Consider the following 72089-nt stretch of genomic DNA (forward strand, 5'->3'; position numbering starts at 1 on the left):
TTACTTGTGTGTACTTTTTTTTGTTTATTTCCATATGTCGACATATTTGTGGTTGGGTTGAAATGGTACAACTGTGTGTTGAAGGCCAAGAGGCCCGGGTAGTCTAGTTTATATTGTTGGCCCAAGGGGAGTGGCCCAGCTTGGATGATGTAGGCTTTGATGATGGTCTAACCTTGTGTTGGAGGCTTAGTGTGCATGTGGTGTATATGTATTGTTGTGTGGGGTAATATGGGAAACTCAATAATTATCTAACAATCTCCCACTGGACCACAAATATATAAATTCACGTATAATTGTATAAGCGATTTAATGAATGTTATCATAATATTGGTATCCTTAAACAATCTCGTCCACTAATCATAATAGTATAGGATCAAAGCGGTCTTCGTTACAATTTACGTAACTAAACCATTGAGTGTTCTTAAGCTTTTCTTGCCATTTTTGTGTGATTTGAAGCTGGGAGAAGGAAGGAATCCATTGGTGATTCAAGAAGAGGCAGTAGATCCAGAGCTTCTGTTGCATTTCAGAACCTTTGAAGGTATAAAGCTTATACATTGGCTTCATTTCACTTAGATCTTCATGAATGCTTGCTTGTTGTCATTTTGGGCCATTTCTAAGGTCATTTTCGAGTTGTGAGCAATTGGGGATGTAAGGACTTCAGATCTAGGCACTCAAGAGCTCCAGAAGCTCAATGTTGCCACCTTTATTCGGCCATGTCCCCATTCTATGCATTTAACCTTCATTATTAGCTAAGTTTTGGTGTTTAAGCCTCCTAACACCATGCATGCACGTAAAGTTAGCAACTTTACGTGTTATGCTAGTCTAAGAAGCCTACATCTATGAGTTAGAAGCATTAGAGTGGTTCAGAATCGACAATATGGATATGTCACTTGGAGGACTGGACGAGTTGTTCTTGGACTTGGCGAGTCGGGTCGTGAACCCTAACTCCTTTTTATGTGTGTGAGAGAAACCACTGAGTTGGGAGGTGACTCAGTAGGTTGGACATGATTAGGGCTCGAAAGCTGAAGAACTTGACGAGTCCAAGGAGAGACTCGACGAGTTAAGGTCGACATGTCCCGATATTTGGCAGGAAGAAATCGACGAGTCTGGGTAAGGACTCGACGAGTTGACTTAGTTGAACATGTGTTTGAATTGTTCATGAACTCGTCGAGTTGGGGTTGACAGGGGGTTGACCTTGACTTTGACTTTGACCAGGGGTAAAATGGTCATTTACCCTGAGAAGGATTATCAGTTTTTGATTAAGTGTTGTTATGGAATTTATAGCCGGAGTCGCTGGAGCAGCAGATAGGGACCCCTCACCCAGCTTTTCAGCAGTCAGTCATACGAAGTGAGTTTTCCCTTCAGTAGGAACAGGTCTAAGGCACCAATGTCGGCCCGTTTAAATAGTTATAGTATGTCGGGGTAAGCCCGATGTCGTTTATATGTTTCCGGACTTTGGTCCGGAAATAATATATTCCATCAATACATGATTCATGAATGAATATAAACAAATGCTTTTCAGATATGTCTATTCTTAATAAAATATATAAAATAGTTATTGTTCCTAAACATGGGCTATATAAGGTAAGAGAGGATCTAACATTTTGAGAAAATCCAATTATAATTCCTACATTATATCAAGGAAATGAACTAAGAGTCAGTGATTGAATGTTGAAAAAGGAAATAATGAAATTAGTATTCATGTCTAACAACATACACCTTAGGAACTATCATTAGTGAAGTTTTCGATTAGGTTGCACAAATTAAAATAAAGTTGGAACAAAAAAGGAAAATAAAGCAAATATTGATTAATTATAAAACCAAATTACTATTAAAAGTTCACATGAGAAAAATTGAAATTGATAATGACAGGAAGATTATATGCAACACAGTCATGTTGTTCTAGCAACTTCCCAAGAGCAGCACAACCCTCAACATCTAGCAAACATACAAAATCTTAAGATGCAAAAGTTACCTGGTTCCCTTATTCAAAATTCAACTCAAATAACATCATTAGTAACTGGACCAATCAACCAATATCAGTATCAACAATTGAAAGCTAACAACTAAACTATTAAAATCAGCCCATTCGTAAATAGCTTTGTAAAATAGAATCTTCCTTCCCAACATAATAGAATATTGAGTTTGAAAGATTCTAAAAAATAAGTCTGTAAAGTTTTTATTATTAGTTTAGACATGGGAAGTTGAAGAACTTGAAAGATTTGCCACTATTTTTTCAGAGTTTCTTGTTATTTAATATGGAGTATTGATGCAGCTTTAGGCCTTTCTTTTGAAAATTCTACCAGTGTTTTGGGATGAAAATTAGGAACCTCATACAACCTAGGTCCAAGAACATACTTATTAAGTAAATATAATGAAACATCACTCAAGAACAACGTTAAAAGGCAAAAAAAAAAAATCAGCATCAAGTGAGAAAAGAGAAGAACATATACAAAAAACTTCACACTGACATTTACACAAACAGTTTGTATGCATTTGAAATAGTTTACCTTTTTACGTCAAAGAACATCCAGATGTAAAATCCACGCAACAATTCGTTGATCATAAAGCCATAACGACTCATCAACATCCAATAGTTAAAATTTTAAGATGAATTAGTAGATATTCACTTAAGAACCCTAAGGAAGATTTAATCATTCAATACGATCACACTTATAATGAAGAAACAAATTCTAGTAAACAAAAAGAAATAGAAAAAGAAAGTGAATCACAAGACAATCCAAAAACGATGCATCTAGTAACCATTCGCTTGTTTTTAAGAAAAAATCAAATGATGAGATAGGAACATAAACATTACTTTCTTGACTATAAATCATTCATACAGAAAGCCGTGGAAATATAGATATGTAAATTAATGATAACTAAATAAACGATATAAATGAGTTGCAATCGAAATGAAGTACAAACCTTTTATTATTATCATCGATTGTCTTTAGTTTTTCCTATTCCATGGAAGTCACCAGAGCTCAGAGAGAATGTCGTCAAAGATTGTTTGAAATATAATACTCTGTGGAAGTAAAATCGATTATAGGAACTGATATATGCATATGCATTTATTTTGAACATGATTTTCAAGGATTTAAGGTATATTTGAATCGGAAGATTAGAAGATAATTGACCAGCATCAACTTCGGCTCCTGATTTTAAGGGATACAGGATCTCCAATCTTCAATATCTTCAATATGGAATATGGAATTTTCAATTTTAAAATTGTTTTGGATATGGATTGACGAATTGAAGGAATGTGTATATGGGCGGGAAAGTTTTTTGTTTATTGATTCTTGTATTGCCACATGGCAGATTTGTAGTCTAAGAGTTGGACAAGTGGATTCTAGGAGAGGTTTTTATTAGGATTAGAGAATATAAATTGTTGATAGACCGATTTATAAAATATTTACTTACCTTGTGGGTTGAGTTCCTGGTTTGACTCAAGATCCTCAAGATCCCTTTCATGTCTCACATTAGGGTTTATATCCATCTATAAATACATGTGATGATGAGCAAATCAACACACACAAAATACACATGGAAATTCGTTTTGGGTTTGCTGAGGGATTTTAGAGTGAGCTCTTGAGATCAACTGAAAAATCCAACCCTAGTTATTCAGATCCGAAGATCATAATGAAACTAGGTATGTAATCGTTCTTTCATGTTTACGTTTTCTTTTAATCAGATTCGAGATTAAAGATCCAATGTTTATGCTTTTGTGTTTATTTTTTGGTTATCAAAATAACCAACATTATACTTCAGTTAAAACACTATAACTTTAAACCTATTTAATTATGTTCCCAATTACAACATTTTATTCTTAATCTTTATTCATGTTAAGACATTGTGCTTCTTTTTTATGACATTGTTTTAAAAGTAAACCAAATATAGTATTATACTTTCAAAATGTAACTTATTCGTTTTTTTACATATTGTAGAGTTACACAATCAATTTTTCCTTCGAGGACATTGTAATTTTATTTCCAATTAAGACATTGTACTTTAAAAATCCAACCATCTTTTCTTTTTTTCCCCAAAACATTTTTTTGTACTTATATGGTCATTGAACATTTATTTGTGCATCTAAGGTCCCTAACCAAAAAAATATATTATTATTACTGATATTTATAAAAAACAATTCAAAACCTAAGTAAATACCAATTCCTCGGTTTATTAATTCCCTAAACTTCAACCTTTATGCTGAAGACCGAACCTAAAAAAGCTTGAAATTAAACCAAGGTTCTAAAAAGCTTGGCTTTGCCATGACTCCAAGGCTTGTACTTGACGCCAAACTTTAACAAAATACCGTCTTAAGTCATATATGTATATAAAAATGAATAATAGTACTATATATATATATATATATATATATATATATATATATATATATATATATATATATATATAATTGTCGCCTTAAGTCATGCCTAACGTTATTTAGAACCTTAGATTAAACCCATCAACACTAAATAGAGTTTAAACAAATTCGAGATTAAACCTTTTTCCATTAGAAAATCTCCAAACTCTAACAATAGAAAAAACAAATAAAAAATGTAAATGGCAACCTATTGCTCATATAAATAGTTTTAAAAAAGGTTAATGTCATTGTTGCCTATCAAACTTTCATGATTTGTTTTAGTTGGTCATCCGTGTTTTTTTCTGGTTTGAATATTATGTTTTAAAACATCCTTCATCTCTAATATAATGGTTGGAAACATCCTGCTACTCAATTCTGAAGGGTAACCATGTTCATATCCAATATAATGGTTGAAAACATCCTTTTATTCAATTGTGAAGGGGTGACCATGTAAACTTTTGTCTAGTTATCATCTTAAGCATTCATTGTCTTCAACTTCACAAGCCAATAAGACAACCCTTCCCATATCCATGCCATTAAACTTGCAACAAAAAACCCACCATCTTACAACCTCCAATATTGACTCTAGAACCGTTTATATTTATCATCTTCTTCATAAAACCACATGCAACTTCACCATCTCTGACCCATTGTCCATCCCCATGCAACCCCTAGAGCATCACCTTTACACCATATCATCTTGATAGGTCATATCGATCAGTCTTTACCCTGATTGCATCAACCAAATCCCATCTCATTGTAGCTGAAACCCACTAGAAGCCAAACCTTGTTCATCATTTTCCTCAAAGCCGAACACTATCACCAACCCATCTTTCAACCGCCCTCGAACCTCTACTTATTACACCTCATCACAGATCAACGTCATCAACACTTTTTTCTTGCAAATCGAAAAAAGAAGGTTAAAGACGGAATTGTGATTAGGCTTTCAAGGAGGGTGAAAGACGTAGAGGGGAGAGAAAAAGAAAGGAATACATGTTCTTTGATTTTGACCTGCAACCAAGAAACAAGAAGTTGATCCTATTTATCTAAAGAGAAAGGAGATAGTTGATTCGTCAATTAAAGGGCGAGTCTCGATTTTCTTGAGGTGTATCTAAGATCGTTTCAGAAAGAAGAAGTTGTTCTTAACATGAATAATTAATAAAGGAGAGAAAAAAGGGTTTACATGTAAAACCGGACCAAAACAAGCTTACTACCCTTTTTAGCAGGTCAAGGGGACTTTATGGCCCTAGATAACCAAAAAAAAAAATGAGGGACCAATTAATTAAGAAAAGTTTGTAAGGCATCTCCCTTTAAAAAACCTTTTGCTATAAATGGGATTGAAAATAAAATACAAGATTATACCAAAAAAACATATGAGAGAGAGAGAGAGAGTATTTTTAGAGAAAATAGAAAAACAAAATAAAAAAATGGCAAAATAGTTGTCACGAAAAAAAAAAAATTAGAAACACGGGTTCAAATCCAATTGCTTTGTTTTAATCAAAATCTTACAAAAATAACAACCATAAACACTGTTTTTACAATTTTCCCATGAATTTATTCGGTTTAACTCAATCCATTCCACAATGACATATAACTCAAATTTAATGTCATATTAAACAAGTTAATAATAATCAATTGATTACGAATCATTATTTGTGTACAATTAACATTTTAATCTGATGTCTTAATACTAATTCAAGAAAAAAATGTTACAAGTGATTTTAGAAAACGTAAATTATACCTACAAGTGATTTTAGGTTTAAATCTTATTATAAAGAATTAATATTTAATAGAACCAAAATCTATAATCTTTAATTCCACGCTAAATATTAATATATAGGATTTAATATAAAACATATACTATTAATAAATTAAAGGTCTTTTATTAAACAAAACATAAGTTAATAAACAGCTGAAGAAATTAATCTATAATTTCGGAAAGCTTTTAAAAATAAATAACCGTTGGAAATCCAAAGAGTCTGGTTTCGGATTCGCGCATTTATATCTACGTTCTTCAGTCGTTTCGCTTTCAACAGACGCAAATATAGTATAACCCAGCTCCCTCTTTCGCCGGATTTATAATTAAAACTCGAAACTCGAAAGGGTTTGGTCAGTAATTGCGCATTATACCGTTTGTTCTTCAGCCATTCCGCTACCCAAAACCCCCCCGGAGACCCATAGCGATCTCTGCAATTCCACTCCAGGGAGACCCAGACACCCTGATCCTTTACAGGAGACTCACAAAAATTGTCAAGATCGCTGTAAGTTTTCGATTTAAGGTTAATTGTTGTTTTTTATTCTTTTTTGGGTTTCTACTTCTAGTATTACCCTTCTTCTTCAGCTTTTCGATGGCAGGTTTTTCTGATGTTCTATAGGTTTAAGTAACTGCGCCAGATAGATTCATTGCAACTTAGAAAAGAAGAAAACTACAGAGTGTGTCTCCGTGGTTTTTTTGGTCTTTTTGTTGGGTTCTTCGTCGTCTTTTTGCTGTTTTTTTTCTTCTATAAAATCTGTTTTTGTTGGTTGTAAGAGAATGCCATTCATTCTGTCACTTGTCTAATGGAAGCCTCAGATCAACATGTTTTAGTTGAATCCTTTTTTGTGGCTATGTCATGGTTGTTCTTCATATTTGTTAAAAATTCAATAATCATTCTTTGATTCACATATGTTGAACTGTGACTATGCTACTGAAGGATCTGTTATGTTTACTAATTTATTTTCCCATAACAAAATTATAGTTTCTAGAATTACGACTCTTATTAATATTTAACAATTATATGTTTGTGTAGGTTATACAGAATCATTTAAAGTGGTATACAAATATCAGATCCCAACATCAAAGTATGAATGCTTGTATTTGGTAAGTCTTGGTAAGCCTAGGTTTTCCAATACATGACAGCACATACCAAGTACTAACAGACCAATTTCGACATACCTTTGTTTAAAAAACCTCAGTGAATGTGAGGGGGTTATATATGACAAAAAATAAGTTTCCTTTTTCTAATATCTTGTTTATAGATTTAGTTAGTGTCCCATGAAGGGACCTATTTGTGAGCTATTGTCATTTTAATTTTTCCCAATAGGACATTATATTTTTATGTTATTATTAAGACAATGCACTTTGATTATGGTTACCAGTTTACATTATTATATATTATTTATTTTACTATTAGGAAATTTTCTTTGAAAATCGAACGGGTTGAGGCATTATAATTTCTTATATAGCTTTATACTCTCAGTATCAAATCTATTAAGATATTGTACTTTCCCAATGTGTACCTTGATAGACATTAAGGAAACTCCTGATGAGGTAATTTTTTTTTTTCATTATTTGACAAATGTAACTACTCTTTTTTCTTTTTTCGATGCTTGATAGTCTCTTTGAAAAATAAAAAGGTGCAACACCACATCACCTACTTTTTTTTATTGTTTGATAGTCTCTATGTAAACCCTCTTGTTTTGCTCTACATTTGTCATAGAATAGCCTGCAGTTAATGCCCAATCTTGCAGCTTCGGATGCGGTAAAGTGTAATGGGACACAAAAGGTTTCTACTTTTAATTCACTTATGCTTTTTCTTTTCTTTGTTTGATAGTAAGGGAGATGTAGCAGTTTCCCATGAAAACCTGATTGCAAGTCTTGAAATTAACTTCTATCCATTTGATGTGTAAGTATCAGCAGTCTCAAATTGGTTTATAAAATGCCAATTGTTTTACCATTATTTTGTTCATCTGTGTTTTATAGCATCCTAATTTCATTTCTTTCAATTATAGTGTTGTACTTTCAACTAATTTCTTATTAACACATTGTACTTTGAAAGTTTATCCAATTACTTATAGCTACTTTTCTATTAGGACATTATACTTTTAGATGTCTACCCCTTTATAGCTTTGTGCTTTCATCTTTTTTCTATTAGGACATCATACTTATAGCTACTTTTCTATTAGGACATTATACTAATAATGTTGTTCATCAATCATGAAAGATAAATCATAAGCTTTCTGGTGTTTTCTTACTTTAATGGAAAGATCAAGTCCAAAGATCCAACTGTGATAAAAAAAAAGGTATGCACTCTCAACTCTTTGCATTATCAAAGGTCCTCTCTCTATCTCACTATAAAACAAGGATATTTTCGTCGTTTAATAAAAGAGGAAGAATGAACCTGAAATCCTTCCACCGGCCCCTATGAATGGTTCAAATCCATCAAATATGACATTCGAAGGAATTTGACAGAGTTGAATCCGGTCCAAAGTTTCAACTAAATGCACCATTGAATGGAATATTGAATTCCAATTCCACCGGAATCCACAATTCTACAACATAGCTTCGATTTTCAAACATGATACTTAAAAAAATTCGACAGAACTGAATTCTGTCCTAATTGTCAATCAAACATGTTTAGATAAGGAATCTCGAATTCCAATTCTGTCGGAATCCGCGATTCCTTTTCTTAGTTGGTGGAACTACTCAACAACCCATTTTAGTTGTTACATCTTTGTATAAAATCTTTTTGATGCTTAAATTCCTGTATTATCCTTAATTAGTAATGGATCGCTTGGATAATACTCAACAACCCATGAAGGAACCTATCTGTGAGTGATTGTCATTTTAATTTTTCCCATTAGGACATTATAATTTTATGTTCTTATTAAGACAATGCACTTTGATTATGGTTACCAGTTTACATTATTATATATTATTTATTTTGCTATTAGGAAATTTTTTTATAAAAATCAAATGTTATGACTTCACAATCTAACCTGTTAAATTATATTTTTTTTTCCTTCTAAGATATTGTACTTTGATATTACTTTGAAAATCAAATAATGTTTGATTTTGGTTACCATTTATAGGATTATACTCTCATTTCCTGTTACGACATTGTACATTGAAAACTTTTTTGATTTTTGTTACAAATAGCATTTTATTTTTAAGTTTTTATCCTCTAATGACTTTGAACTATCAACTTTATTCTGAATAGGACATAGTACTTTAATAATATAACCTATTAAGTTCAATTTTTATTTTTTCTTTTTAAAACATTATGCTTTGAAAAACCTACCCAACTGTAGCACTACAACTTTTAGTTATAGCATTATGCTTTCAATGTCCCTATTTTTTAATGTTTTTTTTTTTCAAGTATGACATTGTATGATTAAATTCTTATCGATTATAGTTTTATACTCTCTCATATAGCACTATACTTTTGATATCTAACCTATTAAGCCATTTTGACCAGTTATAGGAATTTACTTAGAATTTTAAATTTGTTTTACGCTATTACCCTCTTCAGACACATGCGATATGCTTTTCTTGGAGGGTTTGATGTGGCATTGAAACGTATGTTGGAAATTGTGGGTTGTAGTCATCAATCAAAGCCAATGCATGAGTTTTGTTCATTTGTGTAGGAGAACTTGAAATTGTTGGATGACATGGCGGAATTGTGACCTATTATGTTCCTTGATTACATAATAGAGTATATGATGGGTATATGATAAATTTATGTATTTTTCAATAAGTAAGGCTTTATGATGTTCTATTAGTGTGTGGTTTTTGCAGTGAAGAGGCAAGCTTTCAATACTTTAAATGTGAAGAGGCAAGCTTTACTTAAAGGTAACAATTTACAAAACTTTCTTCAGCACTTTTAGTTTTCGATACTTTAAAGAATATAATCTGCGTGATAATGTCAAATCTTACAGCCTAGAATTCATCTCCTATGCTAATTATTAGTATTTAACAAAATAAAAGACAAACTTTGTGGATGGGTTCGTTTTATGGTTTCAGGTGCATCATCCTTACCTTTTCTCTTGATGTTATGTATTTTCTTAAAGCCTAAGTTATTTTTAACAACTTACTCTCTTTCATTTGTGTTTTTTAGCATCTTATTTTCATTTCTTTCTATTATAGTATTCTACTTTCAAAAAAAATATTTATTAACACATTGTACGTTGAAAATTAATTCAATTATGGCATCGTACTTATAGCTATTTCTCTATTATACTTTTAGATGACTACCCCTTTATAGCTTTGTGCTTTCATCTTTTTTCTTATTATAGCATTCATTATGCTTTAAAATTCTACCCAACTATAGCATTGTATTTCCGTTTTTTTTTTCTTTATATGACCTTGTACTTTGAACAATCTACATATTCAAAGCAATTTTACTTTCAATTTTTTGCTTAGTAAACTGGGTAGATTTTTGAAAGTAGATTGTTGAAATAAAATGAAAGGAAAGTTGGATGCTATATATAGTAAGCAATCACTGAAAGTACTTTGCTATTTCTGGTCACATATTTTTAAAGTTTGTTCATTATAGCATCGTACTTCCATTTCTTTGTGTCACAACATTGTAATTTCAACATTTTCTCATAAGGGCATTGCATTGTGCAGTTATAGTGTTGTACTTTTAATCTTTTTTATTAGGACATCCTACTTTAAAAAATCTATCCAATCACAGCAATGAAAATTGATTTGTTTTGATGACAATGCTATAATTGGGAAGAGTACAATGCTATATTATGAAAAATGAAAGTAGGACTGTGGTGACAAGAGATACAAATGAAAAGGATAAAATAGTAGCTATTCGAGAGGCTACACTCTCCAAAGGAATATAAACTTCTAAGGATAATGATGATGCATTCCTTGAGGCTGGCCAACCCCTTAATAGGGCACGAATGACAGCTAGGACTCCAAATGCCCATTTTGCCCCTGCTCTCGCATTACCTCTGCAGTCATGATGGTTGGCCTGGTGGTCCCCCCTTCCCTTGGAATCTTTTTCTGTTTTTTTCCTTCTTAATGTGAATTTCAGTGGTGGGTGCATAACAGATGCTATATAATATACAAATCAATGAAAGTAGATTGCTATCTGTTGCATTTAAAGCAATATTGATTTATACTATCCGTGTTTCAGAAGTAAAGCTTGTGGATGTTCCTGAGATGAACTATACATCTGAATTCTCTTTCTCTTCTGATTGGGTATGACCCTGTTTTCTTCTTCATCGTTATTTCTTTTTTAAAAAATATAAGTTTTAAACTGCACCAGTTGTATTGCTACTTAAAAACAGAAGAAAAGTTTTTCAGAATTGGTTTTTGATGGTAATGGTCAAATAGTCAAATTCAAAATCATGATCAAAATGAAAGGAGGAGAAACAATTGGCTCAGTGGCCTCTCAAAATGCCCCCTGTAGTTCCCAAAACATTCTGCCTTTTTCCTTTATAGATTTCCATCCAGGTTCTTGAATTTGTACTTTGAATCTTTCTTACAACATCTGAATTGTTAGCATATCCAACTGATTTTAGGGAAAAAAAGTTGTTTATTGTTAATTACTTAACCCTTCTTTTCTATTTTCAATAAGTGTTGCACTGATAAAGTGCTACCTGGATAATGATTTCTTCTATATCTATGTTCTGTTTGATAATCAAATGCTTTCATATGGTGTATAATTCAATCAATCTTCTTTTTTACGTTAAAAGTTCACTAAAATTAAAAGTTATTGATGTGAAATTCATAATTAAGAAAAGCTACTTTTAATAAAAAGTAATTAGGCTTTCCTCTCATATAATTGCTACTCTATCATGACAAAATTATTTTTCATTTATTTTGGCAGTTTGATAAATTATCGCTAAAGCATTATTTGGTCGTTGAAGAGGAACACACATTTGTTTTTAATTTTTTTGGGTAAATTTCAGAAAATAGCAACATGCCTCATTCTTTTTTTGGGTAAATTGCTTCTATTGGTAAAAATGTAAGTACGTTGCTATTATGGTTAAAAAAATACGTACGTTGTTTTGATTTTGGTTAACATTTATATCATTTTATATTTAAAAATCTAACATATTTAAGCAGTGGTGAATCGACTGCTTAAATACCAAGATGATCTTGGGCGGAGTATGAACTACAACAACATGGCACTCACACACAAGATGAGCCATTTACACATATCAAGGATGGATGGGCCCGAATATCCATATGTTAGGAGTTGGGATGAAAGGTTGAGTTCGAGTTGCCCCTATTTTTAGAAAATTATATAAAGGGCACTAATTCTCGAGATAGAAAACTTCTTCGGGATCTTTTGGCGACTTATTTGTGATTGGAGGTGTTGCTGAAGCTCTGGAATTCGAAGATCAACCCTAAAGAGCAATTTAAAAGAGATCGAAAGGCAAAACACATTCTCTTTTTCTTAATCTATTGTTTACATTATGTATTTATCATTGGATTTCGTTTTTGAGATGTTAGGGGCTATAGATATAAGCTAAAAACTCATTACTTTTGTTTAGGGTAGATTAGCTTGTTAATATGGATTGATTTTATGGTATGGATTATTTGATTTGGTGAATTTGTTTTGTTAAGCTTGTAAACGATCCTTATGTGTTGACAATAACTATTTTCTGTTAATTATCAAGTCTGTTAAGTTGCATGAACATCCTCTTAATTGCTTGCTTCATATGATTTATGTGAAATCAATATTATATACCTAGTACTAGTGAATATGAACCTAGGATTAATTACAAAATAGGTAAGCTAATTACTTCTTATTTGCTTTAGTTGTTAGTTATCTTAGGTTGAGTGTCAGTTAATTGTTTAAGTTTCTAGTCTTGCAAAACTAGAGAAAACCCTTCTTTTTATTGTTTGTTTTTATTAGATATATCTAGTAGTTAGTTTAATTATTATCGTAACCTGTGTTCGATACCCTGCTTGCTTGAACTATATTGCTAAACAATAGGTACACTGTCTTTCGTGTTTATTTGTGTTTGAAGTAGTAGGATTAAAACTAGTGCATTTTACACACATCAATCTCCAATATAATGATTAAAAACATCCTTTCTACTCAATTGTGAGAGGGTAACCATGTAAACTTTTGTCTAGTTATCATTTTGAGCACTTCATCTTCACAAGCCAATAAGACAACCCTTCCCATCTCTACGCCATTAAACATGTAACTAAAAACCCACCATCTTACAACCTCTAATATTGACTCTACAACTGTCTGTATTTATCATTTTCTTCTTAAACCACATGCAACTTCACCATCTCCGACCCATTGTTCATTCCCATGCAACCACCAGAGCATCACCTTTACACCATATCATCTTGATAGGTCATATTGATCGAACTTCATCCTAATTGCATTGGCTAAAGCCCATCTCATTGTAGTTGAAACCCACTAGAAGCCAAACCTTATTCATAATTTTCCTAAAAGTCGAACACCACCACAAACCCATATTTCAACCACCATGGAACCTCTACTTGTCACCAAGATTATAGAATTCGCTACTCGGTACCTGTTCGGCCGACTGTTGAGTAGCGAGTACTCAGGGAGTACTTGGATTTGGTAATTCATGTAGAAATATTTTTAGGGAAATTATATATGTCAAAATCATAAGATAATTGGAATATATAAAAAATTAGATACATGTGAATGCACAAAAACTGAAAAACACACAATGGTCTAACATTGTGAATAATTACTGAAAATTCAAGATATATATGTAGTAATAATCAAATGTATGTTAAATAATAAATACTTAAGTATATTATACATATTAATCACTGAGTTGTCCGAGTAAACATGGCTCTGTGCCTTGTTCATTCCTACAGCCTCCTTCGATGAGAAGTTCCCTTCCTTTTTAGAAAAAAAATGTCTGATCGGTCTGCTCAGCAAACGTACAAAGTGGACCGATGTTTGGCTGACCCCCTTCTTCCCATTCGGGTTGGCTTGACCCATAAGTACAATAAGAAGGAATGGAACCGCTTGAGAGACGTCTGAAGTTCACACTTGGGTAAAGACGACTTACTTTGGAAACAGAACATGAACCAATTTAAGCGATTTCGGCTTCTTATTGAGCGTAGCGAAATCAAGGTTTATGAGAAAGTCAGCAAAGTTTCTATGATGTTCTACTTTTGCGTAGTATCGGTCCACAGTGACAGTGGAAGGCTCCGCACCTGAGCCTCTTTAGACTTAACAGAAGTGTAAGGTGTAAGTGAAGAGAATAGAAGAGATGAAGTCCGCCCCTTAGCCTAGTCTATATCCACAGCTGATGCAACTCCGTACCAACGTCTCACTACTACTTAATTGAATTAATTAACGGTTAAACTTGTTCATAACCTGAGCTTTCCTTAACCAGTTGACCTTACTTCGTAACCTTAGCCTCCCTTTCTTTATAGTTCGACTAAGTGACTTCGTAACTGAAACCTACTTTGTTTTCTTACTATAGCATAGGCCTTCGCCACTTCAAACGGGCGCTTCGCCCCTCTTTTTTTATTAGAAAGAGTGGGGCCTTACTTATTCAGGGGGGTGGCGGAACCTGTAGGAAGGGGGTATGAACCGCCGAATTTACATCTGGAATCGCCAACATGAACACAAACGAAATCTTTAATTTCGTATAGAAAGAAAACGAACCACATCTCTTCTCGGAGCCCACATAGTGGTATATGAAGAATGACTTTTTGGTCCCTTTCGTCCAATGGTTAGGACATCGTCATTTCATGTCGAAGACACGGGTTCGATTCCCGTAAGGGATAGGTACTCATTCCCGACCGCTTTTAGTTAGTGTTCATTGCTGAGTGATCGCTCACTATATGGTTGGAAAAGGTGGTCTGGAAGCTTCCTCTCTCCCAGCAAGCAAGATGAGATCACCACTTCTCTCGGACTTCCTTTACTTCGTAACCTTAGCTTTAGATGTCCTTTCATAGATTATCGAACCTCCGACAGACAGAATATCCATGCACACGTTCCTTCTCTCCTCCCCTCAGCCATAGAGTCATCTTTCCCCCTTTTTTTCTTTTTTTAGGCATTGAACCCCACCACTCCGTGGGGTGCTAAGTGGTGTCCTCCCCTCCTGTGTTAGCATGGAAGTCAGCCCGCTGATTCCATTCTGCTACTAGGGTTCTAAACCTTCCCCTTAGCTCTATAAAGACCTTTCCAACTCACGAGATGGTAAAGCTATTGTTAGTTGGTCTTTCTAAGTCGGAAAGAGGGATTTGGGTAAAGAGCAACTCGAAAGTACTTGACTTTAGTCCTAGTACAGAAAGACGTGACTTCAGGAGTGGATTTCGGAAGAAAAGACTGCATTTACTTCCTGCAAATTGCTTATGTTAGAACTAGTTGAAAGAAAGTAATTTTGAACTAAATAAGGCAACATTGATAGACTGTTGAATGAGAATGCTTGAGTGGGAATCGTCTTAGCAACTAGCTATAGACATGACTAAAAGCCGTCGGGAGAGCAGAGACAATCTTTCATGAGAGAGGGACGAGCGAGTGAGAGATTGGGAAAAAAAGAGGTAGGCCTTCTGAGCAATCATTTAGAGGCCTTGTTAGCGATCCATCATTCTTCCCTAAGCTACCAGAGTCCGATCGAAGCGAGCAAGAGATAGAGGAATCATCACTCATAGATGTGAATTGAGAAAGCAAGCACTAATTCTTTTTCATCTCCTCGGGCAAGAGCAATTATAAGTCAACGTCTTAACCTGACTTCCTAAGCTCAGTTGATTGTTGAAGCAGTAGCTCTAGATCGAGAGCAGGATGCTTACCGTGGGTATTCTGAAAAGGGGAAAGGCTTTTTTTAATATTTACTTTACTTTACAACATGAATATATAATGAATTAATTAATGAATTTTAATCTTTTTGATGTAGCTGGTGTATGTATATAGTATGAAGTTCATAGGTTTGAGGATAATGAAAAGGTTACCGTTTGTTAGAAATGTTACAGGTGCTCTACTTGAAAAAAATAGAGAAGTTGGAGATTAGTGCTGGGGGGTTTGGTAGGCAGTTACCGAAAAACTTTGAATATATTGGTGATGATGATGGAATGGTTGATGAATATGAGATGTTGGACGGGATGATGAGGGATTATGGTGCCAAGGAGGTAAGTTATCAATTTTTTAAGAATATGAACATTATTTCTTTCAGAATTGTAAAAAATGATAAGTTAATATAAAACCTACACACATACGTGGCTGATTTAAATTGTATGATTTGATTTATAGTTATTGAGTTATTTGGAAAGTGGAACATTAATGGTTTTAGAATATTAATAATGATATGTTAATATAAAACTTACAAGCATACGTGGCTGTTATTGAGCATAGCAATGGAGTAATATTGTCCGAAAAGAAGAATATTGAAACAACTCTAAAACATGGAATTGAGAAATTCCCAGACAGCTTGATCTTGAAGGAGTGCTGTAAAAAAATGAAAAATTGTTCAAAGAAGTGCATAATGCAGAGACTGGAGGAATGAAATATAATGAAGCTAGTTTTGATGGTCATAGTAACAAAGGAGAGGCAGATGGTGGTAAAGAAGCAGTCTCTCCAGTTAGAGGATTGGTAGTTCATGGGGAAAAGAAGGATGATGGTGGAGGTTGCGGTACACCTAATATGGATAAGGTAAATAATATAGATAATCTAACTTGTTTACAATTCTTGGAGAATCCTAAAGTGTTGGCAACAACAATTAAAATGACAGATGAGGTTGTGTTGGAAAGTTATAAAAATGAAAAAAAAAAGAGGAAAGAAAATCTTGGAAACAGTTGAGGTATGTGAGGAAGATGATGACAATGAAAAAAAGGGGAAAAAGAGAGCAAAAGTTACCTGTATATGGAAAATCACCTTTTGTTGAAAGGATTGTTAGAATGCGTGACAAGGTGAAGAAGGATGAAATGTCGTTATACAATTCAGTTTTTGCATCAAAAAGAGATTATGGGTAAGTTAAATAATACAATTTAGTGGTTTGCTTTTAAAATGTGGTGTTATAAAATTGATCATTTTATAATTGTCGAGCAGGGAAGAAATATGGAACATTGGGAGCGGGCGTGTGTTGCATCAAAGATTCGCATATCATTTTAAAAGCAACACGTTTATTCATGCGATAATCATTGACTGTTGGTCATCATTACTCAACAGAATGGAGGAACTCAGGGATGTACGATCAGTTTCTAGAGTTTTCTTTGACACAATTTTTTTTGGTAAGTATTTAAATTAAATTTAGTTTTAGTCCAATAATATGTGTTGTATTGATTGGTTTATTAATCTGTACAAACAAAAGAGATACTGGGTGGATCATTGTCATCTGAAAGAACTCAAAAATTATCTGATTCGATGTTGAAACTCCACCTTAAAAGTCTACCAAAACAGGAAAACCTGAAGGATATTGGACTATTGATTTAATTAAACATTGTTTTTTTTTTTTTATCAATTACAACCCTAACATACAAAACTATCTTATTGGACTACCATGTGTTTTGTAACAGGTTTTCTTCCCAATAGTTGCTAAAAGCAAATATTATCTGATATGCTTTGATCTAAGGGTTCCAACATACTACATTATAGACCATGTGACCCGAAATGGTTCTGTTGAAGAAATCTATGGAATAAAACCCGTTCATGTGGTATGATGAAGATTTATTTTTTGAAAGATTTAAAAAACATGAGTTTAGTATTGTATTGTAAAATGATTGTATTGTATCGCAGAAAAAGTTGCTTGGGAACTATTTAAAAACAGAGAATTACCAAAAGTCAACAGTTTTCAACAAGATTAAAGCTCGTGTAATGAAAATGACATGGAAAGTAGAGAAAGAAGGACCAGACTGTGGAGTATATCTTATGAGGCATATGGAGTCATATATGGGGGAAAATGAAGGGAGTTGGGATTGCGGTTTTACAGGAAAAAACAGAGTGATTTACATCCATTAAATAATCTATGAATCAAATACATGGCAAAGCTTATGAAATCGGAGTACAACAAACATAAAAGTATGTTGGAGAAAGATGCAGAAGCGTATGAAAGGCTCGATCCATTGCAGATATTGGCTATGATGAATGAAGTGAAGGAAATCAGGGAGAAGCAGAAACGTGGAAGCCGTCGATTTTAAGATGGGCATTTTGTGATGTTAGGACGGTTGGTGTTGAAAGACTTTTGGTAGTATGTTTGGTTTAAGTCTATGTTTTTTATTTAGGGAACTATGTTATGTTGTTTTATTTTGTTCTAGTATTGTGTTTTTTGGGGTAACAGTTTATCATGGTAGAATGGTTTATGTTGTAAGACTTTTGGTAACATGGTTTGTTTTGGTCTAAGTATTTTGCTTGGGGAACAATGTTGATGTGTTTTATTATGTTCTAGAATTGTTTGTTTTTGGAAAACAATTGAATGTGAACGGTGTTTGTTCTAGTATATTTTTTTTTGGAAATCGTTAGTATTTGATAGATGTTGGAATGTGTATATGGATATGAAAGTAATGAAAATATGCAATGTGTTGAAAGATGGTTTGTAATGTACAGGTAAGTTTTGTTTTTCAAGAATGTAATTATGATATGCATTTGTTGTGGTAGTTTGATACAAGTTAGTGTAGACATTAATCATGTATAGAAATTGTTATAAGTATATGTACATGATATTCTGATAGAATATATCTGATTGATTACAAGTGGTAGAATGTATGAAGATTATGATTTTCCATGTTTGTTTCAATGTTATATGTCAGATAGGATACACATTAATCATGGATAAGAATTGTCAGAATTGTCTGTAAATAATGTTTTGGAAGAATATAATAACTTATGTTACAAATGGTAGAGTGTAACAAAATAATGTGTTGAAAGATGGTTTGTAATGTACATGTAAGTTTTGTTTTTCAAGAATGTAATTATGATATGCATTTGTTGTGGAAGTTTGATACAAGTTAGTGTACACATTAGTCGTGGATAGAGATTGTTAGAATTATGTGTACATGATATTGTGATAGAATATATGTGCTTGATTAGAAGTGGTAGAATGTATTAACATTATGATTTTCCATGTTTGTTTCAATGTTATATTTCAGATAGAATACACATTAATCGTGGTAGAAAGTATGAAGATTATGTTGATACAAGTTAGGATAGTCATTAATGGTAGATAAGAATTGTTACAAATTATGCAAAAGTGTATAACAATATATGACAATTTTATTAAAGACTATGGAATTTGTAAGCATTAAAAGAAATAAAGATGAAACAAAAACGTTTTACTGTAATATAATATTAAAAGAAAAACTACATATAAAGCATACTACTTAGACATGTTTTTTAAGAGGACAATTTCGTTTATCATGGTTCGCCATCTGTTTACATAAAGCACACTTTCGCTTAGGCTTCGAATATACTTTTTCCAGCATTTCATTTTTTGATTTTAATCTCTTACCACGACTGCCAGTTCCCTTATTACGAATATATGATGGATTGTCAATATCGGGAGCATCATTAGTTAATTCTACGCCTATAATCGAGTTGTAGAATGATTCTCTTGATGGCATCTCAGGGGCTGGACAATTTTCTACAAATTTTTTCTTCAGCTTATTCAACTCTTCAAGGGATGACTTTAACGTCGATGCATCATGGCTTAAAAATGAAACACAACAATCAACGTTTGAGAAAATTTCAATAGCCGTCGTGTTAGAGTTAGAGTCTAGTAAAGAATTAGAAAAACGCCTTTTAAGGAATTCTGTTGGAAGAACATCTCGACGCCACCGTCTCATAATGTATTCTTCAGGAATCTGTTCAATACTATAGTACTTAAAAACACAAAATATGTGCCTACACAAAATACCGACATGTTCAAAATGCATGCAAGTACATTTTTATGAACCATATATTGTTGAGTGTGTAACCTGGAATATGTATGATAAAATTTGAGTCTCAATAATAAAGTATTGTTGTGTGATTAAAAATAATAATTATGCAGTGTTAAAGTAATAATGTATGATGTATTGGGTATCCTTTGTAAGACGATCGTAATGATATTCCTCAAGTTTGTCATCAACAATAGGACTTGATGGTTGCCTTGTTGTTATGTTCTTTTGCTTCTCCAAAACAATAATAGTGTCAACACCATTATTAGAAGTAACACTCATTTGGAAACAAGTGTTATCAAAATCTGATATCTCTTTCTGCACTTGATAAAAATTTTTACGAGTGTAAACCTTTGAAGCATGTGGTTCAATTGGACTATATGTGATGAATCTAGGAAGTGTTGTAGCAATGTTAAAGTCGTTGACAACTTCATTACGTCTTTGCCGTTCCTAACACCCTCAAATGTCATCATAAACATTAAAAGATAAGAACAAGTAAGGGTATTGTTCTGAAACAACCAATTTTGGCCTTCCGACAATGATGTAGTTCTCATAAGACCAGACATCGGTATGTCCTTGAAAAATGCAGGTACCCAACGTCTACGCAATCCATACATCTCTTGCAACCACTTGTTATTTGAAATGTTAAACTCATTTAAACAAGATTTCCATTCCTTTTCAAAATCATGTGGTTCCAGCTTAGAATTCCAAATTATAGAGTGAAAACGCTTTCGAAAAGCTGAGGTTGTGGCTAGTTGCGATGTTATCTGAATGACAATAAAAAATATATGTTAGTATAAAATATATAATTGTGATGTACAACAAATGAAGGGTATTAATGGTGTAAACTATAAATTCTAACAGAATTTAGCTTAAAAATTCTAACAAAATGTATCTTAAAATTCTAGCAGAAGCATGTTTTGCATTGTAGTTGTGGCATATATTTTGTTCTGAAATAATTAATTTCTGATTGAACAATATGTGTTAACAAGGTAAATATAGTGACTTTGTGCTGAATATAAAAAAAATATTCACCTTGTTTGGAAGTTTTTTTTTTGTAATATGCCACATACAAAACCTATGTACTGACATTGGAAATACTTGATTAACAGGCTTGTTTAAAGCTGGATCTTGATCTGTAAGAACAAGCGTAGGTTGTTTTTTGAATTCTTTCAAAAATGCTCTAAGTAGCCAAGAGTAAGAACTAGCATCTTCTCTACTCAAAAGTCCAGCACGAAAAGTCACACATTTCTTATGATTATCTATCCCAGTGAAAGGTACGAAAACCATATCATATCTGTTTAAAAAGATAAAACTTGGTAAGCGTTATTGGAAGCAAGAAAAATTATGTGAAAAAATTACAAAAATTTAAAAATACTTATTCATGCTGAATGTGGCATCCAGAGAAACAATGTCTCCAAAAGCATTGTAGTTGTACTTTGCAGTTTCATCAGCCCAAGAAATCGAATTCAATTTTTTCTCAACAACTTTAAAATCGAAAGAAAAACTTGGGATATTTTTTTTCCTTTCCAGCATCTTCACTACAAGGAATTTTGCATCCCTGACACCTATGTAAGAATTGAGATTTCTCGTACTGTTCTTGAAATCAGAAACGAACCCACCTCGAATGTCAGAACCACCCTGAAGTCCGGAATACAATCTATGTGCTCTTGAGGCACCAATATTTTGCTTTGGCAAGTTATAAATAAAGATCTCCTGTGTATAATCAAGTTTCCTCTTTGTACGAGACAAAAACATATTGTCCTTACCAAACAATTTATGATTATGTTGTTCGACAAATTCAACAACATTATATTTATTAGTACCATGTACTAGAGTAAAAACAATTTTTTCTTTGCATTCGCACCTAAATGAGTCTTTCCTTCTCTGAATCTTATTATGTTGAGGGTCCATAGCGGTTGTTGGTTTACCTTCCCAATTGCATAGCAAATGTCGTTGAGTGGTAATGTCGGATTCGGTTGTTCTAAATAGTCCAAGCCTGACATCAAAGCCTGCTAATGATGCATAATTGTAATACATTGATAATGCTGATGTATATGAATCAAAAATTGAATTGATTTTAGGTTTGATGTTGTCTGAAACAACAGGAATCCAATACGATGATCCACCAGGAGAAACATAATCATGTGTAACATGAGATTCTTCTGCATAAAAAAAATTAAAAAAGTGGCAAAGAATTAATCTAGTTTATTAAACTTTTTTTCTATTTCATATACTAACCTTTCTGAAAATCAATGTTATCATCGTCTAGAGTATAATCTACCTCATTATCATTGAACTCGAATTCGTTTTCTGCATCTTTTAATTAGAGTATGTGTAATGGATACGTAAATATATATAAAAATGAAAAAATACTTAAAATACATCACCTTGGTTATGATTACTAGAATCACCGAAATGATATTCGGAATTGTCATATATGTGATCTTGAATGTGTTCTAATTGGTCCTCATCTTTGCAAGTGCAAGTTATGCCATATTGCAAAAAACAATATAAAATTTCAACATTATTATTATACAGATTAACAAATATAAAAAACTTATAAAGTAAATTCACCTAAAGTTAGATTGCTAATCTCATATATTTGAAACTTGACATTATGTAGATAATCATGATCCCGTAACCCGAAATCTTCATACTCCTTAAGATATTCATGTTGATCATGAATATGATCGTCACGAGTTGATAATGTATCATCCATAAGATAAGTAACATTATGATTGAACACCAGTTGATTGGGGAAAGAAAAATAAATTCAATATTACAAACTTTGAGCCAATTCAACATATATTAAAAAGGAGAAACCGTGTAATTGATATGTAACTAAAAATGCGTGATATTTGTTTTTTTAAATTTTTTAGAAAGATTGTAAAGATAAGAATCAACACAAAATCGTATTATTCATCATCATATTGTAAATATTTGACATATTCAAATTCCAAATATAATAAATTGCATAGATATGACTTCAACACATCCTGCGTTTTAAATTTGACTTTTAGTAAATTAATTCAGGAAACTTTAATTTTTTTTATTGAATTTACAAATGATTTCTGGTTTATTATGGCATAACCGTGTATACTAAGAAATCAATTAATATCACAAGAGTGTTATTCTGTGAGAATATTTGAAACAAGATCTACAATAAATTTATTTTTCACACATTTGTTCTGTATATTCTCGTACAACTTAACATAGACATACTTATACCACGATATCATGATACCACAATCTTATTCTGTAAAAATATATGTAATAATAATAACAGTAAATTTATTTTGCTCATGTTTGATCTGTATATTGTAATATAAATTAGCATTCTAGTAGAATTTGATAACAAGAATTCTAACGGAATCTTTGATTAATCAATAAGTAAAACAAATTTATAAACACTAATTCTTTACGAATAATAAGAATTGCGTTTTTCTTTTTTATGCATATTGTAATCAACAGTTACATTCTAGTACTTTTGATAATAAGAATTGTGTTTTTGTTTGTTCTTTACGAATAATAAGAATTGTATTTTATATCAATCATTCTAACAGAATGTGTACATATAACATTAAGTATAACACAATTTACGAATAATTGTTTTATACAGAAATATGAGAACAAAAATACATTTACAACAACATATCTATAGTCATATGATAAATAAGAAAATGTATGGAATTTTAATCAAACTCAAAATGAAAATTATTAATATTAATTGAATGAAAACATAAACTTACAAGGAGAAACCCCTATAATTCATGAATCCATATCATTATTATACTGAAATAAAACTCCATAAAATCCGATAAGACTAAAATGAAAACATTATTCAATTCCTAAAATATGTTGACGAAGTAAACATTTACTCTCTGTTGACCCTTGCTTGAGGACAGTTCCTCCTATCATGACCAACACCAAAACAAATCCCACATCTTCTTATTTTCTTCCGATCTTGATGCACTTGGCATTGATTGACATTCTAATCATTTTTATCAGAAAAGTCCTTATTGTTATCAGTATTATCTTTGTTCTGAAAAACACAACAATAAAATTCAAAATATGAATTTCATCACTGAAATATCGTAAAGAACAAATATGAGATGAATCTAATAAATGATTATTCTGAACTACGAATATAAAAAAATTTATATGCATATGATAAACGATACTTCAACACTATAAAAAAAAACGTCCATGAACAACATACCTCCACTAACGAAAGATCAGAATAAGAAAATTGCTCGAAAGATGATGAACGATGAATCTGCAATGGAATAAAACGTATACGTTATATATATATATATATATATATATATATATATATATATATATATATATATATATATATATATTATAATCGTTGATAAAATGGATATTTAATAGCCTGATATTTAGGAATTTGATTGATATCAATCAAACTTTAATTAACTGGGAAAATATAAATTATATTGCAAGATTACATTAATACCCTTTAAGAATGATTGGTCCACATTTGTCCATACAATAACACAATAACTAGATTAAACACTTGAACCTCTCTATCTCTCTCTCTCTCTCTCTCTCTATATATATATATATATATATATATATATATATATATAGGGTTAGGTTATTTTGTTTTCACTATCTATTGTGTGCATGTATGACTGATTCTGGACCAATCATTTTAGTTATTTTAAGAAAGTAATTAATGCATATTACATGTTGAAGATATAATAAGTATTAATTACATCTTCAGCATTTAATAAACATTAATTACTTTCTTAAAATAACTAAAATGATTGGTCCAAAATCAATCATACGGGCACACAATAGATAGTGAAAACATTTGAACCTAACTCTCTCTCTCTCTCTCTCTCTATATATATATATATATATATATATATATATATATATATATATATATATATCAATTGATTGTTTGATTAATAATCAAATGCCCTTTTATTTTTGTCTAAAAACAGTACATACTTAAGGTTGGCGAGGGTGTTGCCGCACAGTGTATTAGCGGTTTCATTCCAATGGACATTCCTCCTCCCCGTGGCCCGCTCTCATATATATATATATATATATATATATATATATATTCTGTTTTACTGTGTTTGACATGTATTAGATTGAAACTGTAGTTTTTTTTACACTGTATTATATTATCCTACAAAGCTTGTCCAGTTCAATCTTGCCATGTGTAACAAACTCAAATTGGATGGGTTTTAGTTGATTTATGTGATACAACAGGATATTGGGTGATGTATTTATGCGTCGATACCACACTTATATTTGATTATGGTAATGCAAGGGTTGGAGTTGCAGAAGCTGCCGTAATTATAAATGGGAGTTTGAGTGAACTTATTTTCTTTGGTTGTGTCTTGTAACACAAAGTGTAATGTTTAATTCCAGTAAGGTGCTGAAAAGAGCTTTTATTGTAAATACATTGGTCATGTCGTTGTACGCTTAAAGAATATTTCCTTCACTACTTTAGTTCTTTACAATTTTTAACACAAGTAATCATCCCTACATGTTAATCAAGGTAAACGAATAAAAACGTGACTTAATGAAAATATATTTCCCTGGTTTGTAAACTCACCTTGCAATATGATCTTTTGCTTTTTATTTATTTGGGTTGAGGTATATTTGATCCTTATATGGAATCGTATACCAATATGCAAGTCACAAACTGAACCAAGTCATGCATAAGGGTTATATGATGAATAGAGTATCATATACCAATGTGTCAAGTCACCTGCTCATCATAACTAGTCAATTTCCGATTTTTTCCCTTTATGAGAGATAGAAATGAGAAATAGAAAAGATGAAGATCTTAATGGAGACACAATCGCAACCATGTTCATGCTTTTGATGTATCCATGTTCATCATTGGGACACTTCTCTCGGTCATTTTCGATATATATATATATATATATATATATATATATATATATATATATATATATATATATATATATATATATATATATATGACTAAACCTATTGCGTGTGTATTCATCAAACGTATCAAGTAATCATATATGAAGGAAAAGGTCAAGTGTACCTCCGAGATCCTCCGAACACTTCATTGGGATGTTTTATTTAGGATTTCCTACTGAAGTGTTTGGGGGAACTCCAAGTGCCACTTGACACAAACAAACTAAAGTCTTGCACATTGCTTATATTGCTTCATAAGTGATCTTCTTCTAAGTACATTAGTATATGAAGTTGCACTTGCTTAGGAATTTTTGCTTAGCAGCTAGTGTTTACTTCACAAACAAACTATTATTAACTTCAACTTCTATTTGTTTCTTACTAGACTGGTTTTAGTGATGTTTTCTAAAGGCCTTGTGTGGGAGCATAATTAGTTCATTATTACTCACGTGGCTACATTCATTACAATAGCTATAGAGAATTTTTTTTGTTTCATGTACCAAAATATAAAATTTGATGGGATTGATATTTATTTCATCCATCCAATAAGGCAGATAGTACTTTACTAGTCTAGTCTATATACAAAATACGTTTAAACTTGAAACCAGTCTCAAGGCAAGGATCACACAAATCGTAATCATTTTCTCTTTGTGGCACAAAAGGCTGTAAATGAATAATAGGAAAGGATATTGCATCTTGAAAGTTGTCTATTTGAATCATTTACCCGGTTACAAAGTTGAATTTTGTTTTTCGTTACAGGTTGATATTATGGTAGCGTGATAGCTAGCTTTCACATATCCACGAAAACAACAAGTCTTGGAGGATCCTTATGGAAATGTGAAATCATCCAATGTACTGTTGTGCCAATGCGGAAGCAAAAACAGTAACTTAGGAAGAAATTGCTAAGAAAAGAATATTGACAAGACTGGATTTCTAATCTCTTCGTCAATGGTGAGTGTACCAGAGCACTACAAGATACTGAGATTGACAAGAAAACTGTACCGTTGGACTATTTTTTGGTCAAATTTGTCATCTTTTTATTATTTACACGAACAGTCCCTACACTATAATATGCTTGTCAGATTTAACTAACAATCTCCACCTTGATAAACATACATCCAACTATATGTGAAAGTGTATATACCTCCTAACGTATCTCAATAACCCTATGTAAACGTGTATACCTCCTAACCAGAACTGCAAGCAATGGATAGTCAACCAGTATCAACTCAACCCTTTCAAGTAGATTCAGTCTTTAATACCAATGAAGCACCTTAGTGTTTACCCCTCTTTTCCTTGATCTCTACCATATCCTTTGGCTCAACACACAGATCCCCGCCCCATTTTCGAGACAAACGCCTCCCACAAGTACCATCCTCCACTTGAACCCCTTAGGTCATGTCCTGGAACCCATACTTAATTGGCAGCCTCATCTGTCTTTAATTTGTACCTATCCCCACCAATCAAAGGAGACCCTCTTTGGCTTGACCTTGAGGGACATCATCATACAAGTCCATTACTAAAGACTCAAGGATATGTCGAAGAATCTCAAAACTAGTTTCATTTTCTTTTTCCTCCTTATCAATTTGTAAAACATACGTTACATCATCGATACGACCTCAAAACTACCATTGTCCACCTATTTGGAGATATCATCTACCTTCTTTGTGATAGCCAAAGAACCTTTTTAGTGGATGATCATCGATCAAATTCTTATCAAACCTAGTTGACCGGCTTAGAATGACACACATATCAGACAAGGACCATAACTGTATTTCTTGACATCATCACCACACCCATCTCAATATTTCTTTCAATTTACATATACATCATGTCATCCATATTTGCGGGCCTCTACGGATTGTTAAATAAATAGTAAAAGTATATTGTTTTTTGTATTATTTTTTGTCGAAGCTAGACAACCGAATAAAATTTTCCAAACTATAATTACATTATAAACGAGTCGAGTATTGCCAAGCTCGAAGCTCGACTCGCCTAAAATAATCGAGCTGGACGATCGATTCGGACTCGCCTCGAACCTAAATTTGAAACTCAGTCTCGACTCGTGAAATACTCGATACTATCAAGCTCGATTCAACTCGGTTAAAATTTAAAAAAAATTAGAAAAACAATAATTTAAAAGCATAAAGAATTAAAAACATTTCACATGCTTTTAAATTGTTCAAAATAACAAAAAAAATTCAAAATAAAACATCTGATGTCAATGTACCATCAGCCATCTATTTCATGCATTTTAAATACATCCAAAACATCAAAAGAAACATTCTCAAAACTTTTGAAATTCAACTTAAGTTCTTAATCCTTAACCGGTGTCTAAAAGCTAAAAGTATTGAAATGTTTTACTAATTTAAAAATAAATAAAAGGTACAAATGTAATATGATCAATACTCAATTAAGCTAGCGAGGTTTCTGAGCCGAGTAATTCACTACTCGAGCTCAACTCGATAAGGTACTCAAGTAGCTCGAGTTCGACTCGATTAAAATCGAGTCGATTTTGAGTATTTTCCGAATAAGGTTCAAGCTTCTCGTGAGTTGTCTCGTCTCGTTTACACTCCTAACTATAATAAATAAAATTAACAACGTGGTTATTATGTAAAATAGTTAGGTGACAAAGACAATAAAGTGAATCTAAAAGTTATTTTTAAATTTGTATAAATGGTTATCGAAACTGATAACCAAAACCACCATCTTGATAACCTAGTGATAATCCTTTGAGATTAAAACACTTCCAAAGAGAATGGTGAAATTCGAATCTCAAAGGTTTTAACATAAGTAGTCCCACTGTTAAAAAGATCCCTAAATAACTAAGAATCAATGAATTATTAATAAGATATGAAAAATGAATATAAACATACATGGATTGATATAAGAGAAAAAGTTAGTCAAAAATGTAACATTGATATCACCATTATGTATAGTATTTTTTATAACGTCCCTATTTTTAGAAAAAAGTTTTATTTTAAAAATAGAAACGTTACACATTTTCATAAATAAATGTTCAAGGAAAAACTCTTTTATTTGTACACCGTAATTCAAAACCAGAGAGAGTTATAAGGAAAAGTATCGCAAAATCTGAAATCATTAAACTACTGATAAGTGTGTACAATCATACGTTCACCTTTGAAACATCCCAAAAATGAAGGGTTAAAATTTCATTTTTATTATAATTAAAACACTATTGTAACATTGTTCAAACATTGAAAAAAGCATTTCAAATAACCATTTATCAGAGTTATTTTTCAAAGATCACATATTGTGGAAAACACGGATGTATGCGCTGCGATCATCCCGAGCTCTTTCATTTGAAAATTGGAGTAGCTGAAACATAACTGCAAATCGTAAGCGCGGAGGTTAGTGGGTTCCCTAAATACCACACACCATACATACAATAAACATATAGTGGGTCCCGCCCGACATCGAGCTGAACTTGGTAAAACGGGGCCCGCCCAATGTACAATAACATATATGAAATAAACACATACACATGCAATAATCACAGAGATACATAGCATACAAATATCCATCAGGCCCCGCCTGACATCGGGCCTTAGCCCGGAAAACATATAAGCACGAGCACATGCAAGAGTCACAAAGACAACTAGCATACTAAAAACATAATATATACATGGGCCGGTATTGGTGCTTTCGACCCGCTAACCCGGTAAGGAAACTTACCTTGAATGCTGAAGCACACCGAAAGAAATCCCTAGCTGCTGCCCTAACGACTCCTTCGAACTATCAGATCAAAGCAACACCCAATTAACAATTGGTTTCCAATCCATAACCACAACTTCATACTTGGGGTAAAAAGACCATTTTACCCCTACCTAGCCTCGACCAAATTTATGACCCAAACTACAATCGGAAAGACCCAAAAGCCCACTAATCAACAAATGACCCAATTTTCCAAATTGGGCCTAAACCCCATACATGGCCTTGCCTTATAGCCCAATCATTCTTTCTAGTCCAAACACTTTGCATCCTGATGGCCCATTAACAACTCAAGCCCAAAATGCCAAAACTACTAGATCCATAAAAGCCCACTAATGGCCCAATTTTCCAAGTCGGGCCCACCTCATATGGGTCTTATCCTAAGCCCATCATTTTCTTGATTACAAATCCGATAACCTCAAATACCCCTTAGGATAACTTTGTCAAAGGCTAAAGTCAAAAGCCAAAGTCAAAAGCCAAAGTCAACAGCCTGAGTTGACCCAACTCGCCGAGTTTATCCTTCAACACGTTGAGTTCACTTAACAATCCGTGAAGTCGAGAAAAGTCGAGCCAACTTGCCGAGTTTTTCCATAAACTCGCCGAGTTCGCCAGAAACTCACATCTTAAAACATTAAGTCAATCATTATCGACTTCAACGAATCCACAACTCAGATCTCAAACCAATATGAGATCTAGAAGGGTAAAGTTTCCAACTTTACCCCTAGGAACCACCTAAAGGGGTCCAAACCCAAACCCTAGACTCAATAGATTGAGGGCTTAACCATTAAGCACTTAATCATTAAAGACAGTACCCAAAAATGCTGATCTGACCCCATAATGCTAGATACGCACGTAAAGTTTCCACCTTTCGCTTAAGCATGACTAGAAGGATCTCAAAAGCTCAAAAAGAGCTAAATGAAAGACTTAATGGATGCATGAAGCCCTCAAACCCATAAAGTTGGCAACTTTATGCCAAAAGAGCTCATAAAGATCATAGACCTGAAAGAATAAACACTTGGGACGTCCTATACCCCCAATGTCCACCCAATCATGGATACAAACATACAATCTAACGCAAGAAGAGATCTAAGCAAATACAAGGCAAGTTCTGAACTTTATACCTCAAATTAGTGCTAAATAATGTTGATGTTTCGGATATTCAAGCTCAAGCTTCATTAACTCTTCTTCACTAACTTCCTTTTCTTCTTTTCAAGGATCCAAGCTACCAAAAATGATCTTTATAAGGTCAAGAACACACAAGGATGGTAAGGGTTAGGTTTTAGGGTTTCTGAGCTAAGGAGGCTAGGGCATGGGACATAATGACATATTTATATGGCTTGAACCCTAAAACTAGGGTTTCCTCCGCAACTGCCAACTCGCCGAGTTATCTCATTAAACTTCGCAACCAAAACAACTTATACTCGTCGAGTTGAAGCTCCTCAACTCGTCGAGCTGGCCCATTAAATCCACACGATTCTTCATCGTCATCACGCCGATTTGGCTGCTCCAACTAGCTGAGTTCAACTCGAATTTGGCTTATTTTCAACAGTTAACCATCTAGATTCCGGGCATTACAACTCTCCCCCACTTAAATCGGATGTCGTCCTCAAATTTGCTCCTTACTAACACTCATAACAAAACAAACAACCTGAGGAACACAATTGAAAACTCTGCGCATAAAACAATCTTCCCAAGTCAACCGAAACTTAAACCGAAACTTCCTTCTCGAAGACAACAATCAAACCTTTAGCCCTTGCAAACCACTTCTACTTTCTGAGACCTGAAATCTATAATGGTCTGACTCCCCGACAGACCATCCATGCTGGAACAACTCCATGCCAACTCTCAATGAATAACATACCAAACATAACACTTCCAACCCTGATCATACAACGACCTGACCAAAGCTACTGAAACCATCCTTAGAATAGTTCTTTAAGACCAGTGAAGAACGAATCCTCAATCCCTTGAATAAAAACCAATCCTTCCTTGTCTGAATTCTGAATCTAAAGTCTCAATGGTCTGACTCCCTGTCAGACTTCCCACACCGAATTGACACCATGCCAACCACATAGAGTTTTGTACCAAACAAAATGCTTCCAACCCCCGATCACATCGCTGCTTGAAAGGGAACAAAGTTACTGACCATATACAACTACATAACACTTATACTCGATAGAAGGCTCAGATAATCCTTCGACTAGAATATTCATCCCTGCAACGGTTAGACTCATACGTGAGCTGAGCAACAAGGTCAAATCAATCACTCTGAGATTATTTAATCCCATTGCGAGTGACTAAGCATTTACCAATCAACCAGTTACCCACTCCCACATGAAACCTCAGATCACAACTACTGCCTGAAGCACCACGTTGGCTCCTGGTTGCTTCCCACAAGTACCCCACAGAACAATACGCATACAATGCATGCAAACCAAGGCTCCAACACAAGGATGGATGGCCACCAGAGCCTATAACATCCAAGTCAGGCTGCTCTCCTTGGGCCTACAATATAAAATGGACCGTTTGGGCCTCTTGGCCTTCAACATATAGCTGGACTGCCTCAACCCAACCATAATATGTCAACATATGCAAATAAACAATAACAAGTAAACACAGGTATTCTTAACAAATGTACATGTCTACAAGATCACTACAACCTATCAACATCCTAACATACAAATGATCTATACTACAGTACAAATTATAGTGAGAAAATTCACCTAAGCTAAATGATAGAAGCTAAACAACAACATTGGCAACAGAATAACTAATGCAAGCTACCTAATGCCAAACTGAGACCAGTCCTTAGCTAAACACTAAATTCTAATAAGGTTTGACCAAAAGTCAAACTTGTCAAAAATTCAATGGTCAACGGTCAAAGGCTCACTACGACGTCGCCATGATACTACAAAACAGACACGTGACCTCTCATCCACCGCGTCGCGGTCAGTGACCCACCGCATCACGGTTTCTCGACTTAACACCCTTTTCCACTAAGGACTTAATCCTTTAAGCCCAAAGCCATAAATATCATATCTAATTCTTCTAAGTGACTTAATGGATAAAGTTTCTAACTTTATCCTTTACCACGGTTCAAACAACTAAGATCTAGACTTTAAGTCTCAAAGAGTCTAAGAATGCATCTTTCTCGACTTAATCCATTAAGTGCAAGACTCCAACTTTCAGATCTGAATCAACATGATGATTAGATGGATAAAGTTTCCAACTTTATCCATAATAGTGCAACAAACTTCCAAGATCTAAAACTCTAAGCCAAAAAATGTCTAAAAATCCACTTTCTTCATTCATAGAGTAAGGAGAGTTCTTGCATACACTCTTTACTCCACTAAATCACTAGATCTGAACTTTAAACATGAACTAAAGCTCATGGATTTCTTCAAACTCCATGGAATAAGTCATAAAGGGAACAAAACTCATTAAAATGGACCAAAACACTAAATACTCATAGATATAATGATGAAACATAATAAAACAAGGATATTTACAACCCACAAGGTAGATGAAGGCTGATCTCTCTAGCTGCAAAGCTTCAAAACCAAATATTTGAAAAATACATCACCAAAAAGCCATAAAAACTCAAGAATATGGATGAGAGGAGAGAGAAGGAGCTTGATCTATGAAGGGAGGCTAGGGGTTTTCTAGAAAGAGGGGTTCTTAATGCAATTTAATGAGCTTGGGTTGCACAGCTCAACACTTTGTGGTGAACTCCTCACCACGCCGTCGTGACGCATTTTTCCCCAAATTCATTCCAATTTTAAACAGTCATAACTTCTTCGTTTCAACTCTGTTTTCAGTAATCTCTATATGCACGTGAAGGTATGACAAGCCCCAAAATACTATATAATTACTTTTGAATTAAAACATACCAAATTAAATTCATGAATTCATGCAAGAAGTTTGAAATATCACTTTCCTATTTTACACTTTTGCTCCAAAGCACAATTAAAGGGCTTAAATCACTTAACCAATCTTATCAACATCCAATAGGGTGTAAACTTTATTCCCTTGAAGTCCAAGACCTTTATTCGATCAAATTGTGGTCCGCCACCCTGAATTCAGAAACGTCCTAAAACTGAATGTGATAATTCTCCCCCACTTAAATTGGATTTCGACCTCAAAATCCGACTCGATTAGAATTTATGAAAACAACAACAACACAATCCATATGACTCCTCCAACCGCTTCAAAAAATCAAAACATCCATAGAGAAGAAAATTTTGGAGACTACTCAGAACCTAAAAACAACCCCATCTCTTGAAAACACTCAATAACGACAACATCTTCCTCCGAACGGTATGACCCCACTCATAGCAAAAACTACTCAAACCGCGAAAACTCTCAAAATTGCGACGATAAACCAACTCTATCAACATACTTTACAAGATCAGGAATCCACCAGTCTAACACTCTAGGAACATACATAATGACTAATGATCTTCCATTTGTCGAACCTATCCCTAGTCCCTGACTAGGAACACCACCAAACCAGAATGAACACTCAAACCATTTTGATTGGAAATTCTAACCAATCCCAAATTCATAAATTATGCCTAAAATACCTTAAATGAATAGTTAACTTCCTTACAAGTCATCACTTTCCCACCGCTCACTAGAGCACAACAATGGTCAATCAAAAAAAAAATTCACGAGGCATCCAAACTCCCACACTAGCATAGGTGCACCACCATCTAAAAAATCATCCAAGGGACCTACAACGAACTCAATCACGAGTAAATTAACTCATGAGAACTATTCTCATAAAAACGAACAAGGATCCACTAAGTGTAACATCCCAATTTTCAACCCAAAATTTTCATTTTTATTTATTCAAAACATTCAATTACATTAGAGTATAATTACATTATGCGGAAACATGATTGCGAATGCACGTATGTACAATCGAGCTTCGCCTTTCTTATTATCTAATGGAGTACCTGAAAGTAGTTAATATTAACTGGGTAATCACTTGGCTTAGTGAGTTCCCCCAATATACCATATACCACAATGCACATATATGTATACAAATAATGGCTGTATTTTAGACTTACAGCTTACACCCAATTTCATCTTCAACACGAGTCTACATATACTAACAATCTTCATGCCATTTCATAACACGAGTGTATGTGTACTTATGGCCTACACGCCATTTTGTTAACACGTGGGCCTATAGGCTCCTGACCTCTTTTCTCGTTCTGCCATCATCCCCTAACTAATTCACAATAACTTATAAGCATATCACATTCACACACATAGCTACTACATATTTGGCTCTACAGTGTTACACTTGGTTCATTGTACTTTTCAGTTTAGACCCTTGGGGGTGCCAGGTTTTGCGGATTTGGTCCCTAGGGGGCAAAATTATGAACTTCGGGGAAGTTGGAGTACGATGTCCGTACTCCTTGTATGTTGGGCATACTCATGCAGGTTGGTCGTGGAGCTCATCCACACACTCTGGGTGTACGTGGAGTACACTTAGCATATGTGAGCAGTTTAGAAACCCTAATTTTAGGGCTTGTACCCTATATAAACCATAATATAGCCTATTTTTGCCTTGTTTAACCAGCCTCCATACCCTTGAAAATCCTAATTCGTTCCTTAGCCTTTGTGTGGTGCTTTTGAGCTCTTGTGAAGCTTTTGGTGAGTGTTGTGCATCTTGAAGTGGTAGAAGAAGAAACTTGAAGACTCATTCTTTGGAAGAGAGCCTCGAGATCCAGCTTTAGCACCTTCATTTCGTGGCTTTTGAGGTATAAAGTTCAAAGCATGTCATATCATTTCATAGATCTATTATTTGTCTTGTTTTTGGTCATTTTAGGTTCCTTTAGTTAGTAATTGTGAGCTAAGGTCATTTGTGGAAGCTTATCGTTGTAGATGTGGACATATTAAGAGTTTCTTAAGCATAAATGTGAAAACTTTATGGTGGTTTTGGATCTCATGCATGTGTTAAGTCATTTATTAAGATCTTTTAAGCTCTAAAGCCCCATTAAGCCATGCATACACGTAAAGTTGGCAACTTTACGTGATAAACCACCTTAAGGAAGTCAGATCTGAGTTTGGTTTGAAGTCTTAATCGGTTAAGAGCTAAAAATGGGAAGTTGGCCAAGTTGGTGGAGTACGTTGGGCGTACAAGCAAGTATGCTGTGTGTGCAAGCCCTCAAGTGAGTACGATGATTGTACGAGCTGAGTACGCCCCGGTTACTCATCATATTGGGCTTCGGTCTATTTAGGCTCTCGATTTTGGGCCATGTGGACTTTGGTTGTATTGGGACTTGTTGGGCCATCTGAATCCTATTGTTGGGCTGTTGAGATTTTAGTGGACTCTCTTGGGTGAAGGCCCATGAAAAGGATTGGGCATAATTTGGAAAAATAGGCCTTATTTGGGCTTTGGGTGATTATTTTAGAATTTGGGCTTTTTGGACAATTGGTTTAGGCCTTGGCCTTGGGCCAAGTTAGGGAGACGGTTGTAACGGACGGTTCCTAGTATGTCTTTAATTCCCAATTTATTCACTTTTGTATAGAAATTCGATGAGTTGGAGGCCCCAAAATCGTCGAGTAGAGATGGATTTGGACGCGGGTTGTGAAGTCTACTTGACGATTCGAGAAGCCTCAACTCGACGAGTAGGACTGGTAGAATCAAACCCTAATTTTCTGGGTTTTGCACCATATTTAAGCACCTTAACTCCCATAAGATGGCCTCATTTACAACCTTCTTTGTCCCATACCCTAGCCACGAAACCCTAATCCACTTTTGAGAGTTTTGAGCCATTTTTGTGCATTCTTTATGGTTTTGAAGAAGAAGATACTTGAAGAAACAGAAAGGACGTGTAGGAGAAGAGTAGATCTAGAAGTTGAGCTTCATTTCTAGTCTATCTAAGGTATAAAGCTCCTACCTTGCTTATAGTATGTTTAGATATAGTTTTAGGATGCTTTCTCCATATTTTGGTCCAAGAAGGTTGGTCTTTGGAGCTTGGACGTCCCATGGGGGGCAAACCTTTCAGATTTAGGGTCTATAGGGGACTTAATGTCATAAAGGTCCCAACTTTATGGCCATGGAAGTCCTATGCAACTAGTGGACCATCTTTTTGGCCTTTTGAGCCAAGTAGTCTATGCATGCAAGTAAAGATAGAACTTTACGTGACTAAACTGTCCCTAGAGTCCAAATCTATGATCCTATGGCATATCTGGAAGTTTTGATGGTTTTTGAAGTTGGAACCAAGCCATTTTGAGCTAGGGTTAGGGCTCATTTCTTATAGGATGGGTCTTAATGGGTAAAGTTGGGAACTTTACCCTCCTAAATGTGTTTTCGAGTCAGATCTGGAATATGGGACTTAGAATCGAAGAATAATGGCTTAACACATTAAGAAAGCTTAACAGACTGAAGAACTTGACGAGTTGAGTCGAAATGCCCCGATTTTGTATAAGGAAGGGCTCGACAAGTTCAAGAACGGACTCGACGAGCTGGGTGGGAAAGTCCCGACTCTGTTGATAGGAGGAACTCGACGAGTTGGATCACGATTTCAGGGTTTTATGAATTATGGAACTTGGCGAGTTGATGGGTCAACTCAGCGAGTTGAGTCAACCCAAAATGTTGACTTTGACCAGGGTGTTAACTTTGACTTTGACTTTGACCAAAGTTGACCCTTAAGGGGTTATAAGTATGAAAGGGTAATTAAAGGAAATATTTTATGTGTAGGAGTTTGAGAAGGGTTGCTTTCAGAGCCGAGGACAGTTCAACTACTTACAACATTTGAGGTGAGTTACCTTCCAGTAGAAGTGGATTGAAAATATCGGCCCACTAGTAGTTGATTATGGTAGAGGTGATTGTCTTTGTGATACTTGTATGGTATGCCACTATATGTTATGCTTTGTTTGATAGTATGCAATGATATTATGTAATAGTGGTAGGAGGGGTGGGATAGACCTCGTTACCGGTCGAAAGGACCGAAGGGGTAGGCCAGCACCCAGATATGCTAGGCAGTATGTGACTTATGTGTTTATGTACTAGGAGGATATATGGTAGTGGTAGGTGGTGAAAGAGTCACCGTTGTCGGTTGAAAGATACCAAAGGGGTAGGCCAGCGCCCATATATGCTAGGAAGTTACTGGTTGAAAGAGACCAAAGGGGTAGGCCAGCACCCTGATATGCTAGGCAGTTACCGGTTGAAAGAGACCGAAGGGGTAGGCCAGCACCCGAATATGCTAGGCAGTATGTTATTGTATGGTATGTGGTATGATGGGGGAACTCACTGTGCTTTGTACTTATAGTTTTCAGTTTTGGTTTCAGGTACTGCCTCTTCGAAGGGAAAGGAGTCAGCATGATCACAGTGCATCATACTACATTTTCCGCATAGGAGATCTTTGGGATTTATACTCTGATGTTGTTTTACCATGACATGTTTTGACTATTGATACATGGGTTTTGATATGAGTTGACACTATGAATGTTTTCAAACAAATGGTTTCATAATTATTTGATTTAAAATGAAGTTTTTGGTCTTAAATTTTGGGATGTTACAAGGGTAAAAAGGTATTTTACCACAATTTGGACTCTTATTGTGAGTCGGGGTCCAATTATTAATCGGATGTTATTTTGTGATTAATAGCCCAGGGATTTTAGCGGATCTACAACCAGAGATTTATCTGTGGGTTTCAGCCGTTGAGGTCAGTCACCTCACTGTACTATGGATCGAAGGCACCAATTTCAGCCCATATGCTTATTGGAAGACCAAAGGGTGACCCTTGGCATTTTATGAAAGGCCCGAAGGTGTCTCATGATAAATCTGTATGCAAGACCATGGTTCGGACCCTGGCAGTTAAGTAGTTTGTTAGTTGTAGATTGTATGCTTATTGTCTTTGTGATGCTTGCATGGAAGACCAAGAGGTGATTCTTGGCACTTGTCTGTAAGCCCAAGGTATTCTCCCCTGGCCTGGCAAGGAAAGACCATGATACGGCTTGTAGCATAATGGCAAGACTATGGTTGGCACATAGCATTCTCTATTGTATGTATGGTATGAGGTATTTTGGGGAACTCACTAAGATTTGTAATTACAGTTTATTGTTTATGGTTTCAGGTACTTCCAGTTCAAAATGGAAGGGCCCAACTTGATCGCAACGCATACACCCATGTTTTTCCGCAACTTTATGATTTTGGGATTGTACTATGATAATTGTTTTATTATGAAATAATTCTAAATGTTTGAGTAAAAGATAAATGCATCTTTTAATTTTATTAAAAATGAAAGTTTTACCTTGAAATTTTGGGATGTTACATACAAACACATAGAAAACTATACTATGGGCTCTACTTTACTGGTTCCAATATCCTAACATACACGTATATATATTGGGATACATAATATAGTGAGATAAGCTCACATGGATAGTTGCTTTGATAACTAACAACAATCTACTGATGATACAACTGATGGTAACGTACCCAACGAGTATTAACCTATAATACTACCACTTACTAGATACTAGGGAAATATGGAAATATGGGTTAGACCAATCACTAATCCTAATGAATACTGATACTTCTATCAAATAAGGATCAACCAGGCCGAACAATTAAAAGGTGAGACCACTTCGGGGTATAGCCTTTCTTAAATCCAACAACCAAGCTAACATGACCATTCTAATCACCTCTCCCGTAAGTAGATCAATCAATATAACGACTTGGAATTACTGAGAAATCATAATTATAGTTTCCTAGTAACAACTTATAACTATATTTATAAATTTCATGGAGGCATAGTAAATTTAGCTCACTTACAAAGTATTGTTGATGGGAACCAGGATCTAACTGGGCAGAACACTGACTCGGGACCTCACACTCGAGGATTACAACTAACTGAGCACTCAGGGGTGTCACAGGGCTTTGTTGTAGGCCGAAAGTCTATGGAAAATAGCTTAAAAGTAAGGAATACTCGAGAGACAAGATGTGTAGTGGTGTGGGAAATGCAGCATATACAGAGATCTCTACATAGAGCCAAGAAAAGTGAAGCAAACCACACATATATAAGGACATGCCGCGTACTGTAGGGGTGTTGCCTCCAACATTCTTTTGCCACGTGTCGCTTTTGGGTTTGTCCACATCGGCACTTCTATAAGCTTTTCATGTGCCCTATTTTCCTGGCGCCACATGTCATGATTGTTTGCGGGCCATGTGGCCTCGTTTCTAGAGAGATTCGACCGATCGAACCTGCCATGTTTCATCTCTGTACGGTGCCTTGTCATCATTCATGCCGCGCACTTCGAGCGTATGATTTTCCAGATTTTCAAAATGACGTAACGTCTTCTTACGAGCTCTGTTTTTTACGTTCTTTATATTACCAGAAAGTTCTCGACGAGATCTACAACTTTCCATTAGGTACCAACAGCTAATGCTCAATCTATCTAAAAATTATATTTTTGATAGGCTTAAACTATTTTGAGATCGCCGCAGAAGGCATGACTCCTACTTAAAGAGTCCATTCTCTTTGTTATTTATATCGACAGACTGCTATTGATGATATCTTCAAATCTTATTTAAATTATTTTCTAATAATCTACCGTTCTAAAATTTAAATTTTGTGTCGTGCACTACTATACCCGATTGCACAGAAACTTAGAAAAATCATATCTATTTCATACGGAGTCAGATTTGGGCATTCTTTATATGCATGATCTTGGTTTAACGATTACTGTGAATTTCGTTCAGATCTCTTAGGCTAAAAAGTGATTTATCAAGAATTCACTTTTTACGATATGTAGAGTCGTGCTTGTTTAATCGTGAAACTTTGAAGAAGCATAACTTCTTTATACGAAGTCGGATCTAAGGGCTCTGTATACCTATATATATATATATATATATATATATATATATATATATATATATATATATATATATTATCGACATTTCTTATATGTCTAAGACGATTACTTGGGCTAAAGAGTAATATATTTATATTTTAATTTTTTTTTATAAACAATGGTTTATATTGAATCCTCCACTTACAAAGATTTCGTCCTTGAAATCCTTCTCCTAGCGCACCTAGATGCTATCTTATCGAAGTTATCGAGATCTAGACAACATTGTTGTATCTACACGTCTCATAAAACTTCATGTTTTACCTTAGACGTATTCCTGAGCTCCTCGTGAAGTCTTCCAAAACCAGGAACTCGTCAGTTGGGACTCTCTAAATTAATATTTTATGATGAACGGTCACCTTCATACGTGAAATGTTGATTCATTCTGTTGACTATGAAAACTGTTGACTTGTTTTAACGTGAGTAACTATGGAAATTTATCTATGAAGTCCTAGTGGAAATCACTTTCAAGAACGTGCCTTTACAAAAGGCTTACAATGTACTGTTTTGACTTTGTGTCCTATGATTTTTTTTGTTTGGCATACCCTTAAACCACTTACGTTCCTAGATTGTAGGTAGCTTATCTGCTTAGTTCAGGTGTCCTAGCAACCTGAAATTTAACTAACGAGTTTACTAAATCTGATGGGTTTGATCCAAAAGAACATCCTATGTGCTCATGAAAACCCTAATGCTTGACTCTAGGTTTCTCCATTATACATGCATTCATCCAATACTTTCAAACCCTAGATATAGTGTATATAATCGGAATTAACTCAACAAAACAAATCTAGATGTTTAACTTGTTGTTGATTGAAGATCTTGAAGCCTTGAGAACTTTAGCACCTCAAGTGTTGTGCCTCTAATGAATCACAAATACCAATAGAAATTGGAGGAAGCAAAAGAGAGAGGGAGAGAAGAATTTTGGCTCTAGGATTCTAGGGTTCAAGTGGCCGAATTTCTCATGCCCAAGGGTCCTTTATATAGGTATATGAATTAGGGTTTCAGTCATTATCCTTATCTGATTAGTTAGCCACCAAGAAGCCCATAAGATAATTCTAGAATCCCTATCATGGACGAATTCTTAAGGCTTTATCCCTAGAATTTGTCCACCCTATCTATTAGGGTTTCCTTGCCTAACTTTGTAATTATCACATAATTTTGGTTCAGCCCCTTAAGTTTAATTAACTTCTTTTGATCAAAAAATTAGTTCTTAATTAAATATTGACCAATGTTAATTTCTCTTTTAATATACTAGTCTTATAATATATTAATAAACCATAATCACATCTTTCTATATTATTCCCCTAGTCAAGTTGCTTTGGTGAAGGCAACCCAAAAGGACCATGCACAACCGGGTCAAGTACATACCAAATATAGTTATGGACTTAGACACTAATCTAACAGTCTCCCACTTAGATAAGTCTAATAACTATAAATGCAAATGCAACTTCTGGATCTGATTAGCAATCGCAGTTCTCAAAACTCTTGATCTTATCAATAACTTGTCCTTAAGATAAGGGATCGTATAATCCTTTGTTCTAGATATCATGCAGACAATTACATGGAACATAGTCATACTTATTGTCCAACAATTTGTTTATCGATCTCTGATGCATTTGACATAGAACTTATTTGAACACATCCATTCCATTCTGACTGGGCCCGACGCATAAGTCAAACTAAATCATCGAGGGGCCCTGATATCACTTTTACCCTCCTAAGATAAAAGGAACAGATAAAGTTCGACTTATATGCATTTACTATCCACTAACCAAATCATATACAACAATGCGTTTTATAACATCAAGTTACTGATGTGTTTACGTACTATAAATTCACAACCAATTAGCAAACAATAAACCATGTATCTAGGTTTTAAGACCATATGATATTATCGTCTTGCGATCACTCGTGATGAATTCCATGAAGTGATTCCAGCAAGTGTGGGTTTATTCCAATGCTCAAAACTTGTTCATAAGCACTCATGAAAGTTGTAGCAAACTTTTGCTATGTCTAATACACTTTAGACAATCTACACACCAATTCATGACAGTCTTCATTCATACCTACTTCCAACATATGAACGACTGTGGACTGTTTGAATAATCTTATTATTCAGGAAGTCAAAACATGAAAAATGAAACAATAGGTAAACAATTAACATAGGACAATAACATTACTAATAAATAATACTCTTTTATTTAATCATCAAATGTTAATTACAATTTATCTATTACATGTTTCTAAACTATCTAATCTAAACTAATATCGTCCTTCAGCCCAATGCTCCTAGCGTGATGCAAGTGCTTAACCATGCTCAGTCCCTTCGTAAGCGGATCTGCTGGGTAATCCTCTGACGATACCCTCTTCACTACGAGGAGTCCTTCTTCTACCTGATGTCAAATAAAGTGATATTTTCTATCGATATGTCGAGGTCTACCATGATCCCTCAGTTCCTTGGTACAGGAAACAACTCCTTCATTATCACAAAAAAATTCCATAGGCTCCTGTATGGCCGACACAACTCCAAGGTCTCCAATGAAGTTCTTCAACCATATTGCCTCCTTTGACGCTTCGCTCGCTGCAATGTAATCTGATTCGCACGTTGAATCAGCTACGGTATCCTGCTTGGTACTTTTCCATGTCACTTCTCCTCCATTTTGGGTAAAGACCCAACCTGACTGCGAATGGTAGTTGTCGCTGTCGGTATGAAAACTGGCGTCACTATACCCTCGCACCTTTAAGTCATCAATCCCACCAAGGACTAGAAACCATTCCTTGGTCCTCCGAAGGTACTTAAGATTATTATTGACTGCGGTCCAATGTGCTTTGCCAGAGTTCCCCTAATATTTGCTGACCATGCTCAAAGCGAAGGCCACATCAGGGCGAATACAAGTCATAGCATACATAATCGAGCCAACTGCGGAAGCGTATGGTACTCGGCTCATTTATGCTATCTCGACTTCGGTACTCGGGATTTGAGTCTTACTCAAATTGGCATTACTTTGGATTGGTAACTCTCACTTCTTTGAATTCTCCATACTAAAACGTTTAAGTACCTTATCCAAGTAAGTGTTCTTACTAAGTCCTATTAGTCTCTTACTTCTATTTCTCACTATCCTTATTCCCAAAATATAGACAGCCTCTCTAAGGTCTTTCATAGCGAAGCACTTCCTGAGCCAGGACTTAACTTCCTGCAGTGTCGGGATGTCATTTCCTATGAGTAGTATGTCATCGACATATAATACGAGGAAGCTTACTATACTCCCACTGGCTTTGACATATACACATGATTCATCCTCGCTTTGCAGAAAACCAAACTCTTTGACCTTCTCATCGAAACAAAGATTCCATCTACGAGATGCTTCCTTAAGTCCATAAATGGACTTCTCAAGCTTACACACTCTATTGGGATGCTTCACATTGACAAAACCCTCTGGATGAGCCATGTAAACATCCTCAGCCAACTTCCCATTAAGGAAAGTGGTTTTGACATCCATTTGCCATATTTCATAATCATGAAATGCGGCAATGGCCAACATCACCCTAATAGACTATATCTTCGCAATTGGTGAGAAGGTTTCATCATAGTTTACTCTGGGAGTTTGAGTGAAACCCTTCGCGACCAATCGCTCCTTATAAGTGTGCGCATTCCCGTCCATGTCAGTCTTCTTCTTGAAGATCCATTTGCACCGGACCGTCTTACGACCTGGTACATTGTCAACCAAATTCCAAACTTGGTTGTAATACATAGACTTAATCTCGTTGTCCATTGCCTCTTTCCACTTCACAGACTCTGGGCCTGCCATGGTTTCCTTATATTTGTTAGGTTCATCCAAATTTATTAGTGTACTATCACTAATATACGTATCCCCTTATGTAGTAATATTAAAACCATATAACTGGGGTTGAAACCTAACTCTTTCGGAACGTCTAAGAGGTAAGGACTTGTCAATCGGTTCAACCGGAGTTTCCTCCTCGGGTTGAGCGCCAGTGTTGGAGGTTCCTTCATCGCTCGACTCTTGAATCTCTTCAAGATTGATTTTCCTCCCACTGTCCCCTTAGCTTATGAGTTCTGTCTCTCGAAAAACCCCTCTCCTCGCAATGAAGACAACGTTGTCACTCGGTCTATAGAAGAGATATGCACATGATTTTTGCGGGTGGCCTATGAAAATACACCGCTCACTATGAGGTTCGAGCTTATCGTGAGTCTCTCGTCTTACGAAAGCCTCGCAACCCCAAACCTTGATATGTGACAACGAGGGAGCTTTCCCTGTCCACATCTCGTGATGTGTTTTGGCAACCTTCTTCGTAGGGACTAAGTTAAGGATATGGGCGGCAATCTCTAAGGCATACCCTAGAATGAGATAGGTAGTGAAGCACGACTTATCATAGAACGAACCATGTCTAGCAAGGTTCGATTACGCCTCTTAGCCACACCGTTAAACTGCGGTGTCCTAGGTAGCATCAATTGCAAAACGATTCTGCATTCCTTGAAGTAGTCATGGAATTCAAGACTTAGGCACTCTCTTCCTCGATCGGATCAAAGCATCTTGATTTTCCTGCCCAACTGATTCTCCACTTCTTGTTTAAACTGTTTGAAATTCTCAAAGGTTTCTGACTTGTGCTTGATTAAGTAGATATACCAATATCTGCTATAATCATCGGTAAAAGTCACATAGAAGCGGCCCGCATCCTTTGTGGTAGATCTAAAGGTCCCACACACATCGGTGTGTATGAGATCCAATAAACCCTCACCCCTTTCACAAGTGCCAGTAAAGGGTGACTTGGTTATCTTTCCAAGTAAACAAGACTCGCATACGTCATCGTCCCTAAGGTCGAATGACTCCAACACTCCATCCTTTTGGAGTTGGGCTATGCGTTTCCTGTTGAAATGTCCAAGACGACAATGCCACAAGCATGCTTTATCCATACTATTGGAAGAATCAACATACAATACATCATTTCGTAAGTTATCTACAACCATCACAGTTTCATATATTCCATTACAAGGCAACACTTAAAAATATAAAACACTATTAAGATAAGCAAAAATAGAACCCTTGTCATTATCAAATGAATATCTAAATCCTTGTCTATATAAACCATGAAATAAAATGATGTTTCTTGCCATATCTGGAGAATAGAAACAATTGTTTAAATCTAAACCTAATCCATTACTATGCACTAAGGAATATACTCCAATATTGGTGACAGGAGCCAATATTCTATTTCCCATGATTAGGTTTATCCTTCCACGCTCCACATCCCTATTTCTTCTTAGTCCCTGCAAATTAGAACATATGTGAAAACTACATCCTGTATCAAGAACCCAACAAATAGCATGCGATGAATCATTAGTTTTAATGTGTAAATACCTACAAAGGACGGCTTCATCTTCCTATCCTTGATAGCTTGCAGATATTCTGGGCAGCTTCTCTTCCAATGTCCTATCTTGTGGCAGTGGTGACACTCTGCCTCCTTAGGATTAGAGTTGGGTTTAGCAGAACTAGCCTTGGTTCCACTAGAAGAGGTACCATCTTGGGACTTTCCCTTGTGGTGGATCTTTGAGGGAGCCTTCCTATTTTTACCCTTCCCTTGCCCTACTACTAAGACAGGGGCAGTAGCAGGAGTTAGAGTTGATGCAACATACTTATCTTACAGATTTCTCTCAGTAGTCCTTAGCAAGCCTTGAACCTTGCTTAAAGTGACCTCTTCCTTATTCATATGGTAGGTCATGCGGAACTTCTTGTAGTAGGGAGGCAAGGAGTGAAGGATGATGTCGATTGACAGCTCTTCATCAAAGTTAACATTTAACTTTAGCAGGCGATCAACATATCTCTGCATCTTTTGCAGATGAGCGGTAAGGGACTCTCCATTACCCATTCGGGTAGTGATCATCGAAGTGATGATCTCATACCTTTCTTGCCTCGCACTTTGGTGGTACCGGTCCAACAAGGCTTGATGTATTTCATAGGGATACATGTCCTCATAGGACTTTTGGAGTTCTGCAGTCATGGTCGCCAGCATGATGCAATGGACTTTTGTGGCATCACGCTCATGGGCCTCAAAGGCGGCGATCTCTTCGGCAGTAGCAGTGTTGAGGTTGATCTCCTTCAGCTTCTCATCAAGGACATTCTCTTTGTCCTCGTAACGAGTGACCATTCGAATGTTGTGTATCCAATCATTGAAATTGGACCCCTTAAAGATCACTCTCCCACACAAGTTCATGAGTGAGAACGAGCCGGAGGAGTTCAAGCCGGAAGCATTGTTGTTGTTCGAGATCTGAAAAGGAGAAGAACAAAGTTTGATTAGAAATGAATCCCCAATTAAACACCCAAATGAGAAATTAGGGCTAGGATCCAACAACATTATTTACAAATTAGAAGAGGGATGTCGTAATCTAACATGCAAATAATTTAAAGGTAACTAAATAACGATTCACTAATTCTCCACCATGAAAAACGAAAAAGAGATTAAGTTTTAAATGTATTGAAAACTCCTAGATCTTTTGAGATTCATTAAACTTTTCAATGGCATGCTTAAATCTCGATATGCCCTCTAGTTTGTGACTGGGATGCCGAGGATCACAAAGCGGGTGTGAATAACCATGTAAATGTACATTGTGCCCTCATTGTTACAGTCACCTATTCGATGTGCCGGTTAACCACACACGCTCCATCGAACTATGACAAACAATGAGTCACCATTTGCCACCTTTTCTTAGAACCCAATTAGTGTGCCGGATAACCACACACGCACCACTAACGTCTTAGCAAAGGTATAAAGTGTAATTTCATGGAATTGCATCAATTCACTTTTGCCTAAAGTAACTAAGATTGAGAATTTTGTAAAAACATTAAGTTACTTTTATAATTCATTATACTTTTTAATGAGAAAGGGTTGCCCTATCCTAAACGTTCGGCTAACGACCCTCCAGCAATCAAGGAAGCGGTGGGTGAGAGTGGACACCCATTAAACGACCATTTTATAGGCCATAACCTTATACCCCCTTATAGATCGTCTTCGTGAATGAGCCCTACTAACGATAACACTAGAGTTTAAGTTATACATATATATATATATATATATATATATATATATATATATATATATATATATATATATATATATATATATATATATATATATATATATAAATTTCAAAACTTGAGGGTAAGTTTTGAACTTTTCAAAACACAAAGGATCAAATAGCAAATAATTTAAATTAAACAATTAATTTAATGATTATCTAAATTTGACCTAATCAATTTTATTCATAAGATAATTCAACAAATAATTTAAATAATCAATTATTATCATATAAGGAATTTATTATTCAAATAAATGGAAATTATCTTTGTTTTGGAAAGGATAAACATATAACAGTAATAAAATTCGGATTTTATTAGTCAAAATGATTTAGGTAGTTATCCTTAAGCAAAACAACAAGAAATCCCGAAAATCCCTTTGTATGACGCTCTGACTCACCGAGTCCCCATATGGACTCATCGAGTTCATCCTACTCGTCGAGTCCACATTAGGACTCGCTGAGTTCGTCAGGCAGAGAACACAAAAACTCGATTTTCAAGAAATTAAACAAGCAAGGCATTAATAATAAAGAAACCAAACCTTGCTCTGATACCACGGATGGGTTTGAGCCAAAAGAACATCCTATGTGCTCATGCAAACCCTAATGCTTGGATCTAGGTTTCTGTATGGTACATGCATTCATCCAAGACTTTCAAACCCTAGATCTAGTGTATATAATCAAAATTAACACAACAAAACAGATCTAGATGTTTACCTTGTTGTTGATTGAAGATCTTGAAGCCTTGAGAACTTTAGCACCTCAAGTGTTGTGCCTCTAATGAATCACAAACACCAATAGCAATTAGAAGAAGCAAAAGAGAGACGGGAGAGAAGAATTTTGGCTCTAGGACTTCTAGGGTTCAAGTGGCCAAATTTCTCATGCCCTAGGGTCCTGTATATAGGTGTAGGAATTATCCTTATCTGATTATTTAGCTACCAAGCATCTGATCCTTATCTAATTACTTAGCCACCAAGCATCCCATAAGATAATTCTAGAATCCCTATCATGGACGAATTCTTAAGGCTTTATCCTTAGAATTCGTCCACCCTATCTATTAGGGTTTCCTTGCCTAACTTTGTAACTATCACATAATTACAGTTTAGCCCCTTAAGTTTAATTAACTTCTTTTGATCACAAAATTAATTCTTAATTAATTATTGACCAATGTTAATTTCTCTTTTAATATATTAGTCTTATAATATATTAATAAACCATAATCACCTCTTTCTATATTATTCCTCCAGTCAAATTCCTTTGGTGAAGGGAACCCAAAAGGACCATGCACAACCGGGTCAAGCACATACCAAATATAGTTATGGACTTAGACACTAATCCAACAAAATCCTTACTATGGTTCGAGTTAAATTTCTATGTCTTGAGTACTTGCCGATTTTCATAGCGATCTATACGACCTACTAAATTTCTTAGCTATTGATCCTCTGTTGCGAGGATAAATCCTACATCATAAGAACCTATTGGGTCCTCTTGGTTGTTTGGGTCGTATCCATGAATTCGATAATTTCCTATATCCTATATGATGCTTGGGAGGAAAGACCATACGTTTCATTAATAAGCAAGATTCTCATAACCTATGGATAATCTTAACATGAGACTTTCTTCACCCTAAACCTAAATGAAAACTTCTAGTCGAGCTGCTCCTTATACTTCTTCCTTAAGGGTCAGTTCTCCCCCACTTGGGTTCGACCCATTATATGCTACTATCTGTTACTGATCAAAATTATAGTTGTATTTTCTTAGATAATTGGTAATTCCTTTTTGAATTTGAAGCAACTCATGTATGTCATATCCAATGACATTTGATATTCCTATCATACCACTACTACTTGTATTCTTCATAAGTGACTTCCTTAAAATATGATAAGCATAAGTTGTTTGGATATACACTAACGCAATGTTTGACTATCTTTAACACTAGCAACCATGTGTAAAGTAAACATCCCATATTTATTATAATATTGTATTCATACATTTATTACATTAGCTGAAGCCAAAGAGTACTATTGCCTTCTACAACGTGATCTCACTCATGTTGGATCTTTCCCTCGATTAGAAGAACAACAACCACGTTCTCAGGTTTTTACCTTTCTTCCTCTATTATGAGTTGAAAGGCTCGCCCTTTGACCTTTGGGGCTTCAACTCTGTCTCATCTTCCATCGGTGATCCTCAATTTTGTAGGTGTTAAAGCTTGTATTGCACCTATTGGGTTCAAAAGAGGACAGTCGGTCTTGATATGGCCCATTTGGTTGTAGTGAAGATATATGTGCACTCCTTGTGCTCCTTGCTTACACTCTCGGCTATAATGCTATTCCTTGCCATAATTGTAGCATATTACAACATGAAAAATCCCTTCGTGTGACTTTCCACACTTATCACACCTTGCACCTTTTTTTCCTCCAAACCTTGAATATGTGTGCTTGGATCTTTTGGCTGCTGGCTGGGATGGAGCAGGAGTCTGCGTATATTCCTTCGCTTGAGTTTCCAGCTCAATCTCCCTCCTCCTGGCATGGTGTTGCATCTATTCCAGGGTCTTGTATCTATTTCTCAATACAAATTCTATGATATCGGTCTTGAGTATGCTCAGGTACTGAGAAATCTGTACTTGTTCTGAGGATAAATATTTTGGGCAGAATAGGGCTCTTTCTGTGAAAATCTTGGTAATCTCGGTCACCGACTCCTTTTTTTCTTAAATGACAAGTATTCCTGAGCTATTCGCTCCCTCTCTACAACTAGAACATACTATTTCCTAAGCTTTTCCACAAACTGTTCCCATGTCTCTGTGCTCTTCTCAGCAGGTGAATAGTCCTTCATGACAAATTCCACCAGTCTTTCGCCTCATGGCGGAGAAGATTCTATACATACTTGAACTTTAGTTTGGTTGGGAAAGCACAAGTGTAGAAGAATCCTTCTATGTTAGAGATCAATCTCATTGCAACGACTGGTTCCTTGAAACCTTGAAAATTTGGGGGTTTGGTGTTATTGAACTTCCTATAAGGCAACTCCTATGGAATCATTTCTCGTACGACAGCTGATACTGCTACTTCTATCTAGCCGCGAATGTTAGTCTTGTATGATGGGTTTTGGTCATAAGACATCCTATGTGCTCATACAAACCCTAATTCTTGGATCTAGGTTTCTCTATTGTACATGCAAGTTATCCAAGACTATAAACCCTAATTCTAGCATACAAGTAATCATATTAACATAAGAATGGGTTTAAGATATTACCTTGATTGTTATGTAGCAATAACAATCCCAAATCTCCTTGTAATGACTTTAGAAAGCTTAGAGTCACAAATGTCACTCCTCTAATGGTTCACAAACACCATAAGCAAGAGGATGAAGAGGAGAGAGGATGGAGGCTGCCCAAAAACGTCTACAAACCCTAGAGGAGTCTTAGCCACGTTTTTGGTCCAAAAGGGATCTATATATAGTGAGGCTATTAGGGTTATCTAACAAGGAAACCCTAATTTGGATGCTTAAGCCCTAAGCAACCCATGGACTCCTTTAATTAAGGCCTTGGACGATTTCCTTATGGGCTTCCCCATAGAATTCGTCCACTCCTTATTATAAGGCAATCCATGGCCCAAATTGCAATCATCTTATAATTACAATTCCAGTCCCTTAAGTTTAATTAATCTCTTTTAGTCACAAAACTAATTACCAATTAATTATTGACTAATATTAATTAAACAATATAATTTCTCCTTTAATATATTATTCTCATAATATATTAATAAATCATATTTAATCCTTTCTCTCCATAATTCATCCTATCAAGTTGCTTTGGTGAAGGCAACCCAAAGGACCATGCACCATCGGGTCAAGTACATACCAAAATAGTTATGGACTTAGACACTATTCCAACAGTCTCCCACTTGCATAAGTCTAATAACTATTATGCGTATGACTTCAGATCCTGATCTGCAATCGTAGCTTTCCAAAGCCACTATCAACTCTGATCATATCAGATACGCGTGTCCTTAGATAAGGGATCATATATTCCTCCATTCTAGATATCATATGATATATGATTTCAAATCATTCTCTTTGTACTATATCTCGATTCCCGATTTATGACGACTGACTAATTGAACAAATCAAATTAGCCCTAGCCCGGCCGAGCATTTACGTTTGTCATCACTAAATCATCGAGGGGCCCAAAGATATCGCTTTTATCCTACCTTGGATAAAAGGAACGGATAAACTTTGATACAATGCTTCCTTGCACTTACTCACCGAATCACACACAACAATATGTTTTATAACACCAAGTTACTAGTGCGTTTACATATTATCAATGTGCAACCGATTTGCAAGATACAACTCACACATCTCGGTTTCAAGAATATAAGATGTTATCGTCTCACCAATCACTCGTGATACAATTCATGGAGTGATCCAAGTGAGCGTGGGTTTAATCCAATGCTCAAATCATATTCATAAGCACTCATGAACGTTGCAGCAAACATTTGCTTATGTCTAATACTCTTTTAGACAATCCACACACCAATTCACGACAGTCTTCATTCATATCTACTTCCAACATATGATTGACTGTGGCCCGTTCGAATAATTCGATTATTCTTAATAAACTCAATTATTCTGGAAGTCAAAACATGCAAAGTGAAACACAAGAATAATACTAATCCCATATGGCCTCAAACCTTTGAGTATAAATAAAACACCTTTTATTTATCACCATATCGATTACTCATTATTTGTCGTTTCAGGTAATCAACTTCTTACTTGAATTATTACACTTGTCCCATGCTCTTAGCATGCATACAATGTTTACCTATGGTTCTTACTTTTATGAAATAGATCAAATTGAACACATTTCCAATTATTTTCATTTCACAACTCCAAATCTTTTTTCATAAGTGTGAGAATATCAAATTCTTGTTACTTATAAAATATGCTAGATTCTAACATTCTATGCAATGATCCTTTTGTAAGGTCACTGCACCAAAGTCACAAAGACTATTGCCAATGATATTACAAAGTCCTCTATCGGACATTGTTACAAGACAATTCCTCAAAGTACATTCCTTTGAACATCCTTTTGCATAAAAGTTTCTAATCTAGACATAGATTTTCAATATCCAATTCTCAATATGGACACGTTTCCATATTTTCCATATGACAACTCATTCCTAATAGAATCTTATCTATTCGTAATGATGTCGATGTGGTCCATCCAATATGGAAACATTTCCATAATTTCCATATGACAACTCAATCTTAATAGAATCTTTTCTATTCATAATAATGTTGATATGGTCCATCTAATACCATGCCTCCAACTACTCACAAGCGACCAATCCTCGTCAAACTTTGGATTGTCCTTTGATAGTTGTTTAATTATTTTAGTCAAAACCAATTCTAGTCCCTTTTCCCTCTAAATGTGCTCGACATTTGGAAAATATTAGAATGGTCAAACATTAAAGCATTTGCAATCGATCCTATACCCGAAGCGTATGGGACACGACGCATAATGTTTTATTTGCTATGTTCTCAAAATTCGAATTGTGAAGAGGAATGCCGTAATCATAATCGAAATTTTAAGAACACACTATGTACCTTTGACTAAATTTATTAACATTTCTCAACCTAATCCTTTAGATTTGAAATGAAGCATAATATTCTCTCCCTTAATTATAGCAAAACAACTTTACAATCCTTACGACTTTGCAAGGTATAACTCTTGTTTTCTATAATTAATATTGCCAACTTGCAATACGTGCCTTAATAATCATACAATCATAACATTTATGCTCCCACTATCATGATGATTAAAATATAACATTTATGCTCCCACTAGCTTTGACATGTATTCAGAAACATCTTAACTTTCAGAAAAACAATACCTATTGAATTTCTTAAGTCCATGTTTCTAATACTTAATGCTTTGATAATCTTTTATCAAGGCTTCTTGAACTTATACACCTTTGCCTTAGATAGTTTATATGTGTGTCTAAACAATTAAGACTAATTTCCAAACCTCACAATTCAAATTATGGAAAGGGATACCGTAACAATAATCAAATTCGAGAATGCAATTTTACAATCACTATCTTCTTAAAATCTTTCTAAGTGAAAGTGTTTCCTCACAGTCATTTTCATGAAGGAGGAATCTTATGACACTTAGATTTAAACGGCGTATGTGTTCCTATCCATGTGAATTTTTATAAACCAAAGTTTATGACAAATTCAAACTCATATGGACCGAACTTCCTTAATCTTGATTTCTTGCCTTGTGGTAGTACAACTGCCGACCATGTCTTCCAAGTAGTTAAGCATCTCACCCTTTCCTATCAATGTACTTTTCATTGATCAAGGTCCTTGCCTTTTATGCATTCAAATGAGAACTCATGGAACTCACATGCATAATTAACTCAATTGGAACAACATAGAAACAAAATAATGTCAACACGATAGGTTGTAAACCTTAACTCATGTGCTAGTGATCATCGATAAGGTTTATTTGATTTGTTCTTGAAACCTTTCAAGACCATTAAGACTCCCACTGACTCCTTGACATATAAGATTCTCTTGTCAATAAACATTTCTTGACAAACAAATATTCAAGAATTAGTGTAGCTTTTATCAAAACATTCAATAAATTGGTCCTAGTTGGTCTTTGTCTTACCCAAGACATCACAACTTTCCACATTTGATGAATGTTATAAACCTTCTTAATACTTATCACTCAATGTCACAATCTTAACTCTAAGACTTTTATTGGAACGAAGTATGATTGACTTCTTGATTTAACCATTTCTTCAATTCTTGAATCCTCTTCTTAGACATGCAATTGTACTAAGACTCACTTAGAGGATCAATTGAGATATGGTTCTTAATCATTAAGACCTATCATAAAGCATAAAAGCTATTTTCCCTGCTTCTTAGAATGGAGAAACTTTTATCTTTCTGCCTACTTGATTCTTCTTATTCGTTTTGCTATTGATTTAAACCCTTTTAATCAATTCACAATTACACTTAATCTTTTAAGTATAATCATATTTACTAAACCTTTAGTAAATCATGACGAATATTTTGTTATTCTTATGGTGGACTTGATCAACACGCAACTTTGTGTACTTGATCTCCTAGTCCTTCACTTGACACTTTGTCAATGAATTAGTCTAATTTCCAAATATGAAATTTCTCATTCATTGTGCAACCAAGTTGCGTGATTCCAAATTTCTGTCCAATTGAAACTTGGGCGATGAGAAACTCTCCCAATTTGGTAAATTCTTGACATTTCCATAAATAACATAATAAGAACCAAATCCATTATTGCTAATAATAGAATCATTCAAACATCAATTTTTCATATACGCCATTGCAAGGATAAATAAATAATATAAAATCAAAATTTATTTTATTGCGGAAAAATTTTGTCCTTACAATGCAATTCATTGAAAAACTATGCTAATACATCTTTCTTAGCAATCTAATTCTAACTCTAAGTAGTAGCTCAAGAATCTAATCTTTGAGAAATGTGATCGAAATCCATTCCTTCACGGTTAGATTCTGCTCACTTCTTCCTTTAAGCTTCCTTTCTTTACTTGGATCCTACAAAACATCAATAGCAATCTTATCACATTATGTATTAAGAATCTAGAATAGAAGCTTAAAAGAGTTAGTTAATGGATTTTACCTATATTAGAGCCATACGTTTCGACTCTCCCATCTCTTAGATCTCTTAGGTAAATGAGGCAGCTTCGTCTCCAATGCCCTTTTCCTTGGCAATAAAAGCAAATTGACTCTTTTGGAACATGACATGGAACTACTTCAGACATTGCCTTTCTCTTATGATCAAACTTTTCAATCATAGCATGTCTTTCGTTGCTATTGTCTATATCCATAGAGGTCTTGAAGGCAGATTCACCAATCAACTTTGCTTTTCTATTGCACCAAACCATTGCTGATTCAGCAACAATAAGCATATAGGTGAGATCTATAAGGGTCACGTTGTGGTTCATCATATAGTACTCTCTTACGAACTCACTATATGAGTTAGGAAGTGACTGAAGAACCCAATCAACAGCCATTTCCTCACAGACAATGGATCCCGACATTCTTAACCTATCAATGTGTGACTTCATCCCTAGGACGTGTGCACACACCGGCTTTCCTTCTTTATGTTTACTTGCCAAAAGGGCTTGAGTGATCTTGAACTTTTCAAGCCTTTGAACTTGTGGGTTAGGGAGAATAATTGGAGGAGGTGGAGGAAGTGAAGCATGATTTCTTGTTCCTTGATCGAATCGTGGAATATCATCTTCATGTGGAAAGCTTGTTCCACGGGATTTGGGAAGACCATAGTTGTCGAACTTTGACATCTACAAAACGGGAGAAAATGAATTCAAGTTAGTTGATTGATTGAGTCCTTAGTAAATCACCCAAACGAAATACTAAGGCTAGGACCCAACATAATATTCTACAACTCGGGAGAGGGATGCCGTAACCCAAATTGTAGAACATTTGAAGGTAAGTGAATGACGATTCACTAATTTCCACCATGAAAAACGAAAAAGAAATTTAAGTTTTAAATCTATGAAAACTCCTAAATCCTATGAGATTCATTGAACATTTCAATGGCATGTTTAAATCTCGATATGCCCCTCTTGTTTGTGACTGGGATGCCGAGGATCACAAAGCGGGTGTGAATAACCATGCAAACTTACATGGTGCCCTCACATGTTACAGTCACCTATTCGATGTGCCGGTAAACCACACACGCTCCACCGAACTATGGCAAATATTGAGTCACCCTTTGCTACCTTTGCTTAGAACCATTTAGTGTGACGGTAAACCACACACGCTCCACTAACGTCTTCGCAAGGGCACAAAGTGTAATTTCATGGAATTGCATCAATTCACTTTTGCCTAAGTAAATAAGATTGGGAATTTTATGAAAACATTTAGTTACTTTAATAATTCATTATACTTATAATAGAAGGTTTTTGTCCTATCCTACCCGTTCGGTTAACGACTCTCCACTAGTCAAGAGTGCGGTGGGTAAGAGTGGATACCCATTCAATCGCAATTTTATAGGCAATTTCCTTAAACACCCCTTATAGACCAGCTTCGTGAATGAGGCCTACTAACGGTAAGACTGACTTTTACGCATACATATATATATATATATATATATATATATATATATATATATATATATATATATATATATATATAATGTTAGACTTTTAATGTTATATATAGTATAGGGTGTATTTTACAACTTTTAAAATACTAGGTGCTCAAATTTAATAATTATACTTTTAATTCAATTAAATTGTAAACCAAAACTTTTATGGATTTATTAATCCTCTTTTAATTATACACCTTAATTAATTAATAAAACCATAAGGGTGTGATTTGAACTTTTCAAAACATTACTAGGGTTTTAGAATTTAACATTCCTAATTAAACCTTTAATCAACTTTTAAATTCCACAACTTGAGGGCAAGTTTTGAAACATTTCAAAACATTAGGGTTTAGAATTTAAATATACATCAAAATTAAACTATTAATCAAAATTTAAATTCCAAAACTTGAGGGCAAGTTTTGAAACCTTTTTCAAAACATTAGGGTTTCAACTATTTAAATTTCAAAACAACAAAACTTTTTGGGTTCAAATTTAAACTATAAAACCTAAAAGGGAAAATATGAAACTTTTCAAAGCACAAGGATCAAATAAAAAATAATCTAAATTAACATTTAATCACATAATTATCCATATTTGATTTATTTAATGATTTCTTGCAAAACAATTAACCAATTTAATCAAAATAATTAGTCAATTATCACATAAGGAAACAAATATTTTATTAATTGATAAATATCTTCAATTAGATCAAGAATATAGTCAAATATATCATAAAATCGGATTTATATTGATCTAATATGATAAGACAACTATCCTTAAGCAAAAACAGCAAGAAATCCCGAAGTTTACTCCATCTGACGAGTTGACTCGTCGAGTCAAGCATGGACTTGTCGAGTCAGCATGGACTCGGCGAGTTCAGCTATGGACTCAGCGAGTCCAGCCTCCAGAACACCAAAAATCGAATTTTTCAAACATATAATGCATCAATACAATAGAAACCAGTCTAGGCTTTGATACCACTGATGGGTTTTGGTCATAAGACATCCTATGTGCTCATACAAACCCTAATGCTTGGATCTAGGTTTCTCTGTTGTACATGCAAGTTATCCAAGACTATAAACCCTAATTCTAGCATACAAGTAATCATATTAACATAAGAATGGGTTTAAGATATTACCTTGATTGTTATGTAGCAATAACAATCCCAAATCTCCTTGTAATGACTTTAGAAAGCTTAGAGTCACAAATGTCACTCCTCTAATGGTTCACAAACACCATAAGCAAGAGGATGAAGAGGAGAGAGGATGGAGGCTGCCCAAAAACGTCTACAAACCCTAGAGGAGTCTTATCCACGTTTTTGGTCCAAAAGGGATCTATATATAGTGAGGCTATTAGGGTTATCTAACAAGGAAACCCTAATTTGGATGCTTAAGCCCTAAGCAACCCATGGACTCCTTTAATTAAGGCCTTGGACGATTTCCTTATGGGCTTCCCCATAGAATTCGTCCACTCCTTATTATAAGGCAATCCATGGCCCGAATTGCAATCATCTTATAATTACAATTCCAGTCCCTTAAGTTTAATTAATCTCTTTTAGTCACAAAACTAATTACCAATTAATTATTGACTAATATTAATTAAACAATATGATTTCTCCTTTAATATATTATTCTCATAATATATTAATAAATCATATTTAATCCTTTCTCTCCATAATTCATCCTATCAAGTTGCTTTAGTGAAGGCAACCCAAAAGGACCATGCACCATTGGGTCAAGTACATACCAAAATAGTTATGGACTTAGACACTAATCCAACATTGTATGGTCTAGATTCTTCTGTTCCAGAACTCAAACCACTTCCTCTTGTGATCATTACCATTTTGGAAATACAAGTAGGTCTAGATTAATATAAATCTATAAACTATTTTGGGTAACGATCATTCATTTCCAGCTTCTTAGTAACATTGCTACTCTTCTTGATTAAAGTAGGAACCCTATACTTTCGGTAGTATGGGCCCTTATACTACTTTCCTACCTGCTCATACTCATTCCAAGAATTGTCCCAATGTTTCTAAGTTACTACACTCTCCTATAGACATGCCTTATGACACACTCACACACATACAATGTTTAAGGGTCTAAGTACTCTCTTTCCTAGACTTTTCTAGGATCTTACGTTTCTACTGATGTCCTATTATATGAATATATGTCCTATCGAGCATATATTAAATTCCCTAGACTCTCTTTCTGGGATTACTTATAATCTACCTTACTACTTGCCAAGGAAGAACTTCTACCAATACTAACTAATTATTTGATGAATACGATTTCACGCCTCTAAAACAAAAAGTATGTTGATTGAATGATCCGACACTACAACGGTTGGACTTAAACGAGAGCCGCGTAGTAGCGCCAAGTCAGGTAATCTAAAACTATTTGATTCTGGGAACATGAAACGTAACGTATTTGTCAAATAACTAAATAATATGAGTATAGGTTCTAATTAGAAAATAACAAGTAAATACCTAGGCTATAAGGCATCTAATTTATCAGGCAATACAAACGGCCAATTCCCAAAAATTCCTATCCTACATACTAGCATGTATTTCTATCATTTCATATATCAGTAAACATAACAAATATGGATATTTTAGGAATCACTTTCCTTTCTAATCTTTGGTTGATTGTACACATCACATTCTTTTCTTTTGAATATAGTTCTTTTTCTTAAAAACATTTGTTAAGCTAACCAGATCCGCGGTTTGAATCTGGAATCAGACGAGTGTTCATCCAATTCTCTCAAAACAGGGCTCTGATACCAACTTGTAACGTACCGATTTTCAACCTAAAATTTTCACTTTTATTTATCCAAAATATTCAATTACATTAGAGTATAATTGCATTACGTGGAAACATGATTGCGAATGCACGTATGTACAGTCGACCTTTGCACTTCTTATTATCTGATGGAGTACCTACAAACATTTAATGACAACTTGGTAAGCGCTAGGCTTAATGAGTTCCCCCAATATACCATATACCACAATACATATACATGCATACAAATAATGGTTGTATTTTAGACTTACGACCTACATGCCAATTCATCTTCAACACGAGTCTACATATACTTACAGCCTTCATTCCATTTTGTAGCATGGGTCTATGTGTACTTACAAAAGAACAACTTATAACTATAATTATAAATTCCATGGAGGTAGAGTAAGTGTAGCTCACGTACATTGTACTAATTATGAGAACTGAGATCTAAGCAGGAAAAACACTAACTCAAGAACTCCTACTCAAGGATTACAAGTAGCTTAGCACTCAGGGGTGTCGCATGGCTTTGTCGTAGGCCGAAAATCTAAGGAAAAATGCCCTTAAAGTAAGAAATTCTTGAGAGAAAAGATGTATAGGGGTGTGGGGAATGGAGAATATATATATATATATATATATATATATATATATATATATATATATATATATATATATATATATATATATATAGCCAAGAAAAGTGAAGCATGCCGCACACATACAAGGGCGCGCCACGTACTGTACTTCTGCCATGTGTCACTTTTGGGTTCGTCTACATCGGCGCTTTTAGAAGCTTGCTATGTGTCCTATTTTCATGGTGCCATGTGTCACAAAATTCTGGGGCCATGTGGCCTTGTCTCCTTAGAGATTCGTCCGCCCGTCGATGCAACGTCATCATGCGCTCTACACACTTCGCATGCATGATTTCTAGATTTTCAAAATGGCGTAACTTCTTTATATGAGCTCTGTTTTCGACGTTCTTTATATTGTCGAAAATCTCTCGATGAGATATACTAATTTACCTTAGGTCCTAACAGATAATTCTTAGTCTATTAATAATTAATATTTTTGATAGGCTTAAACTATTTAGAGATTGCTACAGAAGGCATAACTCCTACATACAGACTCCGTTCTTGAAGTTCTTTATATCGTCGGACTCCTATTGACGATATCTTCAACTCTAATTTAGATTATTTTTTCTTATAATCTACCATTCTAAAATTCAATTTTTATGTCACGCATTTGTATACCTGGTTGTACAGAAACTTCGAAAAGTCACATCTATTTCATCCGGAGTTGGAGCCGGTTACACATTAACTTTGAAAAACCATATATGTTTCATACGGAGTCGGATTTAGGTGTTCTTTAGATGCACAATCTTAGTTTAACGACTACTATAACTTTATTTTAGACATCTTAGGCTAAAAAGTGATTTATCAAAATTTCACTGTTTAAGATACGTAGAGCCTTGCCAGTTTTATCGTGAAACTTCGAAGAATCATAATTTATTCATAAGAAGTCAAATCTAAGGGTTCTATATATCTACAGAAATCGTATCGACTTTTCCTACATGTTTAAGATGATTACTCGGGCTAAAGATTAATATATTTCTACTTCGAATTTTTTTATAAACAATGGTTTATATTGAATCCTATAGAACGGTAAAAATGGGGTGTGCAATTAGTAGTCTGATTTCAGTTGTCATAAATCAGAAATCGGAAAACAAATCTTGGACAGAGAGATCGATTATAATCCATGTCTCATTTCCATATGATATCTTGTAGAACAGAGGAATATTTGATCACTTATCTTAGGTCGCGTAACTGGCTGGGTCAGAGTTCGACAGTGGCATTTGGTAGCTACAATTTGCTAGTCAATTCGGTAATTATACTGGCAGTTATAGTTATTAGACTTATCCAAGTGGAAGACTGTTGGATTAGGTGACTAAGTCATTAACTACCCCGGGTTTGTTGGCCTACTGCCTCAACCTAACTATTCATCCCGAGCCTTTGTGCCTATGGCTTACAACCGGCCCACACCTTGTGTGTTGGCCTACAGAACACAACGTGACGACGTCAATCTCACCCGCAAAAATATGTCAACATATAAACAAACAAGAAATCAAGTAGGCACATAAGTACATGAAACTACTAATATACCTGTCATACAGTTCACTACCGCCTACTAGGCCCCTCACAACATACTGCTCTGCAACTGGAATATCTCCGAGGAATTCATAGCCATATGTAACAAGAATTCAGATAGAAACTCGGACAGATGGTCCTACTCTAGAGCCACTACCGAACAAGGAACATGAAAGAAAGCCTAGATCAAGAATTCTCAATCTATTCTACGTGACTACACAACCCCTAGGGAATCCCTCTAAACGATAACCAATCTACTGGTACTTTAACCAACATATCACTACTCCTACATCACACAACAAAATACACAATCACAGACCCCGTTCTTGAAAAAATGACATTACCATATCTGTAAAGTAAAAAATTTTAATTAGTTTGTAAATCCCCAATTTCAGAAAACCCTAATAAAAAAACTCCATTTTTATAGAATTTTGTTCTATGTTACTTAAACGAACTAAACAACCACATGCATTTACTTCATTGTTTAAACATTCCAAAAGAATGTTCTGTATTCAAACGATTACCTTAAAAAAAATTACCTCTAGGCGGAGTAAAGAAATCATCATCGTCTTCATCTGGATTCAAAATCGTTGCTTGTGTGTTCTTAAATTTCGATTTGAAAGAAGTCGTCCTTGTCTTCCTCATTCTACTGCAATTTTTTTTTCCGAACGATCACAATGCAATTTCTTTGAACAATCTTCAAGAATGGAACACTTTATAATAAAAAAAACAACATAATCTATCGCTATTTTTGGTTGATTATAGAAGATATACATTGATTTCGTGTTCCGATACAAAGGGTAGTGGAATCCGGTTTTATGCGAAGTTGTAGGGATTATGCGGGAAGTTATGAAAATAGAGCAGTTTCCTATTTTAATGGAGAGGACAAATGTACACATATACCCTTCCTGATCCGTTTTCTTTAAATGTGAAGACTTTTTCATTTATTGGATATTAATTTAATGATAATCATTTTCCTTTAAAAATTAAATATTTCATTGGCCCACAATTAGTAATAAAATAACACAATAAATAGTGTTAACAAAATAGCCTAAGCCTATATATATATATATATATATATATATATATATATATATATATATATATATATATATAAAATAAAAGTCTTAAATACAAGTATTTAAGCTTGATGTACAAATATCCATTGCATAATGTCTTAAAGTTAGGAGGTACACTCCTGTCACACCCCATAACCGGAACGGCGGAAACGTTCTGGGGTGGATGACGTCATGTCAAGTATCATAACACATGGATTATAGTAATCAAAGTACAACAAAACATTGCATTAATAGTAATAGTTTTACATAGTTTACATAACAGTACAACAAAGTAATATAGGTAATAATATAAGTGCAGCTTGGCACAAAATAGTCTTCAACAGAAGCTCCTGGATTGTACTTGTCTAATGCTGACCTGAGAATACAAGTTATTTGAAAAGCGAGTATCAACATTTTTACAAATGCTGGTGAGTTCATAAGCATTTAGTGGCATTTTATTCAAATAACTTTAATAAAAGTGGTAGTTTCAGTGTATCTATTACATTAGTGTCTTTTCCAGAAAATCCTATATTTTCTTTAATAAAAGCATTCTTCTACCAAGACTGGACGGAATTATGTGGTAAAAAGGTAGTTCTTCCCTTAATCGCTATCATTATCAAAATACATAATTTGATTATTAAGAAAGCAGGAGAATTCAGGGAAATAACATATGCCTCAGTAGTGAGGACTGCTGACTAAGGCAAGGGAATCATAAACTCCAGGAGAGTATCGAATGAACGACACGCCTGGCTCAGTCTAACAGAAAGAGACACAGACCCCAGACGGTACCAAATGAAAGGTACATCTAGTAAGGTCTAAAACAGTGAACACAGACCCCAGACAGTATCAACTGAATGATACGTCTAGCAAGGTCTAAAACAGTGAATACAGCGGATACAGTGAATACAGTGAATAGATTGAATACAGTGGATACAGTGAATACAGTGAATACAGACCCCAGACAGTATCAAATGAATGATACGTCTAGCAAGGTCTAAAACATTGTGACTCCAAGAGTGGGTTTCCAGCATACAGTGTAAATTGTTGGTGAATTACCATTACCTTAAGGCCATGAATTATAAGGTAACCTGGGATACTCGTAACCATAGTAACCGACACTAGAGTACCTGACGCCCTACAAGCGTCTATAAAATATGACATTTGTCACCCCTTGGCTTGGTGGGCCGTGGACTGTAGCTAGCAGTCAGGGTGCGGGGGTGTCAATCCCATATAGATCTATATACACAATGTCCGCTCTCCCTACAGGAGACTCTGGTTACCAACTAGACGACGGAGAAGGCCGTGTCCCAAAGATGCATCTCTAATAGTGGGTAGTGGGTTTCATCTGTAAGTGCTGAATTAGAGGTAGAGGCTCATAACTGGACTGACTAGAGTAAACCTATATGTCTATGCTCGTATACATAGTATATAACTAATGATTCAAACGACCTTCGGACGGCCATCCGATCCCACATACCACATCTCAATGAAGAAAAGGAAATAGGGCGGACAAGCTTTCCAAAGTCCTTCAATCATTATTTATATGTACCTATACAAGCACAGGCATACATCTAACTTCGACTGAGTGTGTAACAAGTGGAAACGCATCGTGAAGTATAACCGAATCGTGGTGTGTAAACGTACAATGTGGAATAACCAAATCGTGGTGTATAGACGTACAGTGTGGAATAATCGAATCGTGATGTATAACGTACAGTGTGGAATAACTGAATCATGATGTATAATCGTACAGTATGGAATAAGAGCGTCTAATAGGTATAAGCGACTACAAGTATAAGCGAGATAGAGACAATAACAGGTATAAACACATCACGAAGTGAAAGAGTTATCAAGTAGGAGTTTAAATAAGAAAGAGTATCAAAATATGGAAGAAAACCTTTATTCTTGAGAAAATCCCAATTTGGTGTCCTTTGGTAAAATAAGTTTGAAAACCTTTAGAAACTTTTCATAAACTAGTTTTAATTGTCTTTCGATAAAAACATTATAAGTAAGAGTTTGAACAAGTGAAAACCTTTTGGAAAGCCATTTATAGTATCCTACTTGGTAAAACAGTTTACAGTGTGGTAACTCTTTGTACATGCGGGTTATCAATCATATGTGATTGATATGATAACTGGCGTGTTTAACTTGTATCCCCCCCCCTATAAAACATGTAAAACATTTAAAAGGTTCATTTAGGGGTATGAACTCACCTGGTGTAAGTGGATCCGACGAAGGCGTCGGTTGGTGCTCGGTGTCAAGTAAGGACTTGGACACACTTAGAGACCTATTTAACATATGATAACATATGTTCACATACAATTAGTATATTATATACTAATTAAACAAGTATACGCACTCTAAGGAGCGGAAAACACTTTGGTTAAGTGTTTGGGGTGTCCCGGGTAACATTTAAGGGTTCAAATGGCTTAGGAATGGAGTTTACTCTCCAAGGGTAAACTCTATACTTAGTGTTTATGGCCCTGGGACAACTCCCATGATTTTATGGCCGTAAACTCATGGTGAGTGGTTTCTAGGGTGTTTTAAGGTTTCATATTGATCGTGGAATTATACTAGGTCCAAATCTAAATTGTATGTGTGGATTTAAGGGGTTTAAAGGGACTACATGGGAGTTTACGGCCCATGAACCACCCTCTATGGGAGTTCATGGCCGTGAACTCCTATCTTTTGATTTTATGGAAGTTTAAAGTCCCTATTACACTTCTAGTATTTTATAATGAGGTATGAGGCCATTTGGGGGAATGAAAACCATCATTTGACATGGTTTGGAGGTGTTTACAGCCTAGGCACTTGCTTGGGCTGTAAACGCCTTTTTACCCCATATTTACTTGTGTTTGAATGTCCTAAACCCGAAATAGCTAGTCCCTAATTTATGTATTAAGCCTACGGGTGGTTTGGAAGTGTTTTTGGGGGACTTTGACAAGTTTAAGAGGTGTTTACGGCCTAAGCATGTGCTTGGGCCGTAAACTCTCTTTTATGCCCTAAAATCTTGTGTTTTGATGATTAAACACTCCTAGACAAATTCCTTAATTGGTTCCTAGGCTCAACAGGACAAGTTTGGGTCATTTTGGCCCCTTTTTGGGTGTTTACGACCTAAGGAGGCTCTTAGGCCGTAAACTCTTTTTTCAAGTCTCAATCATGTGATTTTTAGGCTAAAAAGACAATAATGCACGCTTAGAACTGTTGGATTAATGTCTAAGTCCATAACTATTTTGGTATGTACTTGACCCGATGGTGCATGGTCCTTTTGGGTTGCCTTCACCAAAGCAACTTGATTGGAGAAATAAATAAAGAGAGAGGTTATTATGATTTATTAATATGTTATAAGAATAATATATTAAAGGAGAAATCATATCTGTTTAATTAATATTGATCAATAATTAATTAAGAATTAATTTTGTGATCAAATGTAATTAATTAAACTAGAGGGGCTGAATTGTAATTATGTGATAGTTACAAAATATGGTAATGGTTATAATAAATATGGGTTGAACGAATTCAAGGAGATAAGGATCCTTGAAATCGTCCAAAGGATAAAAGATAAGGGTTTTCAAGGCTTATCTTATGGTTGCTTGGTGGGCAAACAACTAGATAAGGATAAGGACTGAAACCTAATCTCTACACCTATATAAATAACCCTAAGGCCATAAAAATTCGTCCATGCCTTGTCTAGGGTTCCTAGAAACGAATTTTATACCTCTTCCCTCTCTCTCTTTCTTCTCCATTTGCTCTTGGTGTTTGTGAACCAATAGAGGAGTGACACTTGTGACTCTAAGCCTTCTAAAGTCAATACAAGGAGATTTGGGATTGTTATTGCTACATAACAATCAAGGTAATATTATAAACCTATTCTTATGTTAATATGATTACTTATATGCTAGAATTAGGGTTTCTTTATGTGTTCATAATGTTGTGTATCTAATAGTGAAAACATAGATCCAATTCTAGGGTTGCATGCACACATAGGATTGTTTGTACAAATCCCATCAGTGGTATCAGAGCCTTTGGTTAACTTGTTTTCAATTAGTATTATACAATTGTATGAACTTGACATATTAGGGTTTATAGCCAATAAACCCTAGGAGGCTAGAAATTTTGAGATTAGGGTTTCTATACCCTAATTTGCGAAAATTTGAAAGGGTTTCAAATCCTTTACTTAAGCCTCAAGATTTCGAAATCTAGGGTTTGAAAAACCCCATGATTTTCGAAATTAGCCTCCTCCCCAAGATAAGATCCTAAATTTTAGGGATTTGGAATATCCCATATCTTGTAATTATCCTCTAGTTGTTATATATGGTAATTATAGATTTTGCATTATCCTAACCATAATTTCGAAATCTAGAGAGATAATTAAGGGATTAGGATATCTTAAATGTATAAATGGTAATTATCCTCATGATTTAGATAATCCCTTATGATTTAATAATTAAATTAATAGTCTAATTCAAGATAATTATTAAATCAAGAGTTTTAATATTTAAAATATTAATTTATGTGGCATAAATTCGAAAATTTTAAGAGAGATTAAAACTAAATTGTTTTGAAAAGTTTCAAAACTTGCCCTCAAGTTTTGGAATTTAAAAGTTGATTAAAAGTTTAATTAGGATGTTAAATTCTAAAACCCTAGTATTGTTTTGAAAAGGTTCAAATTACACCCTTATGGTTTTATTAATTAATTAAGGTGTATAATTAAAAGAAGTTTAATAAATCCATAAAAGTTTTGGTTTACAATAAAAATATAATTGTTATACACCACCTAGTATTTTAAAGTGTAAAACACACCCTATACTATATATAACATTAAAAGTCTAACATTATATATATGAATGAGTAAAAGTCAGTCTTACCGTTAGTAGGCCCCATTCACGAAGCTGGTCTATAAGGGGTGTTTAAGGAAATTGCCTATAAAATGGCGATTGAATGGGTATCCACTCTTACCCACCGCACTCTTGACTAGTGGAGGGTCGTTAGCCGAACGAGTAGGATAGGACGAAACCTTCCATTATAAGTATAATGAATTATTAAAGTAACTAAATGTTTTCATAAAATTCCCAATCTTAGTTACTTAGGCAAAAGTGAATTGATGCAATTCCATGAAATTACACTTTGTACCCTTGCGAAGACGTTAGTGGAGCGTGTGTGGTTTACCGGCACACTAAATGGTTCTAAGTGAAGGTAGCAAAGGGTGACTCAATGTTTGTCATAGTTCGGTGGAGCGTGTGTGGTTTACCGGCACATCGAATAGATGAATGTAACATGTGAGGGCACCATGTAAGTTTGCATGGTTATTCACACCCGCTTTGTGATCCTCGGCATCCCAGTCACAAACAAGAGGGGCATATCGAGATTTAAATATGCCATTGAAAGTTCAATGAATCTCAAAGGATCTAGGAGTTTTCATAGATTTAAAACTTAAATTCTTTTTCGTTTTTCGTGGTGGAAATTAGTGAATCGTCATTCACTTACCTTCAAATATTCTGTAATTAGGGTTACGACATCCCTCTCCCGAGTTGTAGAATATTGTGTTGGGTCCTAGCCTTAGTAACTCATTTGGGTGATTTACTAAGGACTCAATCAATCAACTAACTTGAATTCATTTTCTCCCGTTTTGTAGATGTCAAAGTTCGACAACTATGGTCTTCCCAAATCCCGTGGAACAAGCTTTCCACATGAAGATGATATTCCACGATTCGATCGAGGAACAAGAGATCATACTTCACTTCCTCCTCCTCCGATTATTCTCCCTAACCCACAAGTTCGAAGGCTTGAAAAGTTCAAGATCACTCAAGCCCTTTTGGCAAGTAAACATAAAGAAGGAAAGTCGGTGTGTACACACGTCATAGGGATGAAGTCACACATTGATAGGTTAAGAATGCTGGGATCCGTTGTCTGTGAGGAAATGGCTGTTGATTGGGTTCTTCAGTCACTTCCTAACTCGTATAGTGAGTTCGTAAGAGAGTACTATATGATGAACCACGACGTGACCCTTATAGATCTCACATATATGCTTATTGCTGCTGAATCAGCAATGGTTTGGCGCAATAAAAAAGCAAAGTTGATTGGTGAATCTGCCTTCAAGACCTCTATGGATATAGATAATGGCAACGAAAGACATGCTATGATCGAAAAATTTGATCATAAGAGAAAGGCAATGTCTGAAGTAGTTCCATGTCATGTTCCAAAAGAGTCAATTTGTTGTTATTGCCAAGAGAAAGGGCATTGGAGACGAAGCTGCCCTATTTACCTAAGAGATCTAAGAGATGGGAGAGTCAAAACGTATGGCTTTGCTTTAGGTAAAATCCATTGACTAACTCTTTTAAGCTTCTATTCTTAGATTCTTAATACATAATGTGATAAGATTACAATTGATGTTTTGTAGGATCGAAGAAAAGAAAGGAAGCTTAAGGGAAGAAGTGAGCAAAATCTAACCGTGAAGGAATGGATTTCGATCGCATTTCTCGAAGATTAGATTCTTGAGCTACTACTTAGAGTTAGAATTAGATTGCTAAGAAAGATGTATTAGCATAGTTTTTCAATGAATTGCATTGTAAGGACAAAATTTTTTCCGCAATAAAATAAATTTTGATTTTATATTATTTATTTATCCTTGCAATGGCGTATATGAAAAATTGATGTTTGGATGTTTCTATTATTAGCAATAATGGATTTGGTTCTTATTATGTTATTTATGGAATGTCGAGAATTTACCAAATAGGGAGAGTTTCTCATCGCCCAAGTTTCAATTGGACAGAAACTTGGAATCATGCAACTTGGTTGCACGATGAATGAGAAATTTCACATTTGGAAATTAGACTAATTCATTGACAAAGTGTCAAGTGAAGGACTAGGAGATCGAGCACACAAAGTTGCATGTTGATCAAGTCCACCATAAGAGTAAATGTGATTATACTTACAAGATTAAGTGTAATTCTAGATTGATTGAAAAAAAGGTTTAAATCAATAGTAGAACGAATAAGAAGAATCAAGTAGGCAGAAAGATAAAAGTTTCTCTATTTTAAGAAGAACGGATAGTACCTTTTATGCTTTATGATGGGTCTTAATGATTAAGAAGCATATCTCAATTGATCCTCTAAGTGAGTCTTAGTACAATTGTTTGTCTAAGAAGAGGAATCAAGAATTGAAGAAATGGTTAAATCAAGAAGTCAATCATACTTCGTTCCAAAAACAAGTCTTAGAGTTAAGATTGTGAAATTGAGTGATAAGTATTAAGAAGGTTTATAACATTCATCAAATGTGGAAAGTTGTGATGTCTTGGATAAGACAAAGACCAACTAGGACCAATTTATGAAGTGTTTGATAAAAGCTACACTAACTCTTGAATACTTGTTTGTCAAGAAATGGTTGTTGACAAGAGAATCTTATATGTCAAGGAGTCAGTGGGAGTCTTAATGGTCTTGAAAGGTTTCAAGAACAAATCAAATAAACCTTATCAATCATCACTAGCACACGAGTTGAGGTTTACAACCTATCGTGTTGACATTATTTTGTTTCTGTGCCAATCCAATCGAGTTAATTATGCATGTGAATCCTATGAGTTCTCATTTGAATGCATAAAAGGCAAGGATCTTGATCAATGGAAAGTACATTGATAAGAAAAGGTGAGCTGCTTAACGACTTGGAAGACATGGTGGGTAGCTGTGCTACCATAAGGCAAGAAATCGAGATTAAGAAAGTTCGATCATTACGAGTTTGAATTTGTCGTAAACTTTGTTTTTAACAAATTCACATGGATAGGAACAAATACACCGTTTAAATCTAAGTGTCATAAGATTTCCTCCGTCATGAAAATGATAGTGAGGAAATGCTTTCACTAAGAAAGATTTAAGAAGATAGTGATTGTAAAATTGCATTCTCGAATTCGATTATGGTTACGGTATCCCTTTCCATAATTTGAATTGTGAGGTTTGGCAATTAGTCTTAAGTGTTTAGACACACATCTGAACTATCGAAGGCAAAGGTGTATAAGTTCAAGAAGCCTTGATAAAAGATTATCAAAGCACTAAGTATGAGAGACATGAACTTAAGAAATTCAATAAACATTGTTTTTCTGAAAGTTAAGCTGTTTCTAAATACATGTCGAAGCTAGTGGGAGCATAAGTGTCATGTTTATAATAATCATCATGATAGTGGGAGCATAAAAGTTATGATTATATGATTATTAAGGCACCTATTGCAAGTTGGCAATATTAATTATAGAAAACAAGAGTTATACCTTGCAAAGTCGTAAGGGTTGTAATGTTGTTTTGCTATAATTAAGGGAGAGAATATTATGCTTCATTTCAAATCTAAAGGATTAGGTTGAGAAATGTTAATAAATTTAGTCAAAGGTAAATAGTGTGTTATTAAATTTTCGATTATGATTACGGCATTCCTTTTCACAATTCGAATTTTGAGAACATAGCAAATAAAACATTATGCGTCGTGTCCCATACGCTTCGAGTATAGGATCGATTGCAAATGCTTTAATGTTTGACCATTCTAAAATTTTCCAAATGTCTAGCGCATTTAGAGGGAAAAAGGACTAGAATCGGTTTAGACTAAAATAATTAAACAACTATCAAAGGACAATCCAAGTTCGACGAGGATTGGTTGCTTGTGAGTAGTTGGAAGTATAGTATTGGAAGATATGGAAATGTTTTCATATTGGATGGACCATATCGACATTATTAGGAATAGATAAGATTCTATTAAGAATAAGTTGTCATATGGAAAATATGGAAATGTATCCACATTGGTAATTGAATATTGATAATCTATAACTAAATTAGAAACTTTTATGCAAAAGGATGTTCAAAGGAATGTACTTTGAGTGAGACACATCATATCTAAGGAATTGTCTTGTAACAATTTCCGATAAAAGACTTTGTAATATCATTGGCAATAGTCTTTGTGACTTTTGTGCAGTGACATTACGAAAGTATAAGTTGCATAGAATGTTAGAATCTAGCATATTCTATAAGTAGCAAGAATTTGATATTCTTTCACTTATGAAAAGGATTTGGAGTTGTGAAATGAGAATGATTGGAAATGTGTTCAATGTGATCTATTTCACAAAGTAAGAACCATAGGTAAACATTGTGTGCATGCTAGGAGCATGGGACAAGTGTTGTAATTCAAGTAAGAAGTTGATTACCCGAAACGACAAATAATGAGTAATCAATATGGTGATAAATAAAAGGTGTTTTATTTATACTCAAAGGTTTGCGGCCATATGGGATTAGTATTATTCTTGTGTTTCACATTTGCATGTTTTGACTTCCAGAATAATTGAGTTTATTAAGAATAATCG

General features: G+C 34.8%; 1 protein-coding gene and 1 long non-coding RNA gene across 2 annotated transcripts; one reads left to right on the plus strand and one right to left on the minus strand.

Moving 5' to 3' along the window:
- The first annotated feature begins 9143 nt into the window (after positions 1-9143).
- On the plus strand, positions 9144-12761 carry LOC145102172 (uncharacterized). The gene is made up of 2 exons (XR_013706068.1): positions 9144-11339; positions 11971-12761. It is a non-coding gene; the product is annotated as an uncharacterized LOC145102172 (long non-coding RNA).
- A 7311-nt stretch (positions 12762-20072) lies between these two features.
- LOC145098655 (protein FAR1-RELATED SEQUENCE 5-like) lies at positions 20073-22689 on the minus strand. The gene is made up of 6 exons (XM_079036273.1): positions 22545-22689; positions 22209-22286; positions 21346-22132; positions 21069-21264; positions 20561-20734; positions 20073-20417 (listed from the first exon to the last, which is right to left on the minus strand). The coding sequence occupies exons 1-6, from the start codon at positions 22687-22689 to the stop codon at positions 20073-20075; spliced, it is 1725 nt and encodes a 574-aa protein (XP_078892399.1).
- Positions 22690-72089: the final 49400 nt, after the last annotated feature.

This window comes from Lactuca serriola, chromosome 4 (genome assembly GCF_051521515.1).
Source record: "Lactuca serriola cultivar US96UC23 chromosome 4, Lser_US96UC23_V15, whole genome shotgun sequence".
In the NCBI taxonomy this organism is placed as follows: Eukaryota; Viridiplantae; Streptophyta; class Magnoliopsida; order Asterales; family Asteraceae; genus Lactuca; species Lactuca serriola.

What these genes read in the sequence shown, in the direction of transcription:
- LOC145098655 (XM_079036273.1), bottom strand. Translation starts at nt 22,689, where the DNA reads ATGGATGATACATTATCAACTCGTGACGATCATATTCATGATCAACAT. An exon ending in TAAACAAGCCTGTTAATCAA is followed by an intron (nt 20,735 to 21,068) that starts GTATTTCCAATG and finishes ATTGTCATTCAG; the next exon opens with ATAACATCGCAACTAGCCAC. An exon ending in ATGGATTGCGTAGACGTTGG is followed by an intron (nt 20,418 to 20,560) that starts GTACCTGCATTT and finishes TGAGGGTGTTAG; the next exon opens with GAACGGCAAAGACGTAATGA.